At 37.2% G+C, this 72,089-nt stretch overlaps 5 protein-coding genes across 5 annotated transcripts in view; all 5 read right to left on the bottom strand.

Annotated features, from left to right (window-relative positions):
- LOC120518427 (extracellular calcium-sensing receptor-like) overlaps positions 1–654 on the bottom strand; it is a 6,197-nt gene extending 5,543 nt beyond the window's left edge. Inside the window, exons 1-2 of the mRNA XM_039741214.1 lie at positions 515–654; positions 104–398 (exon numbers count right to left, since the gene is read on the bottom strand). Of these exons, the coding sequence (XP_039597148.1) occupies positions 104–364 (261 nt within the window). The 5' untranslated portion in view covers positions 365–398; positions 515–654. The remainder of the gene's footprint in view (positions 1–103; positions 399–514) is intronic.
- A 6,287-nt stretch (positions 655–6,941) lies between these two features.
- On the bottom strand, positions 6,942–20,393 carry LOC120535547 (extracellular calcium-sensing receptor-like). Its single transcript, XM_039763504.1, has 7 exons — positions 20,236–20,393; positions 19,422–19,716; positions 18,064–18,876; positions 17,468–17,692; positions 16,696–16,819; positions 11,048–11,942; positions 6,942–7,035 (listed from the first exon to the last, which is right to left on the bottom strand). Exons 2-7 carry the CDS (start codon positions 19,680–19,682, stop codon positions 6,942–6,944), a joined length of 2,412 nt encoding a protein of 803 aa, XP_039619438.1. The 5' UTR covers positions 19,683–19,716; positions 20,236–20,393.
- A 4,353-nt stretch (positions 20,394–24,746) lies between these two features.
- On the bottom strand, positions 24,747–30,956 carry LOC120518419 (extracellular calcium-sensing receptor-like). The gene is made up of 7 exons (XM_039741204.1): positions 30,754–30,956; positions 30,335–30,629; positions 29,173–29,675; positions 28,878–29,133; positions 28,104–28,331; positions 27,557–27,680; positions 24,747–25,651 (listed from the first exon to the last, which is right to left on the bottom strand). The coding sequence occupies exons 1-7, from the start codon at positions 30,951–30,953 to the stop codon at positions 24,747–24,749; spliced, it is 2,511 nt and encodes an 836-aa protein (XP_039597138.1). The 5' UTR covers positions 30,954–30,956.
- A 10,627-nt stretch (positions 30,957–41,583) lies between these two features.
- On the bottom strand, positions 41,584–50,287 carry LOC120535469 (extracellular calcium-sensing receptor-like). The gene is made up of 6 exons (XM_039763388.1): positions 50,082–50,287; positions 49,239–49,530; positions 47,608–48,417; positions 45,871–46,098; positions 45,236–45,359; positions 41,584–42,482 (listed from the first exon to the last, which is right to left on the bottom strand). The coding sequence occupies exons 1-6, from the start codon at positions 50,285–50,287 to the stop codon at positions 41,584–41,586; spliced, it is 2,559 nt and encodes an 852-aa protein (XP_039619322.1).
- Positions 50,288–64,607: 14,320 nt separating this feature from the next.
- On the bottom strand, positions 64,608–71,674 carry LOC120535405 (extracellular calcium-sensing receptor-like). The gene is made up of 6 exons (XM_039763269.1): positions 71,475–71,674; positions 69,843–70,134; positions 68,730–69,545; positions 68,066–68,290; positions 67,684–67,807; positions 64,608–65,521 (listed from the first exon to the last, which is right to left on the bottom strand). The coding sequence occupies exons 1-6, from the start codon at positions 71,672–71,674 to the stop codon at positions 64,608–64,610; spliced, it is 2,571 nt and encodes an 856-aa protein (XP_039619203.1).
- Between the last annotated feature and the right edge of the window lie 415 nt (positions 71,675–72,089).

Here is a 72,089-nt window from a genome sequence, read left to right as displayed (position 1 = left end):
CAGTTTGCTTGAGAATCACAAGTAAGTCTGATATCCTGCATTAGTTTCCAAATGTATTTACTGTACATTAAATGCAACTTAAGAGAATACAAATTTTCATTACCACTGGGATACGGAAAGGACCAACAGTTGTTGAAATTGCAATTGTTGGAGATGATGATGTCTGCCCTATAATGGTATAGACAGTGGATGGTTGGTTACAGGACTTTTCATTAAGCAGCTCGTCTTCCTCCCCATTCATTAATGCCATTGTTGCTTTAATTGACAAATGTATATTTGAGCAAACATCATAGATCTTGTATCCCAGAGAAACACCTGGAATTATTTCTTTGTCATTATTTATTTCTTCAATGGCAAAAATCATTGTTCGTGCAAACTGAATTTCTCTGAGGCTAATGCTAATGGGAAAAATTAGAAGGTCATAATTAATAACATAGTCTTTAAATTATAGAGTATGATTAAAAAAATATTAAACATTATTTATAAAGATGGACACTCACAGAACTGCTCTGACCTTTTGCATTTCAGTGTTTCTGGCTTTGTTCTGAAAGTTGGTTTGACTCCAGTAGTGCTGCTGTGGATAGTAAATATACCCCCAATTATAATATCTCCATTTTTTGAAAGTAAAGGCTTATCTGGTCTTCCTAGCAGCCTGCAGGTGGGCTCTTCTGCCCATGCCAAGTGTATGAGAAAGATGCTTACCATGAACAGCATTTCAGAAATGAATTTCTTCTACAGTGAAATTATTACAGTACTTAAAAGCTTTATATAAAGCTTACCTCATTTCTTCTTCTTTAATTAATATACTGTGGGGATTTTATAAAAGGTACTCTCCTATTGGTAAAAGCTGAATCAAAAGATTTGTCTCTAGAGAAAATCAATGAGATCAATAACATCTCAAGTTATTCACACATATGTCTATAATAATTACATATAGTAAAAGAAAAATATATTTTTGGCATGCCAGCATTTTGTCTAATGCCAAGACATATTACTATCACAATTAAAAGTGATTGACTAAGACCACTGAAAACCAAACAGACCACAACTCATACACTTCATCATGTGATGTTGTTTTCATGTGCTAGTTGGTTTGTCGTGTGGTGGGTGCGGGAATGCGCTGTATCAGCGTGTGTACTACTGGTCTATTCTCATCATTATAGGTGCTCTGCTTATGGCCTCCACGTGGTCAGCCAACTATACAGCATAATTACAATACCCTGTACTGTTAAAATAAGGGGATGAATATTGAATAAATCCTAGTAACTTTCTCAAGACAAAATGGTTTTACATCCACCTCTGCATTTCTCAAACACTCCTATTCTGTTTAGGTTAACAGAGAGCTCATGCAATCCAGAAAGCACTGGGTGTAAAGCAGAAAATTAGCCCTGCCTGGAGCCCCAGTCCATAAAAGGACACCCACTTAAACACAAAGTCACACTCACTCAGAATGGCTCAGTAGGCACCAGTTAACTTAATATGCAAATTTCTGGAATGTAGGATGAGGAAAACTGAAGTACCTGGAGAAATGCCCATGCAGATACAGTACATGAAGAACATGCATATTTCACATAGACAATGCTTGAGGTGAGATTCAAATTAAGGACTCTGGAACTGTGATGCATCTGCACTAATCACTCAGTCAATGTGTCATTAGTATATGAAACTAAATCGGAAGTCTAAATAAATACAAAACTACAATCTTGAGTAAATCTAAATTTGTTAAAAATGATATCTGTAAAAGATGTTGCATTAATAGATTTGTCCCACTCTTTAAAATTTGAAAGTTCCCAAAAGGGTGATGTCTCCTCTAACCCATCTGTAGTGTTCAAAAATAAAGTTGTCAGTCTGCTGTTAAAAAGAGGCTAAGTACACAAGGAATTATAGAAAACAAAAGACAAAGTGTAAAGCTGCATATCTAACAGATAAAGTCCTTAAGAGGTTGGTGTAGATAGTGCAGTGTTCCAAGCAGTTGATAGCCTCTTGCTTTAATCTGTCATAAATGATGGAATTTAAAGGATTGACCTGGGGTGTTGAAATTTTTTCTGGAAACTCTAGTGAAGGCTGCTAAAAAAAACAAAGCATCAAAAAGCTCCTGTGATATTCACACAATAATATTAATAAGTTTTTTTAGATGATTTTGAAGTGTTTTTATTTATTCATTTTCAAATGACGTTGTTTCCATCCCACAGCATTCACTTCACTTCCTGCCAACCATTTCCTGTTTCCATTTTGATTTACTGTATAAAAACGCCATTTTGTCCTTGTAACTCTATCAACTGCTATGTACATTTTGCTTTTGATCACCCAAACATTTTTCTTTTGTGGTTTTTCCCTTGTCCTTTGGACAATATGCGGGGACGGTCCCCAAAACTTTGTTTTGTGACGCTTCTTTTTATTTTTGAAAGAAGAACTATCACAACTGCAAATTGTTATTTTTCATTTGGCATATTATTAATAGGATTTGCCTCGCAGTAAGGGGACCTGGGTTCGCTTCCTGGGTCCTTCCTGCGTGGAGTTTGCATGTTCTCCTCGTGTCTGCGTGGGTTTCCTCCCACAGTCCAAAGACATGCAGGTTAGCTGCATTGGCGATCGTAAATTGTCCTTAGTGTGTGCTTGGTGTGTGTGTCCTGCGGTGGGCTGGCGCCCTGCCCGGGATTTGTTCCTGCCTTGCGCCCTGTGCTGGCTGGGATTGACTCCAGCAGACCCCCGTGACCCTGTGTTAGGATATAGCGGGTTGGACAATGGCTGACTGATTAATAGGATTGTGGTCAGAATGCAAAAGATCCAGTGGTAATCGGGGCAGTCCCATTTGCTGAACACTGAAATCTTACTCTGGTACTATGTAATAAACAATAAATTAGATATGGAGAATGTTATCATTTAAGATACAGATATCTTAGGCAAACAAATTGTATTTTTCATGGATAAAAGCTCTGCAAACAATCAGCACTCTACATTATGTAGAAGAGCAGCTTTTTTGAGATACTGTATGTAAATGAAAAGCTGTCTACTAAAAACTGCTGCAGCCTCAACTGGACCTGTTAGTTTATCAGTAAAGTCTGAAGTTAAATGTAAATCTTTTTAAAAACTATATGGTTATCTCTAATCAGCCTGTGCGCATTCCTGTTGAATGCTGGGAATTGAAATCCTCTCAGCAGCACTGTTACCGTGTCATCCCAATATAGGCTTTCCTTATTGAACAATATACAGGAACATTGCAATGCTTTTATTTTGTTTATATGTTACATACCCCATGTGGTTTGTAATAAGCAATGATGTGCGAACCCTGCAGATTTCACTTCATTGTGAGGCTGAGAAATCATGAAAATGCATTGAGATCAATTAAGAGGTGGTAGCTGAACTAGTTTTAGGTGGATTAAAGTGCTGCACTGGTGTTTTATAATGTTTGCACGTAGGGAAATACCTGTCAACTATGCTGGATTGATTATTGTGGCCAAAAATGTGATGTGAGCCATGATGTGAGCATCAGTGGTAACCGCTGTGCCACTGTACCTCAAATAAAAAAGTGAATGAATTCCACAAAAGAATGCAATAAATGACCACAAACTAGCAATAACCAAATAAAATATAGAGTTTTGCATTCATAGAGTTCCAATCCTATGGGACACAATGACCCTGACAGGAAGCTGTCAGCTTGTATCATTGTTTGAAGTCATGGTTCTCTTTTGTATCCCATGTATCTGTGCAGATGTTTCACACTTTTTTTCTCTTAAGACGAAAGAAATATTAAATAGTATAGTACTAATAGTAATAATAATTGTAAATTGTAAAAATAAAAACTTTTGTTATTGTTATTTCACAGGATCTCCTGTCTCTTCTGAAGATGGAAAGGGAAAGAAGGGATCCCTTAAGACTTGTTCATAGCTGAGCACATAGCTAATTATGCATGTATAATTAAAAAAAATATTTAGTAGCCAGCAAATATGATTCGTAAATTAAAAAAAACATAAATATGGGTACAATAGAGAAGGTCCAACACAAGCTTCACCTGAATTCCAGGTTCCAAAATTATATTAATCATAGTGTGAAACAGGAACCAATACAGCCAGCAAAGTAAACATTACAAAAGTACCCAAGTGAACACGAGTGCACATGAATGTTGCATAACACCAAAAATATGTACTGTACTATAAAAAATATAAAAGTTACCCCTAGAAATGCATATTAGCAAGCTGAATACCCAGACCATAATTTGAATGTGGACTTCATTATGACTACTGTATTTAGTTCACTGCAGCAGTATGTGTTGTATTAAATCATGACTTTCTAGATTTCACTCTTAGTTTGCTAAGTTCTCCTAACAATCACAAATGACGGTCTGTAGGACAGTGGTAATCACCATTATTATACTGGAACTGTTTTAATGCCCATTGAGTCATCATTATCATTAACAACTACAACCAAGAAACACTTGACAAACTCAAAGATGATTCTAACTTTGTAGCTTTCAAAGTTGTCCTGCCAAGTATGAAGTAGGAAATTCTTGTCCCACAATGGACACTTTCTTCAGGTCATCCAGGGTGATCTTCAGAAAACATTGGCCATGAATCTCAGTTAAATCTCGTACTGTGCCATGCATTAAACACCAAGAAATCTGATATAAGTTGTTTCTATTCTCTGCGAAATGGCAAGTACATCTTTTTTTTCTAACTCGAAAAATAGCTAATTGTGTAATATACAACCTCTATATTGATAAATGCAAATAAGCTCCCTCTCTGTTCCTAGCCCAAGGTTTGGCCTTGACAGTTTTGTTGAAGTCTAGTACATTCAGGTCCAGATGGTATCAAAATCAGTGCAAACTGAGTTTATGTTTGCATATTTTACAAGCCAAAGACTATTTTACAAATTTAAACATTAGGTACACTCTGATTTGATTAGCCTATTATTCTGAATTATACTAAAGATCTAATATTTTTAAAACCATGCTGAATCTTTACTACTGTACAGTTTTACAATGTTGCCAGTCCCTAAATGACCAGTCAGTCAAAAGGTTGAATAAAAAAGGGCAAGATAAACATCAAAACGCTAAATTAAAACACACACTTGGGAGAATGCATAATGAAAGAATAAACAACTCAAGCTGGAGTCCCCATTTTATTTCCTATACCCCCTTATCTGCCAAACAACAGATCATCATCATGTGGATGGGGTCGGAGCAAGCACCAGTTGAAAGGAGAGGACAAAAATCGTTTGCCTCAGCCTAAAACATGGGGCATTATTTTATCTAGAACTATACCACTAAGCTAATTGAGGCAATTCAATAGTTCCTAGTCATATATGGATAATAAAAATGTATACATATTATAAAAAAAATTATAAGGTATTGTGGTATAGTGGGTCCACAGTGTTCTCAGTAAGGGCCTATTTTAAATAAATAATCACCGCTCTCGCGTCGGCTTAGCGAGGGAGCGTTGGGCCATAGCAAGCCGCGGGACAATCCGTGGTGTGGGTGGTTCTCACCGAGTGCACAGGTGAGGAACTGCCCACATCCGTGATTGCTCCCGTGGCATTATAAAAGAAGCGCGAGAAGGAATGAAAAACAAAAAAAAGATCACAGAAAGAACGAGAAAAAGAACGAGAGAGAAAAAAAGGTCGGAGGTGACAGGAAGCGAGAGAGCAGGTCGGTGCAGCAGGAAACGGGCAAACGAGCGCTCGTAAGCAGCTGAGAAGACAGCCTGGGTGTTAGGCCGACACCCAGGGCGTAGTAGTTGTTGTCACTCCTGCTGAACAAGCATTTAGCGGGAGTGACCAAAGAAGGAGACGGATGACTCCTCTTGGGGCCGCGGATGGCAGCGGGCAGGGCCGGATTTTCCTATAGGTTAACTAGGCTTCAGCCTAGGGCCTCAAGATCAAGAGGGGCCTACATTCAAATTGTTAGCAAAATTTAAATTACACTATTCCAAAAACAGTGAACACTAAAACACTGAACCGAAAATAAAGAGAAATTCTACGCATATAACAAACATAAAAATGTATTGGTTAAGATCAACGCATTCGGCTCATTGGGTCTGTTTGTTTGTATATACTAGATTGCACCAAAGTATAGTTCATACGTTCACTGATTGCTATGGCAAATATTGACATGCCTTATGCTACTAAGCTCTGGTTTGTTCTTGCATAAATAAAGTGCAGATTGGTGTAGATTGGAACAGAGAAACGAACAGACCAATTGATATCCTGACGTTCGGTTATATTCGTGTTACTTCGATAATATGAAACACGTGTTAATGTTATTAGAAAAGATTCTTATTTTAGGATTGCGTACACGATCATTTGATTCTCGCTTTTTGAATTCAGTAGGTTCAATACTTTAGTGAAGTGTTTATAGACTATTGAAAAAATTTTTGTTACAATATCTTCGTTTTGCGGAATTCTAGGTAAGTTCTTAACATATGTTTTAATTTGTATATTTTAAAATGTACATTATGTGCTTTATTTTATATTTTCATGATTATATATATATATATATAATTCATTATTCATAATTGCTATTTTTTTCAATGAAACAAAATAACAGGATTAAATCATTTATTCCTATATTAGATGCACTAGAATCAAATTTAGGAAGAAGAGCTTCTGTTTATGATGATGTAGTGAAAATATTTTCCTTTCTTGCCGATCTTACATTTTCAAAGGTAGAACTTCAAAGAGGTGTTGAGCTGTTAATGCAAGAATACCCAGAAGATGTCAACCAAAATCTTACTGAAGAACTATTTCATTTCCACACATACGTGAGACAAACGCATAAGCCTTCAAAAAATTCCACATTGTTGCATACAGACTTGTATCAAATAATATTCAAAGAAAATATTCGTGGCCTTCCCCAATGTGGAATCAATCTTACGGCTGTTTCTCAGTTTAATAGTCACTAATTGTACTGGAGAAAGGTCATTTTCAAGACTTAAAAATATCAAAAATCAATTAAGAAGCACAATGACCCAGACGAGGTTGTCTTCATTGAGTATTTTGTGCATCGAAAATGAGACCTTCAGAAAAATAGATTTTGATGAACTTATAGAAGAATTCTGTGTGAAAAAGTTTAGAAAGAAATTCTTCTAATCTACTATTTCATTTTAAATGTATACTTGGATTGAATCAGTTCTTAAATAAAATAACTATTAACATAAAATTTAATATGATATACAATTTGATATTTTCTTTTTTGTGATCTGGATTTTGTTTGAATAAAGTTCCATTTTTGGTTTAGTTTAAGACTTAAAATTCATAATAATTCATACCTAAACTTTAAATGCAAATTATTATGAAATAAATTTATCTGAATTGAATTTGGTTTAATCTTCAATGTATTGAATATATTTAATTTAATTGGATAGAAAATATGATAATTTTTATTGTATATTTTATTTTCGTAGTCAAAGATTTTCATTATTTGAATTTTGTTTCTTTGTAAATGTTGTGTGTTATGTTTGATTAGTTATTGTTACAAGTACTATATATGGTGCTGAGAATAAATGTCCAAATAAGTGTTCTCAGCTTTTTTTTATTTATTATCCGTGCCACATTTTTTATAAAGGTTAGTTCCAATAACAACATGTTTCATTTAACATATTGATATATATCACAGTAATGATGTATTTTATTATCTCTCATGTAATTTACAAACTTAAAAATGGGAGGTGAAAGGGCCTCATAAGTGGAATAGCCTAGGGCCACTTTTCATCTAAATCCGGCCCTGGCAGCGGGAGTCATGGATTTGGGATGTGGTGTCCTTCATGTGAGAGCCTTGGCTGTGTGAGGAATTCCCAAGTCGTGGTCTGGAGGGAGCGGAACCGAAGCCAGGGATCGGGACGCCGCCAGATCGGTAGTGGAGAGAAGGACAGCTGCAGGTAGAGGGGCTCCCCTGTTGCGAAGCCTGAACAGGGAGAATCAGGGGAGTCACCAGTTAAGAGAAGCACCAAGCTTGTTGTTTTTAAAGACTGCTTCCTTGTTTTAGGAAGATTTTTCTATTTATTGTTTTTACCTCCATGTTTTTCTTTTACGGATTATTTATTTATTGAAGAACTTTGAAGCACTGCACTTTATTTGTTTGAACACTGTGTTGACTGTTTTATTAAAAGCACTTCTGCACTTTTTGTACCATCCCCTTGCTCAGTTGTTATTGCCTACACTGACTAGCTCATCAGTGACATTACCGACGGTGTTGGGTTCAAAGACTTCCAAATAGCAATGGGAGTGTGGAGCCAGGACCCACATCGTCACAGGTATGTGATTTCTTACTTTATTTTTAATCTTCAGTAGCTATTCAGTTTCCACTCCTAAATTGTATGTCTATTGTTAATGTCTTGTGGGCACACTTGTTCTCTATCATAAATTATACACTTACTCAACCTATATTTCTTCACTTTTAGTTGAATTTAATTAATTTCTTAGTGCCTCCCTCTTTATAGCATCATCTCTTGGCCTGCTTTGAGAAGTATGGAACCAGATTACTCAATTATCAACACATGGAAATGGTAACTGAGTAGTGGGTTTGAGCCAGATTACCCTTCTCTCTTTCACTCGCTTGCAGCACATCATATGGTAGGCTATACACTTTATTCTTAGGGAGACAAAGTCTGGTGCAATTTTTCTTTTTCAAATTTTGTGTGTGTACATCTGTTTTGAATTTTGATTTATATATTTTTTTTTGTTGGTGATCAAATTTTTATTGATAACAAGAAAAAGAAATACAGCCAAAGAAAACCAATAAAAATAACTTAAGCTATATAAGAACAAACACAACAACAGAAGTAAGTCTGCTATTTAAACAAAAAACACAAAAAAAGGAAAAAAGTAAACGAGTGAACTGGCACATGCACCACTCACGAGCATAGACAAAGTAAACAAAAAAAAAAACTGATGGAAAGCTGTACACAGGAAAAACAGCATCATGGAGCAACATCCAACCAGCTGTTTACTAAAGGAATAACGTGATGGCAGTTGCGGATAGTAGACCCAGAAGAGTTGTTGCTTCAAGACGCAGAAAATTTAAGAAGGACAAGATTGCAAAAGGAAGACTTCCAGACAGTCAGAGAGACAGCGGCAGGAGATTTCCAGCCAAAGGCTAAAAGCAATTTAGCTGCAATGGTTGCAGTCATTAACAGCCTCTGCTGGGAGAAAGAAAAAGAGCGTGACGGAAGAGAAGAAAGGTCTAGGAGGAGAAGATCTTGAGTGGCCAAAGGAATGGGAAAAGAAAAAATTGTAGAGAAGGATTCAGCCACATAGCGCCAAAGAGCCACAGCCAGAGGGCACTCTGAAAATGTGAAGGAAAGTGCCAGGGGCTTTAAGAAGACAGAGGTGACATAGGTGATCTAATAAACCTGATCTATTTATTAATCAAGGTCAGAATCAATTAATGAATTAGTAAAACTCCAGCATTACCTGTCTTGTTAGTAGTAATCACTGAAAGAATGAAAGCTGATCCTATGCTAAGCATACAGTATGTTTAATATTAGACTGTACAGCAACTAAAGATAGCCTGTGATGCACTTGTTCAGCTCCACCAATCTCCACTGTCTTTCTCTGGCTAAAGCTGCCAATGTTAAATAAGTTACCAAAAAAGTTGTGTTTTGCTCTATTGTGCTTTTGGCTTCAATAGGGAAAACAGCTGGCCAAGGACCATCTCTATCATTAAGGCAGCTTAGTTCAAATGTGCTTACTGTGAAAAAGTTGCAGAGCTTTAAGGTGAAAAATGAAAATCATGTAGATAAACATTTGAAATTTATATTTAGGCAGTGCACTGTCATGCATGCACATCTGTGGATCACTCTCTGGGTTCATCTGAGGTATGTACTGCCACCTTGGGTTGAGATGGTGAGCTGGAACTAACCTTCTCTTTTGTTCCCTCTTCAGGACAGAGAAGACGCCTATTGAGGGCAACTGACTTCACCCTTTCCAGTCCCCCACCTGATTATCCCGCAGCTGCTGGAAAGAGATGTCCATTTTTGTACTGTACACACCACAGGATGTAGTTCTTTTCCAGGTCTAATCAAGCCTGATGGCTTTTTATTTGAATAAGACTTTCTTCTATTGCTGCCCATTTTGGTTACTTGAGGTTTTGTTTCTAAATAGAATTAAACTGGGACAACCGGGTTGGCGCCCCAACAGTTTTCCGTGGTACCGTGCAGTTCCTTACTCAACCACAGCACTAGTCAGAAAAAGTTTGATTATACAGAAGCACAAACAGCAGATACATAACTCATGGGGCATCTGGGTAATGTGACTTTCGTAAGGTTGTGGTTGTTGAGACAGTGTTTCATTTCACCTTTAACTTTAAAGAAATCTATAAAAAACAATAAATGTATATTTCTTTGTGAATCCAATAGTTACATGATGTCTTTAGAAATATGGTAAAATTCAGAGCAACCACTTTACTCAATAGCACAGCCACTCCCATCTTCACCATTCTCATGACATCTACCAAAGTCAGAAAGGAAAAGATAGTGTACACTCTGATTAATTTTTTTTCTTGTTTCTATAATACAATAAAATTGAGTTATTAATGAGAATTGAAGGCAAAGTTCCTCTAAACTTACTTGGCATCACAGCCATTGCCACGGTGTCCTGAAGACTAGCCTTGTTTCTGTTTTAACTTTGTGCTTCTATTTTCTGGAAACAGTCATATTGGGAATTTCTGTACTGGCACACTGCATGTAGAAATGCTAACAACCACAACAAGTTCAATTAAACAATTTCAGCCAAGAATTGGTTCCTGCTTAATAAACTGAACTGAATGAAACCAGGAAAGACAATGCTACTGAGTGTGGGAAACAAAGTCTGAGGATGCACAGCAAACATATATGAATTTATGACTTGAGCAAATATATACACTTTAATCCAGTATATAAAAATGATAACTTTTCTTCTTCACATGTTATATATTTTTTTCAAGGTCAGCTTCTTATATATTTGATAGAAATATTCAGTGTTCAGAATACAGATACAATCACAGTCTTAATGTGTAAATAGTACTAAATAATTTGAGAGTGCGATATAAAAGCAGAACATGTGACACATTCATGGCCTTTTACCCATTAGATACTTTTTAGTATTTTTTTCTGGTTTCACAAGTATGATAAAACATTTTGGAGCAAAAATACAAAACAGCAAACCAAAGCTAGAAGCTAAAATTGCAAATATTTCCACAGCCACTGTGTATTTTCCTGGTGAACTGATATAAGCAGGAATAAATGTGATCCAGACAGCACAGAAAATCAACATGCTAAATGTAATATATTTTGCTTCATTGAAATTATCTGGTAGTTTACGGCCTAGAAAAGCCAAAATGAAGCACAAAGTAGAAAGAAATCCAATGTACCCTAAAACAGCATAAAATGCAAGGGCAGATCCTATGTCACATTCTAATATTATCTTTTCTTTATAATATGCTGTGTTACTGTTGGGAAATGGAGGTGACAACAATAGCCACAGAGTGCATATGAGCACCTGTATTAATGTGAAAATACAAATGCATAGTCGTTGTTGATTTGGTCCAAACCATTTCATAACATTATTTCCTGGCAGTGTAGCTTTAAACGCCATTATCACAACTATTGTTTTTCCAAGAACACAAGAAATGCACAAGACAAATACAATCCCGAAAGCTGTGTGCCGCAACATACAGGACCAGTCAGATGGACGACCAATAAAAGTTAGGGAACAAAGAAAGCTTAATATTAAAGAAAATAGAAGAAGGAAACTTAATTCAGAATTATTTGCTTTGACAATAGGTGTGTTTCTGTAACAATAAAAAATGAATGTTATGACTATAGTCACACCAGCTCCCAGCAAAGACAAGACCATCAAAAATGCACCCATAATTTCTTCATATGAAAGAAATTCTTTGTCCTTTAAAATGCAGTGATCTCTTTGCTGGTTTGGCCAATATTCTGCAGGGCATTTTACACAGTCAATTGAATCTGCAAATAAAGAGAAGAAGAAAGTAATTTGGACGTGAGCATCAGTAGGCTTTGAGCTCTAGGAACCAAGCTACCTGAACTATTCTGTAACATTTCAGTAATTATTTACCGCTCTGATGCTGATCTTTCTGAACATAAAATAAGTCATTACGATACCAATTGACAAGAAGAATTAATAATTAATTTCAGAATTACGTTATTTGAAGCTTCTCAACATCAGTCCTGGGGACCCCCTGTGGCTGCAGGTCCAGAATTTGGCAAAAACACTGCTCTAGAGTGCCTCTTTCTTTTGCATGATTTGGCTCCAGAACTAATCAGCACATCGTCATCGTATAACAAACTTAAGTTTTGAGTGTGATATTTTTCCATCCAGCCATTTTAGCTCTAAACTGTCTTCAACTAACTGTGACATATAAACACACAGACAGACACACATCCATCATCAAGATTGCTTTCTGTATCAGGGGACCCTAAAACATTGAGATCCATCGAAAACCGGAGATTGAAATTTTTGACGAATCTAAAACTTATGCTCCTCCCCCATGGACAATAGTTTATGGTGGGGGACAGTGCAATTCAATTGTGGTTTGTCAGTTTATATTTTTCTATGACTAATATAGCATTCAGAAATAGTATTTACCATAAAAAAATAACTTTGAAATCCATTTATCCATCTCTCATCTCATTGCATTACAGGGCTTTAGAGAACATTGGATATAAAGCAAAAACAACAACAACAACATTTATTTATATAGCACATTTTCAATCAAAAAATATAGCTCAAAGTGCTTTACATAATGAAGAGTAGAAAAATAAAAGACACAGTAAGAAAATAAAATAAGTCAACATTAATTAACATAGATTAAGAGTAAGGTCCGATGGTCAGGGAGGAGAGAAAAAACAAAAAAAAAAACGCCCACTCCCCACTGGGCAAAATCCACCAAAGAGTAGACACCAGTCTATTATAGCACACTCAGTCATTCAAGACCAGGGCAGAGTTACTAATTAATTTAACCCACATGTTTTAGGGATGTTGTAGTATTCTAACCAGAGTAACCAAAGAAAAAAACTCACCGACATGTGATGAATGGACAGACTCCACAAAAATGAGGTCAACTGTAAAAATAAATTCTTACAGCGGCAAGGCTGCAACACAAAGGACTGTGTTCATTGGGTTTACCCCTGTGGACGAGAGGGTAGCCTCCCTCCACCTTCAGGTGGGGGGATGGGTCCTAACTGCTGTTTGTGTGTATGCACCGAACAGCAGTTTGGAGTACCCACCCTTTTTGGAGTCCCTGGAGGGGGTGCTAGCAGGCATACCTTCTGGGGACTCTCTCGTTTTTCTGGGAGACTTCAATGCTCACGTGGGCAATGACAGTGAGACCTGGAAGGGCGTGATTGGGAGGAATGGCTCCCCTGATCTGAACCCGAGCAGTGTTTTCTTATTGGACTTCTGTGCTCGTCACGGATTCTCCATGACAAACACCATGTTCAAGCATAGGGGTGTTCATATGTGCACTTGGCACCAGGACACCCTAGGCCTCAGTTCGATGATTAACTTTGTGGTCGTGTCGTCGGACTTGTGGCCACATGTCTTGGACACTCGGGTGAAGAGAGGGGCGGAGCTGTCAACTGATCACCACCTGGTGGTGAGTATGCTTCGATGGTGGGGGAGGATGCCAGTCAGGCCTGGTAGGCCCAAACATGTTTTGAGGGTCTGCTGGGAATGTCTGGCAGAGTTCCCTGTCAGAAGTAGCTTCAACTCCCACCACTGGCAAAACTTCGACCACGCCCCGAGGGAGTTGGGGGACATCGAGTCCGAACGGGCCATGTTCCGTGCCTCTATTGTTGAGGCGGCTGACCGGAGCTGTGGCCGTAAGGCGGTCGCTGCCTGTCGTGGTGGCAATCCCAAAACCCGTTGGTGGACACCAGTGGTGAGGGATGCTGTCAGGTTGAAGAAGGAGTCCTACCGGACCCTTTTGTCCTGTGGGACTCTGGAGGCAGCTGATAGGTACCGGCAGGCCAAGCGGAATGCGGCTTCGGTGGTTGGGGCATGGGAGGACTTTTGAGAGGCCATGGAGAATGACTTTCGAATGGCTTCGAGGAGATTCTGGTCTACCGTCTGACATCTCAGGAAAGGGGAAGCAGTGCAGTGTCAACACTGTATATGGTGTGGATGGTGCACTGTTAACCTCGACTCGGGACGTTGTGGGTCGGTGGGGGGAGTACTTCAAAGGCCTCCTCAGTCCAACTAATGCCTTCCAATGAGGAAGCAGAGCCTGGGGACTCAGAGTTGGGCTCTCCCATCTCTGGGACTGAAGTCACCGAGGTGGTTAAAAAACTCCTTTGTGGCAGGGCCCCGGGGGGGGATGAGGTATGCCCAGAGTTCCTCAAGGCTCTGGATGTTGTAGGGCTGTCTTGGCTGACACGTCTCTGCAACATCGCATGGACATCAGGGACAGTACCTCTGGATTGGCAGACCGGGGTTGTGGTCCCCCTCTATAAGAAAGGGGACCGGAGGGTGTTTTCCAACTACAGTGGGATCACACTCTTCAGCCTCCCTGGAAAGTCTATTCAGGGGTTCTGGAGAGGAGGGTCCATCGGATAATCGAACCTTGGATTCAGGAGAAACAGTGTGGTTTTCATCCTGGTCGCGGAACAGTGGACCAGCTCTACACCCTTATCAGGGTCCAGGAGGGTGCATGGGAGTTTGCCCAACCAGTCTACATGTGTTTTGTGGACTTGGGAAAGGCGTTTGACCGTGTCCCTCGGGGAATCCTGTGGGGGGTGGTCTGGGAGTATGGGGTACAGGACCCCCTGATAAGGGCTGTTTGGTCCCTGTACGACCGGTGTCAGAGCTTGGTCTGCATTGCCGGCAGTAAGTCGAACCCGTTTCCAGTGAGAGTTGGACTCCGCCAGGACCGCCCTTTGTCACCGATTCTGTTCATAACTTTTATGAACTGAATTTCTAGGCGCCTCTAGGGTGTTGAGGGGGTCCGGTTTGGTAGACTCAGGATTGGGTCACTGCTTTTTGCAGATGATGTTGTCCTGTTTGCTTCATCAGGCCGTGATCTTCAGCTCTCTCTGAATCGGTTCGCAGCTGAGTGTGAAGAGGCTGGGATGGGAATCAGCACCTCCAAATCCGAGACCATGGTCCTCAGCTGGAAAAGGGTGGAGTGCCCTCTCAGGGTTGGGAGAGAGATCCTGCCTCAAGTGGAGGAGTTCAAGTATCTCGGGGTCTTGTTCACGAGTGAGGGAAGAATGGAGCGTAAGATCGACAGGCGGATTGGTGCGGCGTCCGCAGTGATGTGGGCTCTGCATTGGTTTGTCATGGTGAAAAAGGTGCTGAGCCATAAGGCAAACCTCTCAATTTACCAGTCGATCTACGTTCCTACCCTCACCTATGGTCATGAGCTATGGGTAGTGACCAAAAGAACGAGTTCGCTAAAACAAGCGGCTGAAATGAGTTTCCTCCGCAGCGTGTCTGGGCTTTCCCTTAAAGACAGGGTGAGAAGTTCATCCAGGAGGGGCTCAAGAGGATTCAGATGAGATGGCTCGGGCATCTGATCAGGTTGCCTCCTGGATGCCTCCCTGGCGAGGTGATCCAGGCACGTCCCACCGGGAGGAGGCCCCGGGGAAGACCCAGGACATGCATGAGGGACTATGTCTCCCGGCTGGCCTGAGAACGCCTCGAGATTCCTCTGGAAGAGCTAGAAGAAGTGGCAGGGGAGAGGGAAGTCTGGGCATCTCTGGTCAAGCTGCTGCCCCTGCGACCCAACCTTCGATAAGTGGAAGATGATGGATCGATGGATGGATATACTGTATAAATTACAGAAAATGGAATGTTTATAATCTTATCTCTGTGTGACAGTAGAATAGCCCATACATTGAAGTTAGACAGCTAAAATGAAATATGACACTCAGACAGACATTAAGAGTATATAGTTTTTTGACAGTCTGCTGCACAGAACAATGCACACAAACCTTAAGAAATGTAGCCTACATATTTAAGCAGAATATAATAGGTTCCTTTTTTTTTCCTTTTATTTTTGCATGTACTATCAACTTCTTTCCCTAATTTTTTGTGTGAACTGTTTGCTTTGAATTTCACTAAATTATTTTATATCTATTTTATAGCTGCATTTGAACTGTTTTGAATCATTTGGAAACCTTCTTCAGACACAGCTTCACTGACAATAAGGAGTCATCATGACACCGTCAAAAGAAAACAAAATGACAGTAGAAAAACAGACCAAAATAAAAATGAAAATCTAAATAAGTGATTCTATTAAATTACCTGAGGTAAAAAAATGCCCCAAGTGCATAAAGCTAGACCCCCGAGAGAGCCAAAAAAGCCGCAGTAAAATTATAAAATCCTCAGAAACCTGACAGTTCTAAGTATAGAATTCATTCATTCATTTTCTTAATCCTAATAGGCAGCACTGAGTGCAAAGTAGGAACCAAACCTAGGTGGAGTGAAAGTATAATACCTTCCTAGTAATATCCTAGATATGATTTACTGATTTCACTTATCAAAAAAAAAATGTTTTTATTGACACGCTAGTTTTGTCAGTATCAACATGTTTACATCCATGTTAATAACTTATTACTGAATCAATGTTTTTTTTCAGTTATACTTAAGGCCAAGTATTTTTTAGATTTTTTAGAAATATGCGTATTCCCGACGAGTCTGTCAAACATGTCATACCTGCATTGGCTTAATGACTGTGAGTGCTATCATCTCAGCTCTTACCATTTATGCTGCTGATTTCTCCTTCACCACATGGAATGCAGTCAAAGCAACACACAGGTCTCCCTTTTTGTATTGCCTTGCGGGTACCTGGAAGGCAACTCTCACTACAAAAGGATGTGGGAACCTTAGGAGGAAAATTCAAAGTAGAGACAAATTATAACACTAAACTGATGTCTTTTTGTTTTGTACCAGATTTCATTAGGACAGATTCGTTTGCACCTGAAATGGCAATTGCCAGTGAAAATCATGTCAAAATCATTAGCAGCAGAAATAATCAAGTACTGTATAATATAGAAGTGGATATACAATATAAATACATAAAAATATGCATAGGAAACTGCAGGATAGTGAAAGACTGCTGTATTGAATGGGGTTGTGACTCTGGTGGATTAATTTTTTCTGGTAAATTAACAGTTGGCTGATCTAACTTTAAGCAAGTAGTAAAATACCTATGGATCAAAGTTCCATTAAAATTGTTTACATCCTCAGAACGTGTAAGCAAAACCAATTCTGTCAGGATTGGGCACAAGGCAAGACCCAACCCAAAACAGATTGCCAATAGATCATAAGGGTTCACTCATACAGTATATACAACTACACTTACTCAAGCTGGGTCACTAAATTATATTAGGTTAGTTTGGAAAAAAGATGGATATGTATACATATATATACAATTAATGAATATTGTGCGTTCACAATGCAGCTTTTGACATCTTAATTTAAAAAAAAAACATGTAGAAAAAGTAAAGAATTGAAAAGTAGCTCAGATTACCTGGTCTTGGTTGTGAGTCCATATGATTTTTACATTATTCATTGTAAACTGAAGATTTTCTGGCAATGATGCATCATAATACCCAACTGTAACAAATTCTGCAATCCCGTCTCTCAGCTGCCAATTCACCAGTTCATATCTTGCTACTGGATCACCGTTATCATCGAAAGAGACTGTCTCCCCTGTTTTGCTTGTAAAATTTACTCTTTTCAAATAATGAAGTACCTATAAAATGAATGAGCAGTTTTATAAGTATAATGGGAATGTTAGGTAAGTTAATCATGCGTTCTTTTTAGAGTCACTAATTTCTAAAGTAAATGTGCCTTTCCTTTGATTGTAAAATATGCTTTAATTAAGACTTTTGCAATGTGATAGCATACAATAATCTCAAATGAATTTCTGAATGATAGATAGATAGATAGATAGATAGATAGATAGATAGATAGATAGATAGATAGATAGATAGAGTAAAGTATCTAACATTGATATCATGTCTAACATTTATTGTAAAACTGTCACTGTTCTATTATATCTATTATAACACTTTTCCCTTTTTTCTTTTTTACTTGTCCCATATTAAAAAGTAGATTATTTACCTGCCATGGCTGGGCTGTCATCTTATTTGTACACACATTAAAATCTGAAGGGTACTCATTTCTACAAGTAAAAAGGTGATGAAGTGAGTGAGCCACAGCATATATGGCTTTATAAATATTGTTGGCAAATCTCATTTCTGAGGTGTCTGTGTACTGGTTCTTGGTGACCCTCAAATCCTCATATCCCGTGCATTGCCTCATGTTTATAGGCATATCATGTGTTGCTAGGGTGCAGTTGAAAGCAGTCTCCCAAAATTCTTTTAAAACATTGTTTTCTGGAGCAACACTAGGATTTATATGGAACAAAAAGTCTTTTAAACCTGGAATCACAGCATTGACAACTGCAAATCCAAGGACAACTCCCAGTGCTTTAAAATTTCTTTCTGTTGCAAGGTTTCTAGAAGTTATCCAAGACTCACTTCCAATCCACGTCAAACCAGTTATGTTATGAAGAGCTATTTCTTGAAGTAATGCAATCATTTCACCTTGAGCCAGAAAGGCTACAATAACCTTTGCAGTTGATTTTTTTATAACTTTAATAACTTGGAGAATTTTCTCCTTTGGATCTGTCCTGAAAAAGCTCTCTGAATATTCAATACAAATTCCCTCCTGCTCTGCTGTTTGGATGAATGTAACCATTCCTGAATTGCCATAGTCATCATCACTTCTAATTGCTCCAATCCAAGTCCATCCAAAATGTTTTACTAGCTTTGCCAGAGCTCTACTTTGATAATAATCACTTGGTATTGTTCGGAAAAATGAAGGAAATTCATTTCTTTTGCTAAGGCAGGAACAAGTGGCAAGATGACTTACCTAGGGAAAAGGTTGTTATAACTGATTTACTGTAAAAGTGCTTAAAGAAAAAAATGATTACAACATATCAAACACTACATACTGTAAATATCCACCTGCTCATTTAATTCAGTCCTGCCAGTGGCAGAGCTAATTCATAGACGCACCCACACTCACTCATACTGGACCAATCTGTACTTGCCAAAAAAACAAATTTGTGTGTTTGGGATGTGAAAGGAAAACCAGAGCACCTGTTGGAAAAAAACACACAGACAAGGGGAAAACATACAGACTTTACACTGGGAACAGACTGGAAAAGATCCAAACCTGTTCCTCTGTACCCATTCCCAGTATGCCACTGTGTTTCACCCTAAATATATAAACAACTATAATTAATGAATATACTTTTAACTTATCTACTAGCATTCCTCTCCCCTAGTGAATACTGTTTAAAAAAAAGAAATAGAAATGAAGTTATATTGAGTAAAAATGCCATTCAGTGGAAGTAGTGTTCTGATTACATTCAGTAAATTCTTACATATTGTATATTTTAAAATGTTTCTTACCACTGGAATTCGAAAAGGTCCCACAGTTGTTGCCATTCCAATCATAGATGAAGAAGATGCTTGTCCTACCACAGAAAGCACAGTGGATGGTTTTGTGCAATGAAGGTTTGAAAATAATCCATCTCCCTCTCCATTTATCAAAGCCATTGTTGATCTTATAGTATGAGGTATATTAGCACAAAAATCAAAGATTTTATATCCCAGGGAGATGTTAGGAAGTAATTCAGTACTGTTGTTTATTTCTTCAATAGCAAATATCATCGTTTGCGATAACTGGAATTCTCGGAAATGTACACTGAGAATAAAAAGGATTTCTATTGAGAGGTTTGTGCACACAAACTTTTGTAATTTAAAAGTTCTCAAAGGCTTACTGAGCTTTTTGGCTTGGTGCTCTCAGTCTTACAAACTTCAAGTGGTCATCATATTTGAGAGAAGAAACATAATACTGTACATTATTTTTAAATAATTCAGTCAAGAGCTAAAAATTACATAGCCTATCCTTTTTCATTCATTGATTCATCCATTTTCTATAACTGCCTTATCCATTTCAAGTTTGCTAAACCAGTCATTACTGTGCAGCTTTTCTTTCGCTAAATTCGCTAAAATTAAAAATAAAAACTTTCACTATTTTAAAAATAACATTGTTGATCATAGTTACAAAATTGATTAATATATGATCCTATTACACAGTATTTTTTATTCTACATGGTGCACCCCACAGTGATCACAAAGTGAGATGCTACTGGCAAAACAACTCAGTATATTGGCATGAAAAAATGAATTTCATAATTACAACAGGAGTATTTTCACTTACCTTTTACACTTTGTTGGTTCTGGGAAAATTGTGAAATTGGGTCTTTTGCTAGTAAATGTTGTATAAAATGAAAAGAGACCACCAATTACAATGTCACCATCCTTGTAAAATACAGGTATATCTGGATAACCTTGCAGCTTACAAACTAAATCTTCTGCCTTTGTTAAAAGAGGAAGCAGCACTAATTTCAGAAGTAACATGACTAAATAAACCACCCTCTGTGATCTGCAGTCTAACTGCTGCCATTTATATTGTGTGCTAATTGTTGCTCAAATGGACCTGAATGAAATATTCAGAAATAAAGTTCAAAGGCTCAGTGAGCTTTCGGCTATTCTCCGGAGAGCTAATTGTAGAGCGCATTCACCCAAGGTTATATTTCATGTTAAATCTTATTAATGAGTTTTCTGTTATTATCTGTCATTAAACTTTGCAGGACAGTGTTGCGTTTGCCTCATAGGTCTGGTGACTTGTGTTTAATTCCCACATAAACAGTGTCCTCCTGTCTCTGTGTGGGTTTTCCTCTACCCATTCTAAGGACATTAATGATGAGTGAACTAGTTCTTGAAAATGCCATATCAGTTCAAGGTGGGAAACAGATATGGACAGTGTGCCAGTTCGTTGCAGGTCACACTCATGTACACACCTTCACACTTATTAGTTCTCTTATGATGCAGATGTACATTTTCCAACTCTCTTAACTCACATCTTTGGAATGTCGGTGGTGAATTACAGCACCAGGAAGAAACATTCTGACATTGGAGGGTGGGGACATGCAAACTGTACATAGACTGTCTAAGACCTGTAATTCACCATTACAAACCATTTCACAGGTATGCTGTTATTACAATAAAGTCAATATTTAATAATAAATACATGCTGGTGTTTCTCTACTTGTCCTTTCTACTATGTGAATTAAATTTATGAATCAATCCATTTTTGTTATAATCAGTTGTGTCCTAGTTAAGAGTACTGAGAAGAAATAAAAAAACATATTACATAATTTTAGTGATGATTTTGCTTGTTTGATATAGTTCTATAAGAAAGTATTGGCCCCTTGTAGGCAGAATGGTGGCTCTGAGGCTAGGGATCTGCACTGGCAATCAGAAGGTTGGCGGTTTGAATCCCATAAATGCCAAAAGGGACTCTTCTCTGTTGGGCCCTTGAGCAAAGCCCTTAACCTGTAATTGCTGAGTGCTTTGAATAGTGAGAAAAGCGCTATATAAATGCAAAGAATGTATTACATTATACGAAGTTATACCTGTATTTTCATCACACTTTAATTTAATATTGTTTTTTATCAGTATGCTGCTGCTGTAGTATGTGAATTCCCCTTGGGATTAATAAAGTATCTATCTATCTCCTTTCCTGATTGCTTCTATTAATTCCCATTTTTGAAAGTGAATGTTTCAAGGTCATCAACCAAACTTAATATTCTATAAAAGGCTCCTATATTTTTTAAATATTGTTATTTATTGTTTGAACAAACATATCCAACATTAAATAGCAATGTGTGAAATAGTGCAGTAATTGAACCTTTTACTGGTTAAACCACCTTTAACTACAATGACTGCAACCAAATGTTTCCTATAATTCAATATCCATGTTTTACATTTCTCTGGAGTAGTTTTAGCCGACTCTTCTACAGTGCATCCAGAAAGTATTCACAGCGCATCACTTTTTCCACATTTTGTTATGCTACAGCCTTATTCCAAAATGGATTAAATTCATTTTTTTCCTCAGAATTCTACACACAACACCCCATAATGACAACGTGAAAAAGTTTACTTGAGGTTTTTGCAAATTTATTAAAAATATAAAAATTGAGAAATCACATGTACATAAGTATTCACAGTCTTTGCCATGAAGCTCAAAATTGTGCTCAGGTGCATCCTATTTCCCCTGATCATCCTTGAGATGTTTCTGCAGCTTAATTGGAGTACACCTGTGGTAAATTCAGTTGATTGGACATGATTTGGAAAGGCACACACCTGTCTATGTAAGGTCCCACAGTTGACAGTTCATGTCAGAGCACAAACCAAGCATGAAGTCAAAGGAATTGTCTGTAGACCTCCGAGACAGGATTTTCTCGAGGCACAAATCTGGGGAAGGTTACAGAAAAATTTCTGCTGCTTTGAAGGTCCCAATGAGCACAGTGGCCTCCTTCATCCGTAAGTGGAAGAAGTTTGAAACCACCAGGACTCTTCCTAGAGCTGGCCGGCCATCTAAACTGAGCGATCAGGGAAGAAGGGCCTTAGTCAGGAAGGTGACCAAGAACCCGATGGTCACTCTGTCAGAGCTCCAGAGGTCCTCTGTGGAGAGAGGAGAACCTTCCAGAAGTACAACCATCTCTGCAGCAATCCACCAATCAGGCCTGTATGGTACAGTGGCCAGACGGAAGCCACTCCTTAGTAAAAGGCACATGGCAGCCCGCTTGGAGTTTGCCAAAAGGCACCTGAAGGACTCTCAGACCATGAGAAACAAAATTTTCTGGTCTGATGAGACAAAGATTGAACTCTTTAGTGTGACTGCCAGGCGTCACGTTTGGAGGAAACCAGGCACCGCTCATCACCAGGCCAATACCATCCCTACAGCGGCAGAAACTGGGAGACTAGTCAGGATAAAGGGAAAGATGACTGCAGCAATGTACAGAGACATCCTGGATGAAAACCTGCTCCAGAGCGCTCTTGACCTCAGACTGGGGCGACGGTTCATCTTTCAGCAGAACAACGACCTTAAGCACACAGCCAAGATATCAAAGAGGTGGCTTCAGGACAACTCTGTGAATCTCATTGAGTGACCCAGCTAGAGCCCAGACTTGAATCCGATTGAACATCTCTGGAGAGATCTTAAAATGGCTGTGCACTGACGCTTCCCATCCAACCTGATGGAGTTTGAGAGGTGCTGCAAAGTGGAATGGGCAAAACTGGCCAAGGATAGGTGTGCCAAGCTTGTGGCATCATATTCAAAAAGACTTGAGGCTGTAATTGCTGCCAAAGGTGCATCAACAAAGTATTGAGCAAAGGCTGTGAATACTTATGTACATGTGATTTCTCAGTTTTTTTATTTTTAATAAATTAGCAAAAACCTCAAGTAAACTTTTTTCATGTTGTCATTATGGGGTGTTGTGTGTAGAATTCTGAGGAAAAAATGAATTTAATCCATTTTGAAATAAGGCTGTAATATAACAAAATGTGGAAAAAGTGATGTGCTGTGAATACTTTCCGGATGCACTGTATGTAGAACTGGTTTATTTTGGAATCACTGGGAAGTGTTTCAGCGTGAACTTCTACTTTTAAGTCCTGACACAGCATCTCTAGCATTCTGATGTGGACTTTTGTTGTTTTGCAATAGTGTCTTGATGCTTGGCCCCATTACACTTCAGCTTATGGACAGATGATCAGAAATTCAAACTACATTTCTGAAACTGAGCTGAATTCATAGTTTCACCAAATATGGGAAGTCATCAAGTCCTTAGGCAGTAAAATATCCCCAAATCATTATACTACTGTCACCACCACCACATTTGACTGCTGGTATGACATTCTCACTGTGGAATTCTTTACTCAAGACATATTGGGTTTCATGTCATCCAATAATTTCCACTTTTGTTCGAAACGTCTTGTAAAAGGTTAGTGAATCATTGAGATACTTCCTGGTAAATAAAAATGGGCCTTTATGCTCTTCTTTTTTAGAAGTTTGTTTCTATCTTGCTACTCATCACTCAGCCTGAATTTCCCCAGTGTGTTTTTGGTTGTAGAGCTAAAAGAAGTCTATTTATGATATTATACTCTTTTTGATTAACATTTTTTCTAGCATTCTTCTTTTGATTGAAGCATTAAGTACTTTTTCATATTTATGTCAGCAGCATGAGATAGATGGTAAGGGCCAAAATACCTGAAGTTTATATTGAGCAGCCTATCTGTGTTAAGGACATTTACTCTTTCATACATTTCTAGGTGGTATTGGTTAATTCACTTCATTACATAAATTAGATATGTAAAAAAGTGGTGTTTACTCAAGTGCTTTTTTATTCTCCGATTGAAGACAATAACAGGAAATTCTGAAGGTAACAACTATTTTTACATATTCTTATTTGTTCTTAATATTGTACCCCCAAAATACTGAGCCAGAACTCACATTCCAAACTATGTTGGCACATAATGGAGCTATCAGCAGTAGTAAATCCCCAAAGGAAACCATTCTTTCCCAATTTGATTACCCATTGTTAATTTTCCTTCCTGTAAGCCAGTCCCTGTTTGTTATCACAATTATTGAACCCCTTTATCTGGCCTTTACTATATATTGCCAATAATGTGAATGATTTATGATGCCCAACTATTAAAGACACTATTATTATTAATAAATTTGCTGTATTTAAATCATTTCAGACAGATTCCATTTTTAATAGTAATGTGGAAAAAGTTAAAATATGGCCAAAGCAAAACAGAACATCCACTATGCCCACAGTATATTTTACGGCACAAATAGTTTTTCATATTTGACAACATTTATTATGAAGGGAATTTACCCATTAAATGCTTTTTAGTGTTTCTATCTGGCTTTATCAATATAATATAACATTTTGGAGCAAAAATACATAAAAGCAAACCAAAACTAGAAGCTAAAATTGCAAAGATTTCAACAGCTACTGTGTATTTCCCTGGTGAACTAATGTAAGCTGGAATGAAAGTGATCCACACAGCACAGAATATCAGCATACTGAAAGTAATGTATTTAGCTTCATTAAAGTTATCTGGTAACTTGCGACCTAAAAAAGCCAGAATAAAACACACAATGGAAAGAAATCCTATATACCCTAAAACAGTGTAAAATGCAGCTGTTGATCCTAAGTCACATTCTAAAATAATTCTGTCTTTGTAATATTTGGTATTTTTATTTGGAAATGGTGAAAATAGTATCAACCAAACAGTACATATTAACACTTGTATTAATGTAAATATAGACACACATAACCTCTGCTGAGCGGGGCCAAACCACTTCATAATATTGCTGCCTGGAATGGTAGCTCTAAATGCAACCAGCACAACAATTGTCTTCCCCAGAACACATGAGATACACAAAACAAAGCTTATCCCAAATGCAGTATGGCGCAAAATGCATGACCAGTTAGAGGGCTCACCGATGAAAATCAAAGAGCAAAGAAAACTGAGAAGTAATGAAAAGAGAAGAAGAAAACTGAGTTCAGAATTATTGGCTTTAACAATCGGAGTATTTCTGTAGTTGAAGAAAATCAGAGCTGTGGCTGCTGTTAAACAAGCACCTGACAATGAAAAAATCGCCATCAGAATTCCCATGATTTCACCATATGATAGAAATTCAATATCCTTTAAAATACATTGTGTTCTCTCGGAATTTGACCAGTAGTCCAGCGGGCATTTGATGCATTCCGTAGTATCTGCAAAAAACAAAATATTGAATTATAAAACCATACAGCACATACTATATCCAGGATATTATGTTATTAAAAATTCTGTAATTTCTAGGAGCCTTTCATTACTCATGATCTGAGGAGTACCCTCAAAGAAGACAAAATGTAGTGTTCTGCATTTACTTCTGAATGTGCATGTACACAGTAGGTGCATATACAGTTTAGATTAAGTTATTATAATAATTATTCAAGATCAGTCCTATCTGTCTCATGCAGCAGTAGTGTAGTAAATAATCTTCTTCTTTTGGCTGCTCCCATTATTAGGGTTATTTAATATTAAACAAATATACTTTTATTTGTAATCAGAAAACAAAAAGTATTTCTTATAGATGAGCATAAGTTATATCATAATTATATCAGAATTTTAAATAAATACAATATTTTAACATTGTAAATATAACAAAATTGTTATTATCACTGTGGTACAGGGTTCAAATCAGTGACCAAACTCTGCCTGCATGTAGTTTTTAATTTTTTTCTTGTGTCTGATTGGGTGTTCTTCAGGGTGATTTGCTTTTCTTACCATTTCTGAAGTATATACTTGTTAGTTTATCAAATTGTTTTCTTGAATGAATTTATTGACTTAAAGGTTTCATTACAATACATATATTACAGATCTTTAGGGTATACAATTGTACATCTTATTTAAGTTAAATGATCCACTTCCCAAATTACCTACAAACTCTAAATTAACCTATTTTTAATACACGGGTCTTTGAGAGTGTGCCTCACACAATCCGTCAGTCTGCCTAGCACTGATTCACACTTCATATCCAATACTGCCAGAATAGACTCCGTTCCTTAAAACCATAAACAGGGTAAGGAAGTTAATAAAAAGGAATAAATAGATCGACCTAAATAGATAAAATAGAATAAAAATACATGTTTTTCAGATTTATTTAATACATTTGATTATAGTAATGTAAGTTTTTAATAGTTAACTTTTCAACTGAATAAATGTAAAATATACAGAATTTTTTCCAACTCAACTTATTTAAAACATCTGTGTAGCACATTGGTTAGTATTGCTGTCACATTTTAGAAACTCAATTTTATCTCAACCAATCTTTCTTTGAATAGTTGTTTCCTGTATTCCTAATGGAAGAGTTGGCTTAATCAGTGACTCTACATGTTGGGTGGGAACTGTACCCTGCAGTGGGCTATTACCTTTATGCCAAATTTTCCTTGAAGGTCTAATTTTTCATTATTCTAATGGTATATTAAAGTTAGAATCAATTGATTTTTTAATTGTTCAGAAATGGATGTACTATGATAACAAGTCCAACTACTACAACCATTGTGTAATAATATATTTATTTATATGATATTTAAATTTGTAGATAACAACTTTAGAAAATTGTTAAGATATGTCATTATTTATGAAATTTCCAGAAATCTTGTATTTATTTAAAAAGTCGTCTAAACCCTTTGAACAAACACTATTATAGGTTAAAAAAAGGAAGAAGTGGGAAAGACTATACAGCATGTAAATAATGTTTTTGGAGGTCTTGTCTATTCAAATAGTTGAAGTTTAAGTAGATAATTATTTACTTGTTTAATTACTGCTTTCCTCCAGGAGTCTACTATATAAATAAAAGTGAAATACTTCATATATTGTATGAATAGTGCAATATGGGAAAAGGTAAAACTGATAAAGAATTTCACTGATGTATTTCTATGTTCCACTGATTTTCAAAATGTCCATTGTAGTGAAATTTATTAGTTTTTAATACTGAAGTTTTACAGTTTGCCAAATTAACCTACCAAAACATTGTTTCTTATACTACTGTATACATACAATTTATAATTGTCTATTCCATGGCAATTTAATTATTGTCTTTTGACAAATAAACTGGAGGATTTTTAACATACCTATAATATTGCTGATTTCCCCTTCAGCACACGGTATACAGTCAAAGCAACAAATAGGCTTTCCTTTTCTGATGCCTTTACGAGTTCCAGGAGAACAGTTCTCACTGCACACAGATTTAGGAACCTGCAATATACATTATACTTTCATAAAACATGTGCATATATCTGTGTTACTTAAACACATCTTACTCATGATCATTATGTTGACATCTTAAAGAAATGAATATATGTTACCATTCAGAATCAGTTAATAATGAGTGTGAATTATTTTTTAACCAAATTTATCACCTAGTTTTACTTTGTAAAGTGCTCTGTGATGGTTCTCACTGTGAAAGTTGCAATATAATAAGTGTAATTTAAAACTGAGCTTGAAAACACGAAAGCTATTTTATTTTATTTACTTGTTCTTATTACATTTTTCCTATAGAAGGCTAAGAAAATGTAATGACTTGCTGTGTGAATTATTTGTCTTGATAGTTAAAAGAAAATACCACAGATTTTGCTATTAAACAAAATCCATTAACTAAAAAATCATTTAATTTCTTACTGCAGTCATTTCAGCTGTCCATACAATTTTGACATTATTCATTGAAAATTGTTTTCCTTCTGGTAATGATGCATCATATTGGCCAACAGTAACAAATTCTATTTTTCCCTCTTTATTATGTTGCCAGTTCACCAATTCATACCTAGCAACTGGATCTCCATTTTCATCAAAATAAACATTTTCTCCGTTTTTTGTTGTAAAATTGACCATTTTAATGTTATGAAGTACCTAAGAAGAAAGAAAAGCTGGCATTACAACCAATATACTTTCCGTTTTTATAATATTCAGCAATATATTTGTTTAAATCTATGACATTTTAAAGTTCTGTGTTATTTGTAATTTCCTTTAAAATTTTACTATTTCTACTTTATGACCAAGGCATTTGGAAAATGCAATCATCCATCCATCTATATCCTAACTACAGGGGCACGGGGATCTGCTGGAGCCAATCCCAGCCAACACAGGGCAGGAAACAAACCCCGAGCAGGACATACACACACACATCAAGCACAATTTAGGACTGCCAATGTACCTAACCTGCATGTCTTTGGACCCGGAGGAAACCCATGCAGTCACAGGGAGAACAAGCAAACTCCACGCAGGGAGGACCCAGGAAGCGAACCCAGTTCTCCTAACTGTGAGCCAGCAGTGCTACCGCTGCACCACCGTGCTACCCCGAAAATACAATCAGAAAATTTTTAACTGTTTGACAAGTTTATTTTAGAAGATTAGTTTTCATTTACAATATAAGTAATAAAAAAGGGTGACTCTTACCTCCCATGGCTCAATCTTTGTCATATTTTTGCAAACTTCTTTATCTTTGCAGGAAAGTAAATTATGCAGTGAATGGGCTACCGCATATATCGCTTTATAGACATTGTTAGATATTCTTAATTCTGATACATCTGTGTAAGAATTAGTCACGTCCCTTAAGCTCTCATAACCCGTGCAAGCATTGGAAACATTTTTCGTCTCTTGACTATAGAATGTGCAATTAAAAACAGTTTCCCAAAACTCCTTGGCAAAAGTGCTTGTTGGATCCTCCAATGGCTGGAGTCGTAGCAGAAACTCCTTCAAACCTGGGATCATTGCATTCATAATTGCAAATCCAACTGACCCTCCCAAAATCTTATATCCACCTTCAGTAGCAAGGTTTTTAGCAGTAATCCAGGATTCACTGCCTACCCACTGGTAACCAGTAATGTTTTGTTGCACCATCTCCTGCAGCAAAATCACCATCTCTCCTTGAGGTAGAAAAGCTACAATAACCTTAGCAGTAGACATTCTGATGACATCTATAACTTTAAGAACTTTTTCTCTGGGGTCATTTCTAGTAAATGCTTCTAGATATTCAACGCAAATGCCCTCCTTCTGAGCCACCTGCAGAAACGTGCTAATTCCACTGTTACCATAGTCATCATCACTTCGGATTGTGCCAACCCATGTCCATCCAAAATACTTCACAAGCTGGACCAGAGCTCTGCTCTGATAGTAATCACTTGGGACGGTTCTGAAGAATGAAGGAAATTCATGCCTGTTGCTAAGGCATGCACAAGAAGCAAGATGGCTTATCTAGGTAAAAATAATATAATTGCACAACATAAATTAAAGTCAGAAAAAGTAGAAAGATATATATATGTATTATATTTAGAGACACATTATATATATACAATATGCATATAAAATGTATACAAATCATAAATCAGTGTTAAAACATAATTATTTTCATGTTTTAGATATTTAGATTATACAGCTCTCCACAGTCAACTTAGAGTTAATGTAACATTTTTTTCAGTGTTACTTATTTTTAATAAAATACTACATTAATAAAACTAATATTAAATTCAAAAAATATTATATTTGGCTTGCTCTCTCTCTCAAGGGTGGGGATCGATCTGTTCTTAAGACTATTTTTCTTTTTGAAAAAACTTGATTGCTTTGTATGGAGTGCAATAAAATTAATAAAAATAAATAAATAAATTCAAAAAATATAATGTAGACTGTGAAATCCTGCAACTTTAATGAATAAGTGATGCTTGGAAATTACAAACCAAACTAGTCATTAGTGTAAATTATGTATATTATTGAAAAAGTTTTACTTCTTATTAGTATGTTTTTTATCTAGACCAGAATAGTCCAGGATTACAGCTAAGTCAGGTAGTCTGCTTCTAAATCGAAAGTGCGTTTGCAATACTTTAAATGCGACTGAAGAAAATAAGAGTGTTTATTACCACTGGGATACGGAAAGGACCAACAGTTGTTGAAATTGCAATTGTTGGAGATGATGATGTCTGCCCTATAATGGTGTAGACAGTGGATGGTTGGGTACAGGACTTTTCACTAAGTAGCCCATCTTCAGCCCCATTCATTAATGCCATTGTTGCTTTAATTGACAAATGTATATTTGAGCAGACATCATAGATCTTGTAACCCAGAGAAACACCAGGAATTATTTCTTTGTCATTATTTATTTCTTCTATGGCAAAAATCATTGTTTGTGCAAACTGAATTTCTCTCAGGATAATGCTAATAAGAAAAAAAGAAGGTCACAATTAATTACAGAATGTTTAAATTGTAAACAGTACGGTTGAAAAATAAATATTTCATTAAATAATATTTATAAAGAAAGATGCTACAAAAATGCTCTTACCTTTTGCATTTCAGTGCTTCTGGCATAATTCTGAAAGTTGGTTTGACTCCAGTAGTGCTGCTGTGGATAGTAAATATGCCCCCAATTATAATATCTCCATTTTTTTCAAGTAAAGGTTTATCTGGCCTTCCTAATAGCCTACAGATGGGCTCTTCTGCCCATGTCAAGTGAATGAGCAGGGTGGTCAGCATGAGCAGCATTTCAACAAGCCACTTTCTTCTACAGCTAAATTAATATACTGTTCCAGGGTTTATATAAATCTCACCTCATCCTGTCTTTTTAATTAATATACAGTGGGGATTTTATAAAGTGAACTCTCCTATAGTTATAAAAACAGAATCAATAGACTTGTCTCTAGAGAAAATCAAACAGAACAATAACGTGTTATTCCTATAATGCTTACATTTAGGGGCAAAAAGTGACATCATTTTGAAATTATAAATCAAGACTATCTTGGCATGCTTGTATTTTGTATAATGCCAAAGAATATTATTGTTACAATAATAAGTGATGGACGCAGAGCATAAAAGCCATACAGACCACAACTCAAATATAACATCATGTAATAGTTTGATTTTCCATGCATGTGCTGCTTGTTTTCATGTGCTGACTACTGTTTTATATTCACCAGTGAAGGTGCTCTAATCCACTGCCAGCAACTCCCTTACAGTTTTCAGAGGACTAAAGCAACTATACATTACAATAACAATGGAAGGGCTAATAAAATAAATAGATAAAACAATGGTTGAACTTGCAAATGAAGTGTGGCAACTGTCACAACCCAGCAGGCCTATACTGGGAATCACATATAGATTTTGCATCCTCCCATCTTTTTCTCCATTTTCTAGCTCTCCTAGCAGCAGTAAATGCAAGGGGCCCAAATCCATCATTGGTCACAGTGACACACAAACCTGCAATCACATCATACTGGACCAATTAATAGTTACCTATTAACCTGGCATTAAAATCTTTGGAATGTAGGAGGAATTCTGAATAACCCGTAGAAAAGCAAATGTGGGGAGAATTTGCAAAATTCACATAGACAGTGGTTAAACTGAAATTCAAATTCAGGACCCTGGACCTGTGAGGCAGTAGCTGTGCCAATGTGTCATTACCATATTAACTTAAATCATACAGTAAGTCTAAATAAATGTAGGTAAATATTTGGATTTATTATAAAAAAGACCTGAGAGAGAGCAAGGCCAACGGAGTAAAACTGTGTTGTATCTTTAAATGTCCCTTTATGCACCTTCTACCAGCTCAAAGGGTAAACTCAGAGATATACTGGTAGATGAGCCTATGGTGTCCTTGATAATCAACTATCTGTCAGGAAGGCCTCAGTTTGTGAGACTCAAGGCCTATGTCTCTGATGTGGATGTGAGTGACACTGGAGCACCACAAGGAACAGTCCATCCATCCATCTTCCAACCCACTGAATCCGAACACAGAGGTCTGCTGGAGCCAATCCCAGCCAACACAGGGCACAAGGCAGGAACCAGTCCTGGGCAGGGTGCCAACCCACTGCAGGACACACACAAACCAAGCACACACTAGAGCCAATTTAGAATCGCCAATCCACCTAACCTGCATGTCTTTGTACTGTGGGAGGAAACCCACACAGACACGGGGAAAACATGCAAACTCCACGCTGGGAGGACCCGGTAAGTGAACCCGGGTCTCCTATCTACGAGGCAGCAGCGCTACCACTGCGCCACCGCTCCGCCCGGAACAGTCCTGTCCCCTTTTTTTCTTTACTCTGTACACCTCAGACTATAAATATAACACTAGTTCATGTCACTTGAAGACATTCTCAGATGATTCTGCACTTCTGGGGTGTATTGATAAGGGGCATTATGGGGATAAGGTATAGGTGTCAGATGGAGGACCTAGTTTTTTGTGCAAAGAGAACTGTCTGCTTCTTAACAAAACCAAGAAAGTGGTTATTGACTGTATATTTCCACACTATTCAAGGAGGGGATGTAGAGGTGGTCCACTCTTACAAGTACTCGGGAGTCCACATCAATGACAAACTGGACTGGTCTCAGAACACAAAGGAACTATATAAGAAAGGACAGAGCAGGCTCTTTTTCCTTAGGGGACTGCATTCCTTTAATGTGGGAAGTGACCTCCTTCACATCTTGTACAACTCTGTGATGGCCAGTGCAATTTTCCTTGCTGTGGTGTGCTGGGCAGGTAACATCACTTCAAGAGAGGTCCACCGAATCAACAAATGAATTAAAAGGGCAGGCTCAGTTATTGGATGCACTCTGGACCCCCTGGAGGTAGTGCCAAAGGAGAGAATTAAAACAAAACTGAGTGCTATTATGACCAATGCTGGACATCCTCTCTCTGACACACTAAAACTGAGGACTTTCAGCAAATAAATCATTCAGCAGAAGTGTGTAAAAATGAGCTACTGGAGCTCATATTTCTATATAGCTTTATTTCTGTTTAATGCCTCACTGGGACTGGGACTGCCATGTCAAAAGTTTTCTTTCTTTTTAAAATGATCTTCCTTTTAAGGCATTTGGTGTGTGTTCAGACTATAGTAAGGGTGTACTTACATTTATTAATCTATGTATGTATTTATTTATTTAAAGAGCTTCTGTAAAAAGCCAAATTAAAGTTATCTATCTATCTATCTATCTATCTATCTATCTATCTATCTATCTATCTATCTATCTATTATGGAGTTGAAACAACTGGTGTATTGTACAGAATAAACATGGGGATATTATCTGTAACATAATTGTTAAGGCATCAATCCTTTTAAATTTAGGTGGGCAAATTAGGCCCACTGTTTGTTTACTGTTTTAGTACATTCTAGTCTTGATTGGCACATTTTTGTTTAAACATAACTTAGGAATAATCCTTACTACATACTTGCTCAAAATTATGATTTTTTTTTTCATTTTTGCCCTCAATATATGTTAGAGGAAGTGTCATTTCTTTTTATAGAATGTTGTTTTCTATATATTAAATATTCACTGTATTAAAATGCTCAACATTTGATTTTAAAAATGAATCTAAAATTGTTGGAGGTTTCCATTCCCTCGCCACCTCTTAAGCAGGTTCAGGAAAGTGTTCATGTACCGTGTATTTTTCTGTTTGAATAGCTCTTAAGTGATGGTGATACTATGAGTTACCACTAGATGGAGAAATTCTTCTATCTTCCTGTATACTAAAGACACAACTGCTCAGTTCAGGTTTGCTCCGTATGCTCTTCTTTTTCTGGTATGAACTCATTTTGTTTTAAATTAAAAATTTAGCAGGGAAGATATTGGAAATGTTATGTACACAATTAAATCAGATCCCCTTATCATTCGGGGTCATTTTTGCTAAATCGCTTGTAATTCGACCTCTCCAAATTAGAATCATTGCTGTTATTGAACTATCTGGAGTATAAACACATGTTTGGTCTCTTTGTAAAGGTAACATTCTCTAGTTTCACCCTTAGTAGTCAGAATCACTGTAGGTGTGACTGATCAAAAGTTATGCACATTAGAACTCACAAAAAAAAACGAATTTTTTTGTTCTCGCCTATGTTTTTTTATGAAAATAAAGGAAAATAAAGCTGCAGTAGGTAGGTGGGGACAGAAACACACTATGTACCAACAGAATAACTTGTTGACTACTCAAATTTCAAATTTGAAAAGAATACCTGTAAAAATGACATTTTTTACACCAGTTTTATGTGGGCATGCCCAGGGGCTTTTAGAGGGACCATTATCCACATTTTGGAACATATGGAAAAGTGTAATAACTTTTGAATGCTTCAACCCACATATATCAATGAGGGCTCTACTGAAAGCTTACACCTAAAGGAATCTATATCTACACACAGTGTCACTCTATTAGTTATAAAAATAATAAAAACAATACAAAATACACATTTCTATGTAAAAATAGTCAATACAAGTTATGGGCCAAAAATATATTTATATTTTTATTTTTACTTTTTTTCATAAAATGCACACAAACTATATATATTTCTTTAACAAACTGTTACAACACAGCTCAGCGTTTTTCCATGTGCCACTTGATGGCAGCAATCACTAGCAAGCAGAAAGCACAAGGGCGTGGCACATGTCGCTCTCTGCCATTAGACGTCTCCTGGGCCGGTTGAATACTTTCGCAACGCGTACATGCATCTATTATTTAATCGAGCGTTTATTTACGTTTAAACTTCTACTTTTATTCATATTTAAACTGCGAAAAAACTTGGCGAAATCACAATAAACAACCACGCACCAACTCTGCAGACTGGCACAAATGCCACCTTCACGCAGCTCCGATCGTTTTGTTTACAAGTTAGTATGGCAAGTTACATATCAAAATGTTCGGCTGCTCATTGGCTGTAAGTTTTGAGTGTCAGTCACAGTGTCCAATCAAACTGGTAGATTCTACCAGAGTTCAGAGCTATACGTCACTCTCAAAGCTTTCTGTGACACTGGTTGGCTATACGAGGTGCCAGTCAACCCCAGACCCGTCGTAATTGGCCAACTTAGGTGTCTTTCGAAAGCTAACACTTCCGTGTTTCATGCGGTAGCATGGTTATCGCCGACAGAAACAAATTACGTCTAATATGAGCAATATAAGTGAAAAAAATTACTTAGGTGGTCTCAAGTTATGAAAAGTTTTCTGGAGTCTTTGTCCCTTTGAGAATATATTGTGTGTTTTGGACCTAAATCGTTTTACTGGATTATATTCGCTGGAGCCTTACGGACACAATAGGATCAATACTGCTCGGAAATATTGATGTTTGACTTGCAGGGGGTCTTCAAAGGTAGGCACAGTCAACTCTTAAAAGTATGTACTTCTCTGTAAAAAAGGCTTTAGTGTCAGTGCTGTGGTTGTTGTGTGTCAAAATGGTTTATATCATCGGAAAGACGAGACTTTGAAGTTTCATTTGATGGGTAGGGTGTCGAGATGCATGGCAGATGGGCATGCACACATTACTGTAACGTTTTTAAAACGCTGTTATGTCCCGGGACCGGTACGTGTGCGCGTTAAGAGGTTAACAAAAAAAACAAAAACTAACTGCATGTGCTACGTTTAGTATTGCTTAATGCACCATGCTCTCTCTCATTAACTTGTTCTCCATCCTCCTCCTGAGAAGACATCAGTGGCAACAATCTCCTGTTTCTTATGACAAATTACCCAATAATTCCAGGGCAAGATTTAGCATTTTTTAGTTAAAAATACTTACTCCCCTCCTATTTTACTACAATTACTTTGATTTGCCCTTTAAAACTTTATGTTTTAAGGTTATTCAAAATTAATTCTGAGAATATCTTTCTTATTCCTTTGTGTTTTTCACTCCGCCAAAAGATTCATAACAACCCCAAAACAGAGTGGGTATGTTCTGGAAATCAACAACTTATGTCAGACAGCAAGGCTAACCATACACAATTAAATGATATCAGTGTGACTGTGCATCAGTTTTTAAAAAACTGTGTTTTGAAACAAAAATGAGCTGTACGAGTGTACGAGCATCTTCACATTGATTATAAAAGTTCCACTGGCCACACGAAAATGCATACTCTGTAGATATTCACCTGCACTGGGTATGCACACAGTAGGAAGAAAATCCATAAAGTGAAAAATTCAGAGCCCCATCAAAATCAGATTCCTTTGTGCTTTATGTAATTCCAAAACTATACGCACATGCAGGACTCTGATAGTGCATTTACTGCAGAGAAATAGATAAATTCTTAAAGGAGCAATGGCGAATCGCCCCTGTGCCATGTTAATGCTCTGATTCGTGTTAAAACTAACAGTCTTTAAAAGTGGCAAAAGTTGTATTATAATTTAATTAAAATAAAGCAAACGTTAAAATGACACTTAAAAAAAGTGATTAGCTCTGTGTTCAATCACGAGAAGATTTTTATAACTAGCAGTACAGCTTGTACCAAATATTTGTAAAACTAACACAGTAGAGAAAGTAAAGAAATGTATGCCTGCATGTTTATATCTTTGAATTACTGAATTGTGCTTTCATGTTTCTGGCCTGAGATCAGCTGTATTCTATAGCCACCCACTTCATAAAGCACTTTATCAATTTTGATGATGTCCAATTCATTATGGCTGTTTTTATAAACAATCCTAAGAATGTGACTGAAGAAAATAGAATATATTCCTGTTTTTGCTAATAAAAAAACTCTCCATTTGGGGCACAATTTACTTTTTGCTTGCCACCCAGGTATTTCTAAGGCTTCTTAACTAATTTTTAGGCATTTTTATGGCCGACTACTAATCTCAATATTCGGGAATGCCTAAAGACATGCAAGGTATGTAACAGGAGTTACAGTAAAACACCTCTGGAGGGTCAGTGAGCTTTCTACAGACTATTATGTCACCAAATCACCCCAGGACATAGAAAAGTATTTCAGGTGTATTGTGAACGCTCTTCTATTGGGGTAGAAGTATATTTTATCAATCTTTTATAAGCACTACAACTCCATTTTAATGTTCATCATGTCCTTCTTGTCTCCTGGCTTAAACATGTGCATTACTGTCCATTATCATGGACTGTGCTCTCAACCTATGTGGAAGTAGATAGAGAAAAAGAATATGGGGTATAAATGTTCTGGATTCAAATCATCTGGGCTCTGTGATATACTGACTAGTCCACTGAAAGGGGTATATTGTGGAGAACACATTGGTAGGAATGACTCCTATTACAAACATCACTTCATATATATATATATAAGATGGTGACACACTGAGAATTTTGTTCAAGTGTTTGGTTTGAAGATCTTAAAACAAGGATATTTCTAGTAGAGGATGTGAAAGGCTAACCAGTCAGTTTTAGGTTTTAGATTTATTTGTTTTTGTCTTTGACTTTTGTTGTAGTTTTGTTCTTAAGACTTTACTGTTAAACATGCTCTGACCCCTCCCTGTTTTTCTACTGCTTTTTTGGTTTGCCCTTTGAAAGTATGTTATTTGCTGGTTTAAAAAATTAATTGTGAGAAGATTTTATTCTTTCTTTGGTTTTCTTGTCCTGCCAATGATTCATAACAGGTATAAGAGAAGATAGAATTTAATGCTGTATGGGCCTGATGAACAAGAGGATGAAAATACCTAATAAAATATGATAGGCATAAGTCTCTCTGTTCTAAAGCAGGCAAATAAGAAATTATACACTGGCAATGACAAGTGTGCATAAATCAGGAAGAGACAAAGCCAAGGGTGATTGCTCTCTAAACATTGTGATCTGCATTACACCTGCACTTGGAAAGCCAGGAAATGTTAGTATTTATCAACAACAAGTCAGGAAATTTTAGTATTTAAGAACAAAAAAATAAACTTTAACAAGGACATAACATTGGTGGTCAAAGCTATAAGCCACAGCTTATGGCCAACAGTGGAATATATAAGGTGGGCAAATGGCTTACTTTACTAGAGGAAGTGCTTTTATTGAAGGCAGTGAAAGCCATCATTTTTATGGGTAAATCAGTTGTTCTAGGATAAATTAGGTTATAACTGGGCAGTCAAAATTATTAAAAAATGGCAAAAAAAGTCAAAAAGACAAGCAAAAATTCTAAACCAGCAGAGCACAAATATGAAGGAAATTCTTTAGAAAAACATGCAAAGGGTTTTGTATCCACAAACTTTGATAATGAATGGGTAGCGGGGATAAGTTTGTATCCTGTTGACCAAATAACATCACACACCATGAAATTCTGAATCGTTACCACGACGGCATATAACCAAGAATAGGTACCTGTGAATAACAATGAAATAGCACCAATAATTTATAAACATCTGCAGGAAAAGTTAAAATGACACAATACACACACAAGAAAGATGATCTCCAAAGCCCCAAATGAGTGATGAAAAGTTAAGAAATACAGGTAAAATTCCATTACAATGAACTCCCAGGGACCTAAAAAATATTTCGTTGTAACAGAAATTTTGTTGAAATGAGATTCTGCATTTGTTACTATAATGCTTTCTTTAACTTGCGCCCAGGCATTGCAATCATTTCATTAGCTTCCTTTGCGTAAATTTTTATCTCCTCCTGCCTACAAGTTATGCTGACGAGAATTTTTCTCAGCATTTCCTTGCGATAATACACTTTCAGGGTGTGAATGATGCCCAAATCCAATGGCTGAAGCACTACTGTGCTATTGGGTGGGAGAAATTCAACGCGAATATTATCTAAATGTGGAAGCATGATGCAGGCAGCACAGTTATCAATCAGGAGTCGAATCATCCTTTTCTTCTTCATATTGTGAGGTTTCTGAACTCTTTTCAGACCCTCCCCACTCCCCCACCCAACGGGAACGACACGCTGAAGTGCACCCCGAAGCGCGATTGCAGCGTCTGTGGAAGATTGTTTGTTTGTCCGTTGCAGGGGCAGGACAAAAACAGGCTCATAGCCCTGCAGTGAAGTGACACAGAAGAAAATCATAGAAGATCGGGGTTGCACTATAAGTCCCTATCTTGTACCCCAAAACACGAGGCTGAGTCTCAGTACTTTAGCAAAACCAGTTTTATTCAGCTTGAAGCAGGAACGGCACAGTTATTTATTGTAGCGTGATCTGCCACTCTACTGTACACAGACACAGCAGTCAGGCAGGGTCGTTGCCAGATCAGTGATCAAGTAATCCTCTTATCTGCATTTACAATGTACCTTGCATCACCCATCGATATCTTTTCTGTTTGCTTTGGCGGAGAGACGCAGCATAGCTTTGAGCCTGCTGTTGACCCTGGCAACAGATAAACAGTCTTCCATGGACGCGGAGATCGGACTTCGGGACGCTCTTGGGCGTGCTGTCTAGTTGGGGGAGGTCCCAAGAGAGTTTACAAACCTCACATTTTCATGAATGAGTGCCGAGGAATGTTTCTTGAACGATCATCACTGAACCACATAAAAACTGCTTTTTCGACGTCTTCAAATGCAGCAGTTCACATACGTTTGCAGCCCGAGATTTTTCTTCTTTTTTTGCTTGGTCTTTCAAGAAAGTTGACAGCGTCAATAGAGAAATTCCGAATTCACTGGCAATGTCTTTTATCTTTTTGCCGCAATCGAGAGTTGCAAAAATGTAAAATTTTTTTATTCTAATATGAACTATTATAGTTTCTTCGTGTCTGCCATTTCTATAGGAGAGTGACAATGAGTTAAATTCCAATGGATGTTTTTCAAATGTTTTATCACTGAAAACCGCAGGAAACAAAAAAGGCAAAAAACAAAAAATGTACGAAGAAAGTTTGTAGAAAGAAAAAAAATTACAATGTTTCTGTTTGGGGATCGTTGTGCACAACTGAACTGCGGCAACAAAACTAGCTGCTCTGTGGATGATTCATTCAGGCATTTCAAGGTCTTCTGGTAATGAAAGTATCTGCAAAATGTATTTTGTAGTAATAAGATTTCTATAGACTTGCATCATATGGGGAAATTGTCGGGACCATAAAAATACTTTGTTGCAATGAAAATGTTATTGTAAAGATATTCGTTGTAATGGAATTTTACCTGTATACACATCCTAAAAGTTAACAAAAAATGTACAAATAACGACAGCATCAAGGCAAAAAGTTCCATAAACATTATAAATAGTGTCTTAATAACTGTAATAACTTATTTCAACAGAACTTTTTTATGCTGCAACATTTTAGATGATGGAAATCTAATTTCGTCAAATAAGGATTATATTATCAGTTTGTTCAGTTAATTTCAGGAGTATTTGGAACCTATTAAAGACCACATTAATCTTTTTTGGAAAAAATTTTAAATGATTTTATTTTATTCAAGGAACACACAAAGTATCTTCAGATTACAAATTTTGGAAAACACAATGGAGTAATAACACCTGGGGGTCTTACTGTTATGATCACATTTGAATGGAGTATTTATACAGATATTTTAAAGACCAGAAATATCTGTGACCAGTAAATGAAGCTTTTTCAAAATTGGACAATCAAAAGAGTTGTCAAAAACCAAGCCGAGGTCAAAGGACATAAAGAAGAATGACAAAACACCCCAAAAATCACTTTCTAAGGTGTTACCTCCTGGGAATATTAAAAATTGCTTTCACCATGATACTTTAATTCTGTTTTGCTTTGTAATAATATCCATATTACGCTTAATAAAAATGTAAAGGCCCACTTATCATTTTAATTAACTCCCATGCTCCCCGTGATCTGATACAAGTTTGTTTTTTTTCCGTGTCTAATTACCTGATTTTCATTTATTTAAGTTTAACATTAGGGTAAAGTCCGTATTACAATGCAAGACAACAGTTATATTTGGGAAGTAGAATGAGAGAGGAACATATAAGGAATCAAGTTAAACATACTTGGTACTCTTTTGTATAAGAATAATAAAGGTAGTGCTTGTGAAAATCAGCCATAAACAAAACAGTAAAAAAAAATTAGACATAAATTACACTTCATATAATGTTTTATACTAAGCAGTATGACCATTTCCATAAAGATTTTATAAGCAAAGCAACTTACTGAAAAGCAATTCACAATCACTTGTATATTGAAACTTATTTTTAGATAAAACTAGCCGTCTCCTGCGTCTCCGCCCACGTAGTAATAAAACAGGACAGTGAAGATGGCCTTGCCCGGCTCCCCACTCCTGACGTCACACTTCCCCCTCTCCTCAGCCCGCAGCCTCTGTCTCGGATTAGCACGAATATATTGCTCCTGTAAGTGAACTATAACTTTTAACGTGGTAAGAGAAGTTGCAAAATCAACTGGAATGTTTATGCAAATTATAGAACAAAAACCAGTTCAAAATCCATTAAGTAGTTCACTTGTGAAAAGTGGACAGACATACAGACAGGCAGAAGTAGGATTTTATATATAGGGAGATATTTACTATATTTTCCCCATTATATGCTTTTTTGTATTTTTCTCCGGTTTTATCCAAAGTATATACATTTTAGGTACAAAAATACAAAACAGCAATCCAAAGCTAGATGCTAAAATGGCAAATATTTCAACAGCCACTGTATACTTTCCTAGTGAATTGAGGTAAGCTGGGATAAATGTTATCCAGACAGCACAAAATATCAGCATGCTAAACGTAATGAACTTTGCTTCATTAAAATGGTCTGGCAGCTTCCGTGCTAAAAATGCCAGAAGAAAACACACAGCAGATAGAAACCCAATGTACCCCAAAACAGCAAAAAATGTCACTGTAGACCCCATGTCACATTCAAAAACAATTTTTTCTTTGAAGGTTCTTGAATTTTTGTATGGGAATGGAGGTGAAATTAGAAGCCATAATGTACATATTAAAAGCTGTACAAAAGTTAAAGTAAAAACACTAAGCCTCTGCTGGATTGGTCCAAACCACTTCATGATGCTGTTATGAGGCAGGGTCGCCCTGAAGGCCATTAAAACTACTAGGGTTTTTCCCAAAACACAAGAAATGCACAAGGCAAATGTAATTCCAAAAGCCGTGTGGCGTAGCATGCAAGACCACTGTGAGGGTGGACCTATGAACACCAGGGAACAAAGAAAACACAAGGTCAATGAGAAAAGAAGAAGGAAGCTTATTTCAGAGTTGTTGGCTTTCACAACTGGTGTGTCACGGTTACGAAAGAAGGCAATGGCTACAATTATGGAGAGAAATGCTCCAATCAAAGAGAGTAAAACAAGTAACATCCCCATTACTTCTTCAAAGGACAGGAATTCAACCTCCTTCCTGATGCACTGGTCTCTTTCTTCATTTGTCCAATATTCCAGTGGACACTTGATGCAGTTGATGGAATCTATAATAATAGTAATAGAAACAATAATAATTTCACTGAAACTTCTTCAGGAGACCAAAATGCATTTCTATTAATTTTCTATAGGTGTACTATTTTCTTTAATACATAATTTCTTCTTCTTGTTCATACTATTATTTTTACAAAGCAGTTTCAGCTGAATACTTTTTTGCTTATAGAATAGAAAGCAACCACAACACAAAAAAGCAACAACAAAATCTACATGTTATTTCTTTGAATGTTTTGTAATAATTTTTTCTTGGGGTTTTGTAAAGAATGTACATTTTTGGTGGCAAAGGTGTTAGCAGCGATCTCTCATAGCTTGAGGATGTTTGGTTCAAATTCCAAAAAAAGCCGATGTTAGGGTTAAATGTTGATTCTAAATTTACCTGGTATGAGTTGGTGTGTGTTTTTGTATATTTTGAGTGTGCCATGCAAGAGATTCTTTTTAGTCTGAGGCTACTGGGTCATGTTCTGTCACCCTTTAACTGTATTTTTGATTAAATGGCAGGTAGTAATTGATAGGAATACGGAAGGTAAAAAACTAGAGTTCATGACAAGTCTTGGAGTATTCACATATGCAGAGGCACTGAGTAATTAAAAATGGGTAAAAACAGAGAAATCACACCATGACAAGGCACTGCTTACAGTCCCTAGAGTTGTATGGCAAGTCATCTGTGCTAGATGTTGCCTTCCAAGTTTCAACTGTGTGATGGAGAAAGTTGATGAATTATCACACCTTCTACACAAAGCCTTACACAAACTGGTAATGCTGCACCATTATGCCACCTTTAGCTCAAATGCAGTTGACAGGCAATGTTTGAAACGGAAAAGATAAGGACTTTTAAAATACGTCCCTTTTTTCACTGGATTATGCACAGCATGTAAAGACCCCTTTTGATTTTATAAAGTTTTTTTTTCCTTTCCTTATACCATCTTAAAATATAAACAATTGGAATTCTGTTGAAACCACAAAAGTCAACCATCTCGGCCTTCATATTAATTTTTTTGTTTGTTTAAACACTGCAATGCTTGATTAGATACTTTGAACTTCCAAGAATAGATGGACTAAATTTAACATTTTGCAGTTTTAGTACCCCTCTTGTAGACTCTTCTGTTTTTCTGCCCAATTTTCAATTGACCATCTATAGTAATGATTTAGTTGACAGGAAAAATAAAAAATATTATTGATGTGTGCCTTGGATCACTTAATGGTTAATTTAAAATTTAGTGACAAAGGGGAAGAAAGTTTTTTTCTGAGAAAATATTTTGTCAAAATTTCAATGTAAGTGAAAATCAATAATGTAGGGAAATATTTGTTATCTAAAAAAGGACAATAAAACAAACTTTACTGGAAGTGTTCTCAGGTTTAGCTTTTTGGATAAATGTCACATTCTCCTTCTTTCTCTGGCTGGTTGAAAAGCTTGAAAAAGTTCCCACATGACTGGTGGCTCTGAGGCTAAGGATCTGCACTGGTATCCCAAAGGTTGCCAGTTCAAATCCCTGGCACTGCCCAAAGAGATCCTACTCTGCTGGGCCCTTGAGCAAGGCCCTTAACCTTTAATTGCTCCAGGGGCGCTGTACAATGGCTGACCCTGCTCTCTGACCCCAAGGGGGAATGCAAAAACTAACAAATTCCTAATACGAGAAATTGTATAAGGCAAAAACAAATAAAGAACATTATTTTTAAATGTTGTGATAATTTATTTCTATTTGTTTTCCTATTATTTGTCAGAATCACAATACAATGCTTTCCAAGCACCAATGTGACATCACCACAGTGGTCACCATACATGTTCATATTGCTAGTTATAGGTATGTATATGGAAAAAGTTACATTTTCTGACCATAAATAGAAAACCTCATGATTTATTTTATATTCATTTGTGCCTTCTTGAGTGGTATGTTTGTCTGCATTGTGGTGCTTTTTCTTGTTTTTTACTAAGAGACGAGAATTGGGTTTCCAATAAGGCCAGAGTAGTAATGTCTTTTACAGGTTGTTCTCAAGGACTGATTTAAGCTTCAGCTTCCCAGGATTCAATTTATAAAACACTAAAAATATTATTTTTCCTATTCAGTATACAGAGCATGCAGATGGGGTTACACAAAACTTGTTATTGACCAAGTCCAATGCTAAGTCTTTAAATATTAATGCATCTAAAAACATTGATGCAGAAAATGTAAGCTAAAGTTTGTTTCTCTTGGGGTTTTCATATACTATTGAAAAGCAAGAGGGAAAGTATATTTAACAAAATATACTGCTTTCTTAATTGGCATTTTCTTTGCCAAATTATAGTAATCATCCTGCATGTTCAGTGCAGATCACTAATAGGACAGTCTTAGGCTACATGACACTGCCTGCACCCCATCTAGATACTATAGGTATGCTTCTGTCTGATATGGCCGCAATAGGTTTATTATATGAAGCTTTTCTTGTTGCTTATGACACTTAATGAGATAACAAAAGCAAACAGCAGGTTCTGTTTTTGCTGATGCTGCTGATAAGTGACAGAAATACAGTAGCTTCTACCAAATCACAGTAGTACTGTAAACTACAATAATTAACTAAAACATATGCATCAAAATGTCTAGTGTAACTCACAATTTAAAACACATTTGATAATTTTTCCAAATTTAATATAATGTTTTTGGACTGGAGACCAACAAAATGCTAAAAACAACCAGGAAAAAACACTATAGAAACCAAAGGAAACTGGCATTTTCAAAGAATGATCCTCCAAATAATTAAAGCTCACTTGTCTGTTTGCTTATTTCTCCTTCAGCACATTTTATGCAGTCAAAACAACATGCTGGTTTTCCTCTCTGTACTGCTTTACGAGTGCCTGATGGACAGCTTTTACTACACACAGATCTTGGAACCTTAAAAAACATAAACATATTTAACAGACAAGATAGCAGTAACAGTACCTTTAAATAATATATGTGAAAAACGTCATTAAGAAAAAGCAATAAAGTAAACAAATTATCTGCAACACAGTATTAATGCACATACACTGCAAATTGAACCCTGGATGGTTAATTTAAATTTTATATTTTTATTAAATATAAATAAATTATAATATTTTTATTAAATATTTTTCTAATTGTATACATATTTAACTATAGCTATCCATTCTTCCATGTGTTCTATAAAGTAATTTAATGTTATAATTACATGCTATGATATATGAAAATATTAATTATCATTGCAGGTAGAATATATGTTTGTGGAAAAGCTTCTATGAAAAATAAATGACAAAAAAGACAACCATATAAAGGCTGGTTGTGCAAATAGTTGTCGGCATGTTTTTTTTTTAAATTCTGGTTTCATACCTGAGCCTGATAAATTAACAGAAAATATAATAAGCAGGAAAGTGATCTGATTTCATACCTGAGCCTGATTGTCCACCCACATAATATTGCTGTAATTTAGCATAAATTGCTTATTTATTGGTAAAGATGTATCATAATAACCGACAGTAACAATGCGGATTTTGCCATTTCTATCAAGTTGCCAGTTTACTAATTCATATCGTGCAACGGTATCTCCCTTTTCATCAAAATAAACATTCTCTCCTGTTTTAACTGTAAAATTCACTGTTTTTAAAGACTGAAGTACCTGGGAAGAAAGTACAAAATATGAACACAGGTTAATTATTTCTAACTTATAATTTGTATTCCTGTCTCACAACTTCACCACTCTCATACTAATTTGACAAGAATTTGGAACCAAAAATTGAATTCCATAAAGAGACCTAGGCATGATAGTAGCTAACAGTTGAGGCAAATATATTAATCACTTGTCCATTCTTTTACCTGTCCATTTATCTAACATTTACGTGTTTGTGATGTGTGAGGAACACCTGGGTGCACACAGATTTGAGGAGAAAGTGCAACCTGCATGGAAATAATGACAAGCGTATAATGTGTTAAATTCACAATATGGGAACTGTGAGAGAACAGTTTTTAACTAGTCTAATCTATTTAAAACCCAGCATGGCATAATCAAATGTAAGTGGTAAGTGGTTGTCTACATTTTTTAGTGACTTATATCTCAACTGTTGCAAGACCTACTGCATAAATTAGAAGTATTTTGAGTTACAGTGATGGAAAATTATTTAATGCTAAAATAAACTACTGACAAACTCTAATGACTTCATTTTGTGGCCAGCTCTCAGCAATGCACCATCAAGCTCTTTTATCTATTGTCTATATTGGAAATCTAACTCTTATAAATAGATAGAACTTTACTTGTCCCCAGGGGGAAATTTTGCTTTTTGCAGAAGGTTATTAAAAAATAAATACATAAATAGGTAGATATATAAATAAATATACACACAGAATGACTATAAAGCAAGAAATTAAAAAAAAAAAAAATCTGACTTGGCTGTCCCAGTCCCAGTGCGACATTATGCAGGTGTATTGCTGTTGGTATAAAGCGATTCCTAACATACTTCTGATTAATAATTCGTTGGCTGAAAGTTCTCAGTATTAGTGTGTCAGAGAGAGGGTGTGCAGCATTGTTCATACATTTTGTCAGAATGCAAGAAGTGTTTCAAAAACTATTAGGAAATTATTAAGTGACTTTAAATTACATGTTATCAGCAAAGACTACTGTTAGGATTTGACACCTCAACCTCTGTTGTCTGTATCTTTATAGAAAGAATTTCAAAAACTATAAGCATTTATTCTTTTAGTTATGGAAAAGTATTTTCTAGGTGCAGTTTTATTTTTTCAGTTCAAATGCCAACCTTGTATTTGTCAGTGTTTTCTTTGGGTAATAGTTTTGTTCTTGTCACATCCTACAACTGTGTAGCCTAGTGTGAGTGAGTGCGTGTATATGTATATTGTGTCTCGTGCAACACTCTGGTGCCTTGCAGTCACTGTTATACGTGAGTTTTGTAACTATGCAGGGCCTCTAACACAGAAGGCATGGTGTTTCAGCATTTCTGCCCCAAAATACTATACACATACCATGCAGAGCCCCAAAAAGGATAGAAAAAACTGTACTACAGTATTTATTTTCTACATGCATAGCCATAATAGTAATACAGCTAACCAAAGTAAAAAAATTCAAATAATATATTTTTTCCCTTTCTGAATGACCATTTAGCAAAATAATCTTTACCTGCCAAGGCTGAATAATCATTTTATTTTTGCACATTTGCTGGAACTGTTGATTTTCCTTACATAGTATACGATTATCAATTGCATAGCCCACTGCATATACTGCTTTGTAAATGTTGTTGGGAATTCTCATTTCAGTAACATCAGTGTATTGATTACTTACATCTTTCAAATTTTCTTTTTCTGTACACTGCACCATATTTGTAGGCTTGCCTGCCACTTCAAATGTACAACCAAAAACACTTCCCCAAAATTCCTTTAAGAATGCATTATCCGGGGCATCAGATGGATGGATACCCATTAAGAAGTCATCAAGCCCAGGTATTACTGTATTCATGCTAGCAAATCCAATGGCCCCTTTTAAAACTTGATTCCCTCCATCACTTGCAAAATTTCTGGCTGTAATCCAAGATTCACTGCCGACCCATTGTAAGCCAGTGATATTCTGAAGAAATATTTCCTTAATTAAATACTCAAAATCTATGAATGATGCAAAAACCACAATAACTTTTGCAGATGATTCTTTTATAATGTTAGTTATGTTAAGGAACTTTTCTCTTGGATATGTTCTGTAAATGGCTTCAGAGTACTCAATGCAGATTCCTTCCCTTTTAGCAATGTCAACAAATGTGGCCATGCCAGAATTGCCATAATCATTATCACTTCTTATTGTACCAATCCATGTCCATCCAAAATGTTTCACCAGCTCTGCTAGAGCTTTACTTTGATAGTAATCACTTTGGATTGTTCTGAAAAATGTTGGAAACTCACGCCTGTTACTGAGACACGCACAGCTAGCAGAATGACTGATCTGTTGAGAACAGGACACAATGAATCAATGACTGTGACATAAAGTATAGCACCAATTGCAAACACTGGATGCCATGTACTATTGGTTTGCAGGTTAACTAAATTGATACATAAATGAATGTGCTTACTGAGTATTATGAATGGAGAATAAGTCAAGACACCGGAAACAGAAAAGATTTGGGGCATTCTTGAAGTAGCAACAGGTAGGGCTTGAATTACTTAGCAGATAATTGGCAATGCACTTAACCGATAATCCTAAGCTTGCCCAACATGAATGGAAGTGCGGTTGTGTACATTAAGCAGGTTTGAGTATGATACATAATGTTGTTTGCTACATTCCTTCTTTTTCTTTAATCTGTGCTGTCCAGTTTTAGGTACTGGGAGCAAGAGACTATCCTACATCGAGTACAAGGCAGGACCAATAGTGACAGTTTGCCAGTCCTTTGCATGACAAACATGCAGTCCCATACTTAGTTATACTAGACTAGTTTAAAGTTGACAGTCTACCTTATTCTCTAGCAGCTTTTTGGAATGTAAAGGGGAAAACTAATGAACCCTAGGAAAATGTTATGCAGACTCTACATAAACAGTAACAAAATTATGATTTGTACTGAAGCTCCTAGTACTGTTAGACTGGGGGATTAGCCTCGGCACTATTATGGCAGTCTGATTTGTTAGACATCTTATAAATTTTCATAGTCTAAATGTTTTTATAGACAGATTGTTATTTTCATCTGAACTATATCTAAAGTGAACAATATTTAAAAATGTTTCTACTATAAGAATTTGGTCTGAACAGGAAATCAATAAATAAATTCTTACCACAGGTATCTGAAAAGTTCCAATTGTTGTTGTGATGCCAATAGTGAGAGATGATTCAGACAGCCCAATTACCGCTAGAATATTGGATGGATTTGAGCAGAGCTTCTCAAAATACTGCTCCTCTTGTGAATTTATTAATGCCATTGCTGACTTGATAGACTGGGCTACTGAGCCACAAGCATCATAGATCTTATAACCCAGGGAAACACCAAATAGCATGTCAGGATTTTTATTTATTTCTTCTATGGCAAACATCATTGTCTGAGCAAGCTGAAATTCTCTGTAATTTATGCTAAGGATATCAGAATGATTAAAAAAAGTCATTTTATCATGAACAATGTATGAGATGCTTATTGAGAAAAGTTAAAACACACATTTTACCAAAATTGCTACTTTCTCAAAACCTCTCAAGCTTCATTTTTTAATGTCAAAGTCTTGTCCAGAGTGCAAATTCATTATCTATATTAACACCCTTTGTGCAATGGCAGCAATATACACTGATTCATTTTCATTGAAATTAAGAAACCAATAAGGAAATTTATATCACTAGAGTAAAAAGAAAGGGGCTATAACAGCATAAATCACATGTTAAATTGAACACAATGGCTTAAAGAATTGCCATTAAAGATGTTATGTAATGAAACATGGATGTCCATTTCTTAATTAAAATTGCAGAAATTTTAGGAAAGGAATAAGATTTCAGAAAAATATTTTTTTAGGTTCTGCATATTTGTACTTGGTGACCAGCACTGAACGAAGAAAAAGGTTATAGAGAAATCCAGTATAATCCAGCCAGTTTTTCATGACAAACAATTAGAGATAAGCACTTTATTTTATACTTACTTTTCACATTTCAGTCTTTCTGGCACAGTTTGGAATGTTGGTGACACTGCACGAAAATTCCTGTGAAATGAGAAGACTCCTCCAATTATAAAATCTCCATCTTTTGAAAAGACAGGTAGCTCTCTTGTCCCTCTTAACCTACACACAACTTCATCTGCTTTAGCTTTGGCTAAAGCAGTAATAAGGACCACCTTCAGTAGCAGCATTTCAATCTTTTCATTGCTGTCAAAAATAAAGGACTTTTAAAGGCTTGCGCTCCATCACCTGGGTATTTCATGTGCCTGAGGTAAACAGAAGTGTTCAGCAGTCTGATCACAAAGGTGAGATTACAATGTCAATCCATCCGCGAATAAATAAAAACACAGGATATCTCAGACAGTTGCTCACAATGTTCAACTTCTAGTGGTACTGCTCATACTGTGATCTGCTTCAAACTATTTACTCAACAACTATTTTACTAATATTACTAAAGAAGCCACGTTAACAAAATGCCTTCTATAAGTATTAAGGGAAACTAATAATTTTATTTAAAAAACAAATTAAGTACACAAGCATTTCATATTACAAAAAGAGCAAACAAAATCAGCCCTTCAATCTACTTCTACCTTTCTTCAAAGGTAGCTAGATGTTCCCTTTAGTAATATCTGTGATCAGATTGATCCAGTTTTCTTTTGTGTTCTTGAATACAGGTTTCATTGGAACAAATCTGCTGGATTCTGTTTGCTACTTTGCCACTTTCAATTTTGCAAGATCTCTAAATGCATGGACAATGTCTCAGAGCCTGGGAGGTGATCCTCAGGTGCTCATGCATGACAAATATAAAATACAATGCAAATTTGACTTTTTGTATATATTGTCACTTTCGTTTATGTACTTTAATTATGAATTGTTTTTATTTTTTACTCTACAGAATATCATATTAAGGACTTAATGTCTCCATTTTTCTTTTTAATTTTGATATGTAATATATGTTCATCCATTTATTGTTTTGGCAATATATATACTGTAAACCAAGTGGCCACTATATTAGTTTCACATGTTTTTTAACATAACCCTTCAGTTGTAAGTGTCGGGCTGGATGGAATTGCATCCCGAAAATGGATGGACAGATTTCAGGAATAGTTCATCTCCCAATACGGCAGGTGGCAGTATTCCTTTTACAGGAGCCCAGCTTGAGCACCCGCAGGGTTACCTGGGACTTGTAGTATGGAACAGCAGCCCTGTCGGGGTACTTGGGCACTTGTAGTCCTTCTCCAGGTACATATATAGTCAGAAACAACAAGGTGTGGCCTTCACTTACATATGTAAACCATATGTTTTTCAGTAAGACATATTCATGATGAGATGATTTATTTGAAAACAATAATGGCAGTGACATAAACAAATATATATATTGTAAGTTGATGGACGCTTGAGGGCACTGTTACCCCGTGAAACCCAACAGACCGATGCAGCCACTGGTTTAAAAGCACCCAGAAGTATTTTAATTTTCTTCTTCAAAGTGCCCCAAAGCACCTCCACCACCATAAATCAATAATCACAATAACAATACACTACAATAAACCAATCCTCCACACCCAGCAGCTCCGTCACACTCCCTCCCAACTCCGGCTCAGCTTGCTGGGTCTGCACTAGTCCTTTAAATAGTCCTTGACCCGGAAGGGCTCCTCTCCTTCTGTCCATGTGATTCCATAGCACTTCCAGGTTAAATAAAGACTTATATTTTTCTTCAGCCTGGAAGTACTTCTGTTTCTCTGTCCTCGTGACTTGGGAGTACTTCTGGGCTACCAGAAAAATAATAATCCTCACGTCTCCCTGAAGCCTGCGGAAATCTGGGGCACCTCCATGCTGCAGGGAAGACGCCATCAAGCATCTTGGATGTGTCAGCCGGGATGAGCTGCTGGCCGTCCATCACAATATATATATATATATATATACCACCCAGCTCAGCTCCCCGTCTGGGAGCTCCCACAATCGTTTTATAGTCCCTGACCCGGAAGTGTTCCAACCCCCAGTCCATGTGAAGATCAAAAGTCCTTTTCTTCACCCAGGAAGCACGTCATTCCCCTTGTCCATGTGACTCGGACATACTTCCGGGGCGTAGGGTAAATAAACACTGTTCCTCCCTGCAGCGTCTCCTAGAGGCCCCCATGGTATCCAGCAGGGCTGTGTATAAAAACTCCAATATCCATGATGCCCTGCTGGTCTTCGGGGAACCTCCATACTGCAGGGAGGACTCCATCTGGCGGCTTGGGGGTATTGGCCGGGATGAACTGCCAGCCATACACCACAATATATATAAAACCCATTACTGCAACCTGTAAGAATGAAGAGTTTTATTTCCCACTTTGTAGGCTTGTCCTTTATATACTGCTTTATTGCAGTCTTCCATTATAAGCAACCATCCTTTCATCCACAGACAAATGCCTTTAAGGTTGACAAAATAGGAGAGGATGAAATAAAGGTAGATGTTGCTTACAAACAGGATCAAAAGAAGGCAAACCTATGTTTGTTGGTTTTGTTTTTTTGTTTTTTTTTCTGGGACTTTATCTGGTTTGGTTAGGTGTAGATTCTACAGGATGGGAAGAAATCTATATTTTGACTTTACATTTTTCCAGAAATAATTACAGTGAGAAGGATTTTCATTCCAATATTCACTCAAGATTGGCATTCTTGTGATGCCCATACAAACAATGACTTCAAGAAAGTAACACATTTCTTAAAAATCAAGGGGTTTGCATGCATATTTTCCCTTGAATTTGCTTGCATCTTGCCTGTTACAACATCTAAAAGGAAAATAAAAAGCTGCAACAGATTAAATCTACTGTGAGTGCTGCGTGTGCTTAGCTGACAGCCTGTGTCCTAAGCAGGTCAGAATATAAGCACTAGAGGAACCCTGTCAGGCTTCAGAATCTATGTTTTTTGTGGCTGATAAGATCTGACACAGGCTGAGTTTGCTGAACAGGTTGAGGTTCCTTGTACCTTGCACAGAACCCGATGCACCAAAAGATATATGGATGAAGGAAATTGAAAATCTGACTTCCAAGTAGTCACTGAGCCAAAGTGGCACAGTCACCTGGATATACTATATATGGTTCAAGTGTTGGGGAGCCCCTTTAGTTAACCCATTTACCTGCAGTAAATTAAAGAAAAATACAATAAAAATATCATTCTCTGTCATTAACAATAACAAAAATCATTTCACTTAGAGAGGAACTTTTCTTTCAATGTCTCTTGGTCCTCACCAGGGTCAAAATGGACTCCATATATATATATATATATATATATATATATATATATATATATATATATATATATATATATATAAGATAAATATAGATAATTATTGGTTTGGGCATTAGGAACAAAAAAGAGAAGAGTATAAGCAGAGCATTAGTACCTACCTACCTGTACAATATGAAAAATGTATGCCTCCACCCTTACTCAACCTTCAATTCACATCACCATTTGTATGGAAGAAAGCAGTTCAAATAAACCAATAATTCATTTGCATTGTATAGAAAAAGTACATTAGCCACCCTCATGCCAATATACTAGAAGACAGGAAGACAAGTCCTTTGCCTTGGTAGTTTTAAAATTGGCTCTGCTTCAGACTGCGCAAGGCAGGAACGAATCCCGGGCAGGGTGCCAACCCACCGTAGATTATAAAAGGTTCCACAGTTATTGAATTTCCAATGTGAAAAGAAAGAGCATCTCTTTAATTAAATTGTTTAAAAAATGTTTTTTTAAGGAATTTTAAGCCAAAGTCAGATTACCTGTATGATGTACAGTTGCATGAAGTCACATGCATCATATAAACAGTAGTACAGGAGGGAAAAGCTGAAGATATCACTAGCAAGCACCGCTCATCAAGAAATTGTCAATGTAATAATCATGAATAATGATTATCATTTTCATGGAAATACATCTTTAAAAAGCCAATGAAAGAAAAACTATTATTAACACTAGAATCTCTTTAAGTTGTAATTCTGGGCCACCTTAATTTCCCTCGTACCTCTTCATCAGCATCTTTGTTTTGCAAATGTTTTGATCAGCACAGGCAGCCTGCTATCCCATCTCCCCAACCGCCACAGTGTAAGTTGGACAAAAAGTTCTCCCAGCTCAAGTTTTTTTTATCTGGATATAAGGTGCCTGGAGTTGTATAATATAAATAATATATCGTTATTTGGAACACATGCATTTCATGTGTGTTCCACGTCTACAATGATCTGGGTAAATGTAAGATGACAGGAAAGGCGAGGCAAGAAATGTTGAACAAACAAACAGACACTTTTTTTATGTTATAGTACTCATGGCAAAATTTTGACATGAAGTGTATAATGTGTGGAGACTGAAGCCCAAATATCAAATAAACATTTTCACAAAAGGTACAACTATAACAAAATTATTCAAGAATATAACTGAATAAATAGAGTAGGATACAATGCCAACATAACCGCTTTCCTGGTGCAGAGGTGAGAACTGCTGTCTCATAATCAAGATGTTGCAAGTTCGATTCCAGATCCTTCCTGCATTTACTCTTTTGAGTAGTGAGCTGCTCTTATTGTTGCCATTATAGAATAAAAACATACATTTGATTTGAATCTGTAACAGCCGGTCTAAATTTATGGTACTTGTAAAGATTTAATTTTTTTTTTATTTTTTATTATTCAGTTTGATTCTCTCAGTCACATTCACGCTCCCCCTGATCTGAAACTGCTAGTTTTCAAATACAGTGGAACCTCGGTTCACGACCATAATTCGTTCCAAAACTCTGGTTGTAAACCGAAGCAATTTCCCCCATAAGATTGTATGTAAACACAATTAATCCGTTGCAGACTGTACAAACTGTATGTAAATATATGTAAAGACTAAGCACAAATATAGTTAATTACACCATAGAATGCACAATGTAATAGTAAACTAATGTAAAAACATTGAATAACACTGACACAAAACACCCAAGCTCCCTGCTCAGCTACACGAGCAGGCTCGCTCGCGCTCTCTCTCTCTCTATAGCACACACAAATCCCCTTCCCACCCCCGTCAGCAGCATGCGCTCGCTTTCTCTCTGTGCTTGCTTGCGCTATCTCTCTCTGTAGCACACACACCCCACGCCCCCCCTGTCAGCAGTACACACACACACACCCCCGTCAGCAGCACGCGCTCTCTCTCTCTCTCTGAACAGAGGGGAACATTTGAACAAATCCGAACTTAAATTTAAAAACCAACCACAAGCAACCAAAAAAGTACAGTAACAAGATCACGCTATTTTAGCCTTACAGCCCGATCGCTGTAAACACATTTTTTAATGAGTTTTAAGCACAGCGGAAAAAAAGGAACATGTGAAAAAAGAGAAAAGTAACATTGCAACAATTCACGCTACAAACTGAAAAATTAACTTTTAAAAAATCCGTAATACAAAAACCACCAAGAAAACTAACCTTGCATGAGTCAAGTTTCGGCATGAAGTAAGGAGGAAAAGTCTGGCTCCACAATGGAGGGATGTTTTCCTTCAGGTGTTTCCTCTCTTGTGATTTCTTGGGTTTCTGGTGTTTTTAGCTGTTTAGCTGGTGGGAGCGAAAGCCTCATGCAGCCATTCCAAAACAAAATCCTTGTGACCCAACCCTTCGTGTTTGTCCTCCACATTACTGGCAGTCTGGCTTTGTTTACATTGTGCTGCTTGAAAGCACGAGGGTTCTCAGATTGGTCAATGAGTAAACTGGTAAACAGTTTTTCAACCTCTTCCAGCACTTGAAGCCTCAGACTGGTTAACGCTGTAACTCCTTTTGCAATATCAGCTGCTTTAATACAGTAGATTCTTTCTGCTTTAGAATAGTCAAAATCGTACATCAAAAGCGTAGATTTTGACTTCTTGTACTCGGCGGCAAGATCAGTAACACGAACGCCACGCTCAAACTTTTCAATAATTTCTTCTTTACTTCGATTTCAATTTTCTTCAAAACTTTCTTCTCACCACTCTTCACTTGCTTAGAAGCCATAGTTAACTGCAAAAGCACACGAAATAATGTAGAGCACAAAGAGAGCACAAGTCAAGCATACACGTCTGACTGAGAACAATGAACAGGGAGTGGCTCTGCTTAAATGAACCAGCCAGGCAGGCACGCGGCTCCCCTCCCCCACCCCCTGTCAGTAGCAGGCAGGCAGGCACGTAGTGCACGCAAATCCCCCCTCCCCCCTGTCAGTAGCAGGAAGGCAGGCAGGCAAGCACGTGCAGCAGTCTCCCCCTCCCCCTCCCCAGCAGGCAGGCACGTGGCTAGCTCTATCTCTCTCTCTTTCTCTCTCTCCCTCCCTCTCTCAACAGCAGGCAGGCACGTCTGACTGAGAACAATGCAACACGTGCGGAAATCATCGTCACGCACAAACCGAAAGGGAAACTGGCTTGTTCGTATACCGAGTGTGTGGTCGTGAACCGAGGCAAAAGTTTGGCAAACTTTTTGGTCGTCAACTGAGTTGTACGAGAACCGAGATGTTCGTGAACCGAGGTTCCACTGTAAAGACATTCTATAACAGAGGTGAACTCAGATGAGGATGAGAGTTCTACATTGGAGAAAGAGAACAGAAGCCCTCCCCGCAAGAAACGTCCAGTCACACATAAGAAGACGAACGAGCGCGGGCTCACACGGACGGGTGAGTATCCAAAAGTGGGTTTCTGCATAGGTGTGATTACCTCCCTGTGTCCGCTTCAAAACGTTCACTCCTCTTTATGTCACAATGTATTTGGGACAGTTGCTCATTTGCGCTATAAGCACGTTACTATTTCACCACTGTCATATAGTGTCACTGCAGGTGTTATCTGCCCTCAGTGACCAGGAATATTTAACTTCTTTGCAGAATCTCAAAATGAGCGGGTCAAAGAAAAGAAAAGTGGACAGTGAATGCAGAGTGTTTAAGAAGGAGTGGAGAGCAAAATATTTTTTCACCCAAGTTCAATCAATGGCTGTATGTCTGATATGCCAGGAAACTGTTGCAGTTTTCAAAGAATATAATATCAGCCGTCACTTTGCCACGAAGCATGCTAACTATTGTGGATGCAGCCCAGGCACAGACAGGCGGACATGTTGTTTTCCACCACCACACATTTATTTACAAACATATACAATATTTACAAGTGCTCACACAACCCCACAAAGTCCTGGCCAACACACAACGCCTTCTCTTCAGGCCGCCTCCTCTCTCTCTTCTCCTGCCTTGTCCTGCTTCCACCCGACTCCAGCCTCGAATGGGAGGTGGCCCCTTTTATTTCACCCTAGTTCCAGGTGTTTCCCGGCACTCCTCCCTGGACACGCCCCAGTGTGGCAGAAGTGCCGGCTGTTCTCCCGGAAGCTCTCCGGGTGTCCCTGCTCCTCTTCTCCCCAGCACTTCCTGGTGTGGTGGAAGTGCTGAGGTCCAGGGTAACCAAGGCATTGGGGCGCCCCCTGGCAGTGACCACGGGCCCCTACAGGGTTGGGCTTCCAAGCCCTCAACCCGTGGCCCCCAAAGCAACCCGGGTGGTGACCCCCACATGATCCCAGATGGGCGCACGCCCACTTCCGGTCCCCCAAGGCGTCCCAGCCAGGTCATCACCCTTGGCATCCTTGACACTATGCTAGCAAGCAGTCACCCCAAGAACAGGGAGCTACAGCTCAGAGGTTGATGGCTAAATTACAGGCTCAGCAAAATTTATTTCACGGACAAACTGCGATTCAAGAGTCAAGTACCAAAGTAAGTTTTATGCTGTCATTCAAATTAGCAAAAGCTAGTAAACCCCTCTCTGAAGGAGAGTTTTTGAAAGAATGCATGATAGAGAGAGCAGGTCTGAAAAACTCAGTTTATCACGCAGGACAGTGACTCACCGTGTGGAACTGATTGATGAAGACATAGCCAGCAATTTAAATAATATGGCAGAGTCCTTTAAATTATATTCGCTAGCACTGGACAAAAATAAAGACATAAAAGACACAGCTCAGCTCTTAATTTTTATCTGTGGGATTAGCGAACGTTGTGAAATAACAGAGTTTTTGGCCATGGAGCCATTTAACACTAGAATTACCAGAGCCTACGAAAAAACTCGTAATTCCGTCCCACCTTAAACTGCTTCTTAAATCCCTTCACACCTCTCCGCCAGCGTCCTTTGTTCTCTAAATGTGCTGATAAAGAGAAGCCGGCTATTCCATCCCCCCACCAATTTAGAACGTGCACGAACTTCTCTCAGCTCATGCCTTGATTGAGCATCTGGGAGTGAAGTGGAGTTTTAGAGGGAAATAATAGATCGTTGTTTGGAACACACGCATTTCATGTCTGTTCCGTTTCTACAGTAATCTGTGTCAACACATTGTTAAAACAGAAACTTTTTTTATATTCTAGTAGTAGATGACAAAATGTAGGCATAAACTATATAATGTATGAAGCCTGAAGTCCAAATAGCAAAGAAACATTTTCACAAGAATAACACAATTGCACTTTTATTCAAACATATAACTGCAGAAAGAAAAAGCCGCCTTAACATGCGACATTGACACCAGTTTACTATAACTGACTCCGTGGTTCAATAGATACAGTCCCCGCTTGGGAATCAAGGGGTCACGGGTTCGATCCTGCGCCCCTCTCTTTTGAGAAGTAAACTTTTCTTAGTCTTACTGTTTTAGAAGAAAAACATACATTTGATTTCAGTCTGTAACAGCCGGTGCAATTTATGATCTTTGTAAAGGTTAGCTTTTTTTTATTCACTTTTCACTCTCTCAGTCGCGTTCAGAATCAATCCATACAACCCCATCTGACACGGCTGTTTTCACTAAAGACGCGCTATAGCTCTGCAGTGTACCACGATGCATACTAACGCCCCGGTTCTGACACACAACGCTGGCGAAGCTGCCTTCTTCGTATCTCACCGTCACTTGCTTTTCTTTTTATTCAGTTTTATTGAGTGTTCCTGCTGTATGCTTTTTCTTTTGCACCCCAGGACATGCAGAAGAAAGAATGGTAAAGACCAACTTCGCGCTATATGCAATCATCAGACACTCCCCATCTGCCCGTGTCGTTCAAACACAGGAACATATATTGGTGTAAAAGTATAACAAAAGTGCACTTTTATTCAAGTGCACTTTTTCCATCGCCTTTTCTGTAAGAAGCAGTGTACACACTTCTCTCTATGCTGTGGTTTCTATTACACACCTGGAAGAAAGAGACAATACATATGAACATATCCAGCATACAGCAACATGCGGGACTGGCAGGAACACTCAATAAAACTGAATAAAAAGAAAATCAAGTGACGGTGAGATACTGAAGACAGCTTCGCCAGCGTCTGTGTGTCAGAACCGGGTGGGGGGGGCGTTAGTATGCATCGTGGTACAGCACAGAGCTATAGCGCGTCTGTATTCTGTTTCTTTTGTACCCAGGGCACGCAGAGGAGAGAATAGTAAAGAGCAGTAAGTTCGGCGCTATATGCAATCATCAGACACTCTCCATCTGCCCGTTGTTTTGTTATACTTTTTATACTGCTCAAACGGGCATGCTCAAAAAATACACGTGTAATGCCACGAAAAGTGCACGCAGACACTTCATTTCGCAAACAAAACAAGTGCACTTTTATTCAAAACTACCTGTATAACCGAAGAAAAAAGAAAGCAAGATACAGTAGGCGATTGATACGACATCTTCCATGGTGCAATGCTAAGAAGTGCAGATTTTCATTCCGTGCTATATAAAATCATCACATTCAAATATTAACAGTTCCCACACACCCAAGGACCGTCCTTCCTACATTTACGACACGTGTACTTGTTGCCGTGTACACACCTCTCTGTGCTATGGTTTCTATTACACTGAATGAGCACCTGACACTGTACTTTCTTCCCTGGGGGAAGGTCCCGCATCAGAGAATTTCCAGTTCCTGAATAAATTCACACCCGATCTGACGCTGTTCGTTTTCAAATAATATTGCATTAGTGCGATTATATTTTCACATATATTGTCTTTCTTTCAGGTGTGTAATAGAAACCACAGCATAGAGAGAAGTGTGTACACTGCTTCTTACAGAAAAAGGCGATGGAAAAAGTGCACTTGAATAAAAGTGCACTTTTGTTATACTTTTACACCAATATATGTTCCTGTGTTTGAACGACACGGGCAGATGGGGAGTGTCTGATGATTGCATATAGCGCCGAAGTTGGTCTTTACCATTCTTTCTTCTGCATGTCCTGGGGTGCAAAAGAAAAGCATACAGCAGGAACACTCAATAAGACTAGGAACAGTTTACTTCTCAAAAGGGAATGACGCAGGATCGAACCCGTGACCCCTTGATTCCCAAGCGGGGGCTGTATCTATTAAACCACGGAGTCAGTTATAGAAAACTGGTGTCAATGTCGCATGTTAAGGCGGCTTTTTCTTTCTGCAGTTATATGTTTGAATAAAAGTGCAATTGTGTTATTCTTGTGAAAATGTTTCTTTGCTATTTGGACTTCAGGCTTCATACATTATATAGTTTATGCCTACATTTTGTCATCTACTACTAGAATATAAAAAAAGTTTCTGTTTTAACAATGTGTTGACACAGATTACTGTAGAAACGGAACAGACATGAAATGCGTGTGTTCCAAACATCAATCTATTATTTCCACTCTAAAACTCCACTTCACTCCCAGATACTCAATCAAGGCATGAGCTGAGAGAGGTTCGTGCACGTTCTAAATTGGTGGGGGGATGGAATAGCCGGCTGCTCCTAGCTTCTCTTTATCAGCACATTTAGAGAACAAAGGACGCTGGCGGAGAGGTGTGAAGGGATTTAAGAAGCAGTTTAAGGTGGGACGGAATTACGAGTTTTTTCGTAGGCTCTGGTAATTCTAGTGTTAAAGGAAAAACACAAGGAGAGGACTTGTATGACCAGGTGTCTGCTGTCATTGAGAGTATGAAGCTACCTTGGAGTAAACTTGCCAATGTCACTACGGATGGATCTCATGTGGGACTGCTGAAAAGAATTCGGGATAAAGTGAAAGAGGAAAACCCTGACCAAGATGTTATTTTCCTTCACTGCATCATACACCAAGAATCCTTGTGTAAATCTGTATTACAGCTTAATCATATGTTGTGAATCCAGTTGTAAAACTTGTTAACTGCATACGAGCAAAGGGACTTCAGCACCGTCAGTTCATTACATTTCTGGAGGAAACCGATGCAGACCTGCAAGACTTGCTTTACCACTCTTGTGTCTGCTGGTTGAGTTTGGGCAAAGTGTTTAAACGAGTGTGGGATCTCAAAGAAGAGAGTGGTAAATTTTTGGAGTTAAAGGGGATGTCTGATGATTTTCCAGAGCTGAGGGACAAGAATTGGCTGTGTGACTTTGCGTTTGCTGTAGACATTTTTTTCACATGAATGAGCTAAACATCAGGCTACAGGGAAAAGATCAGTATGTGCGCGACATGTCTACTAATGTGAATACCTTCAAATCCAAGCTGACTTTCTTTTCCAGACAAATTTCAAAGAAAAACTTCTCTCATTTTCCCACAGTAGCCACACAGAAAGAGGCCATCCAAAATGTGAATAAATATAGCAAATCACTGAACGACCTGCGTGAAGAATTCTGCCGTTTCAGATTTTGAAAAAATTGAAAAGTCACTTCAGTTGGTGGCCTGTCTCCTGTCACAAGACACAGAAACAGCACCACAAGAAGTGCAATTGGAACTAATCGATCTTCAATCTGACGGTGTCTTAAAGGAGAACTTCCACTCTCTTGCGCTAAAAGAGTTCTATGCCTCACTTAAAGAAGCCACTTTTCCAAACCTCCAGGGGAATGGCACAAAAGATGCTGGCCTTGTTTGGCTCAACCTACGCGTGTGAGCAGATCTTCAGTGTCATGAACATCAACAAATCCCATCACAGATTCCAGTGAACTGACCAACACCTCAGACCTATCCTGAGAATTGCAACAACAAAGCTAACTCCAGACTTTGATGCCTTAGCAAAAAAGGGAGACCAACAACAATGTTCCCACTAAAATTAAAGGTTAGTTATACATACTATGTTATGAAAGAAATACATTGCGCGAAAAGTTTTGTACGATAACTGTTTTTATGCTTTTCTACCTTGAATTAAATTAAACCTTTAATGTTACGAAATTTAAAATTTAATTTATATTAGTTCACACAAACGCCCCATCCATCTACTCTTCGTCTGGCCCCCCAGTCCAATATATGAACCCATTGTGGCCCACAAGTCAAAAAGTTTGCCCACCCCTGTTCTAGGATCATGAAATGAAATTCACCCCACCCCAACTCCCCCCAGAATTATGCCCCTTCGAATATGCAAATCAATATAAATAGTCCCCTAATTTCAGTATTTTGTGAAAATACAAGGAAAAACATACTATTTGTTGGGTTAAGTAGTGGTATAAACAACAAATAGAAGTTGATCGAGTGATAGAGAGTGGTGGAGACACTTGAAAGTTCAAGTTCAAGGATGCAGGTACTGATCTCCACACAGAATATAATACATTCATGAATTTACAGATCTCGGAACATTTTAGAATACCATGATAAAATTTTCATGATGAAATGCATTAAAACGTGTATTATGCATGGGGGCAGTGGTGCATTGGTAGTGATGAGCTGGCATTCTGTCCAGGGATTGGTCCTGCTTCCCGCAAGATGCTTTCAAGGACGTGCACGACCCTCAATGAAATAATTTATTTCAGCAGTACTGTCTCTGTCAAACGTACCAACGTAACAACACTAAAGTAGCTGTGGTATTTGGAATAATTTGGCAATTCTGTGCACCATTATATTGTTACAGATTGATTAAAATCGGGTGCCTTAAATTAATAAACAATATGCGGTTAATTTCAGTGTATCTGATAAATCCCATGTTCAAGACTGGAAGCAACACTAGAAGGGGTATCTTATAAAATGTAAAATGAACAATAAATTAACCAACTAATTAATGCGTCGACCATGAAGTACAAAACACAAACAAAAATGAAATGACAAAAAAAAAATTAAAGAAAACATGAACAATAATCACCCTGCCCAGGATTGATTCCTGCCTTGTGCCCTGTGTTGGTTGGGATTGGCTCCAGCAGACCCCCGTGACCCTGTGTTTGGATTCAGCGGGTTGGATAATGGATGGATGGATGGATGGATGGATGAACAATAATGAAAAGTACAAAGAAAAAATGAAAACACGAAAAATGAAATCACGAACAACAAAGCAAAGCAGAAATGACATCTCTAGAAAAAATGGGGAAGTGGGTGGATCAGTAGCAAGAAATGTCTAGTGCTCTTCACTTAAGCTATGGGCTCCCCAGAGCCATGCTTATTCAGTTTTTTGGGTGATAACACACAACTTGGTGTACTTGAAATACTGGAGGAATATCCATGTGTATGCTTACCATGAGGAAAAGGTGCAAACTGCACACAAATACCCTGAACAAGGTTACATTTTTAAGTTGAGTTACATAAAGGACACATACAGATTGCAAGGGCAGATTGAATTTTTCAAAGTGGCACTGTTCCCCCCTTACATGCAAAGATACTTGTAAACAATGAAGAACTTCTTCTTTGAAGTGTACATGAAATGGACAGTTTTCCACAGAACTTCACCTGACATGGAATGTGCAGTGTTTCTGCTGCCCCAGGACAAGGAGCTCTTCTTCTTAAAGTTCAAGTTGCAAACTTGAAACTTGTGTAAGCAAGAGTTCATGTTTTAAATAAAGTTTATTGATGGATTATTTAAGGGAGGAGAAATTTGGTGGTGGGGTAGAAAAAGAAAGAAGTGTTTTTGGGTAGCTCAGTGCTGTATTTCCACCAGGTTATAAAAGAAATAAAAATACAATTGGCAAATAGTCCACAAACTGGGGTAACCATCTCTGTGTGCCTTTCCACACATCGGTCGCCCGCAAGCCAAGAAGATCTGACGCTGAATTCTGGTAAGGAGAGTAGCTGACTCTCAACACCCACTCTTACACATGGAAAAACATGGGTTTTTCCGGTTAATTGCTATGGGTCCACCCACTTCTCCCCTTTTTCTAAAGACATCCTCTTTGTTTTGCTTTTTTATTTGCATTTTTATTTTTTCTTTGTGTTGGTGACTTAAACTTATACAGTTTTCTCTACAGCAGACTTCTAAAATGTATTTTATTTTTAATACATGCTTGTGAGCTGCTTACTTTGGCAACAAGGTTTGTTGACTGTTTGACAGCTTCCTTTCTAAGATGTGTTAATGGTCATATTGGCAATTTCCTAGTCACTGCCCTGATGCACATACATTTCTAAAAAGCTCCAGCTTTGAACTTTATGATTCTATTGAATAAGTTATTCCAATCAGAATTGGATTAAAAGACTTGGATTAAAATATGAATCATAATTTAGTTTATTTATGTCCAGTTTTCTTACAGTGATCAGTATTTGAAAGACAACAATTGTACAACAAAGCTTAAAAGTATTAATATTAGAAAAAAAAGGTTTAAAGATTTAAAATCAGTCCATTTTCTTCTTTTTTGCTGGTTTTCTGTGTTTTTGATATATTTTCATTTTATAGCGATTTTGAGGGCATTTTTCCCATTAAATGCTTTTTGGTGTTATTTTCTGGTTTTAGTAGAATAACGTAGCATTTTGGTGCAAAAATACAGAACAGCAAGCCAAAACTGGATGCTAAAATTGCAAATATTTCCACAGCAACTGTATATTTCCCCAGTGAGCTGATATAAGCTGGAATGAAGGTGATCCATACTGCACAGAATATCAACATGCTGAATGTGATAAATTTAGCTTCATTAAAGTTATCTGGTAGCTTTCGGGCCAAAAAAGCCAAAACAAAACACATAGCCGAGAGAAATCCAACATAACCAATGACAGCATAAAATGCAATTGCGGAGCCCATTGCACATTCCAGAATGATCTTTTCTTTATAGGACTTTGTGTTTTTGTTTGGGTATGGAGGAGATATTATTAACCAAAGTGTGCATATTAAAGTCTGTATAATCGTTAACATACAAACACATAACCTCTGCTGAGCTGGACCAAACCATTTCATGATATTACTTCCAGGCAGTGTAGCCCTAAATGCCATTAGCACCACTATAGTTTTACCAAGAACACAAGAAATGCACAAAACAAATGTGATCCCAAAGACTGTGTGACGTAACATGCACGACCAATCAGAGGGCTGGCCAATGAAAGTCAGCGAACACAAGAAACACAATGCTAGCGAAAACAAAAGAAGAAAACTGAGTTCAGAATTGTTTGCTTTCACAACAGGAGTATCTCTGTAGTGAAAGAAAATAATAGCTACTATTATGGTTACAAATGCTCCAAATAAGGAAAATGTCACCAGCATTATTCCCATTATTTCTTCAAAGGACAGGAACTCAACTTCCTTTAAAATGCACTGATTTCTGTCTTCATTTGCCCAGAATTCCAGTGGACATTTAATGCAATCAATAGAATCTGAAAGAAAAATAAACACATTCATTTGTCTATTATATATACAGTATATCATATATTATATAAAGAACACACACACACAAATATATACTATATATATATATATATATACATACAGTATATATATATATACACACACACACAACATAGATAGATAGTATGTGTGTGTGTTGTGTATTTTATATATTCATTATATAAATCTTCTCCTTCAAACAGAGCTTCTCTTGGAGGAGAAGCCTATCCTGGCAGCACTGAGGACACACTAGCCCTCACTCATTCTAGACTAATTCACTGTAAGCAATCAATCTAAAATGCACATCATTCAGATTTAGGAGAAAATAAGCATCTCATGGAGAATGTGCTAATTCCACAGAACCAGACTGGTACTCCAGTACACAGTCACAAACAGAAGGACAGAAGTATAATGGCATGGTATCAAATAAGGTTTGAGTGTGTGCTGCAGGTTTGAGCCTTGTCAAATATGGCAATACGGCCCAATCCTGGATTGATTGTAATCGTAGTTTTTGTGACTTTCTACAATAATAATTGGCTTTTGAAAAAAGATGGATGAATAAATATTTGAAGAAATATACATTTATTTATTTGGCAGCTTTTGTTAATTTATTTTTATTTTGTGCTGTTTGTATGCAGTGTAGAAGGAAGTATTGTCATTGGGGAGAACTTCTAACTTTAAGAGTTTCCAGTAAATTTGATCAGTTGATCAGTCTAAACATGTCTGTTCACATGTTTAGGAGTCTGTCTCCCTACCTGTCTGTGTGTGTGTGTGTCTGTGGCACACAATTCTAAAAAAAAACTCAGTGCTTGGCACTAATATTACGATACAAGACTGATCCTGTTCTTCTTTCATGGATGTAGACATGGGAATGCTGTGTAGGTGTTTGTGGATGGCATACATTGACGTGTGCGAACCTGCAGTTGGACTTCTGTATTCTTCAGCATTTTGTCACAGCCAGTGGAAGTACCTCATACATGTTGTCATGGCAAATGAAGAAGACTTTCCTGTGAGAGTACCGCAGAGGTATATGATTGATTTTTGCATTAAACTTGAGAAGAGTACTGATGAAACAACTGCAAAAACAAATGATGGCCACAGCTATACCGCTAAAAGTGATGTCATTCATGAATCATTTTTGAAAAGTGGTAAATGCTGTGTTCAATGTGAAGGACGCTACTTGAAAAAAGAAAAATATTCAGAATCGGTCTTATTACTTTTCAATCAGCCTACATAACAACCATTTTTGACGCCTACGGCACTGTTTCTTCTCTTTTTGTGGAATAGAAAGAAAATTAAACCACACAGAAGACAATTTTACATGCCATTTTGATTAAAAAAACATGCATTTTCAGTCTCCAATAATTAAAAGGTATTTAGTTTAGTTTTTTTATTACTGTCAACCACTGGTGTTGGTATTGTTATCTCCATCCATTTTCCAACCTGCTGAATCCGAACACAGGGTAATGGGGGTCTTCTGGAGCCAATCCCAGCCAACACAGGGCACAAGGCAGGGACCAATCCTGAGCAGGGTGCCAACCCACTGCAGGACACACAAACACACCATGCACACACTAGGGCCAATTTAGATTTGCCAATCCACCTAACCAGCATGTCTTTGGGCTGTGGGAGGAAACTGGAGCGCCCGGAGGAAACCCACGCAGACACAGGGAGAACATGCAAACTCCATGCAGGGAGGACCCGGGAAGCGAACCCAGGTCTTCTAACTGCAAGGCAGCAGCGCTACCACTGCGCCGCCCATTGTTATCTCTATATATGCAATACAAAGATGTGCTGACAAGACCTATCTGATTATGGAGAGAATGTTTAGGGACTACCCTGGCTAGACGTTTTGTTTCTTGTAAGTTCCGTACATGGGATTGCGTCTAAGAAATACAGTTGTTTCTGTTCCACACTTGTATTTGTAAAAATAATCCTTTGATCAGTGCTTAGATAAATAAACTAAACATGCTGTCTTTTTTCATCATTAATTTACACTGATTAATAAATGGCACATTTGTATTTAATGGTCAGTGGCAGTAACATAAATATATCTTTCTCTTTTGAAAGTGCAAATTGAGAAAAACTAGAGTTGGTTTTACAGAAAGTCTATCAAGTGAAGTTGTTTTTAATATAGAAATTGTTAACTTACTTATTTGTTTGCTGATTTCTCCTTCAGCACATTTTATGCAATCAAAGCAACAAATTGGTTTTCCTCTCTGAACCGCCTTACGTGTACCTGGTGGACAGTTGTCACTGCACACTGATTTGGGGATCTTTGAACAAAAAAGTAAATAAAATAAATTCCAGCAGCATTCTTACATTCGAAACAGCAACTAATCAGATTGTACATTCCTGCATATGGCTAGGAGAATCGTAACATGCAATCTTAAACTGATTTGGTGATATACATTTTTAAATGAATAAATACTTATACATACAATAAGAAATGGTGACACCAAGGCCATGTAAGAAAACATGTGAAACCTGTATATGCACTCTACACTCTAAAACAAGAGTACTGAAAATATTACCTGCCTTTGTGTGCCAGTCCAAATAATGGTTGAGTTCTTCATTACAAACCGTTGCTCTAATGGTAATGACGTATCATAGTAACCAGCTGTAACAAACTCTATGTTTCCATCATCCTTAAGTTGCCAGTTTACTAGTTCATATTTTACAAGGGTATTTTCTTCATCAAAATAGACATTGTCTCCAGATTTACTTGTAAAATTTACAGTTTTTAGAGTCTGAAGAAGCTAAAACAGTGAGATAAAACAGTATTATTCACAACTGTGTTAAATGCTGGCAGGTAAAGACAAACTACAGTGCATAGGTTCATGTCATCTTCTAAAACACTGTTTATGTTTTATAAATCTTAGAAAACTTTAATATTAAATGATTTTTTGCAAGCTTGATAAGTTATTTCATATTTATTAGATTTCAACTAATGTAATACTGTTTTTGCTAAAACGTAATTTCTTATTTTACACTTATGGCAAGAAATATCCAGCCCTTTGAGGTGGTTATTGAATATGTACCTCAAAACTGAAATATCCTCATAATGCTATGCAAATGATTTTTTTGAAACTTTAGGCTCAATACATGAGGTGTAAGATGTACACATTTAAAGTGATGACGAGAAATAAGATGCTGTGTGATTTTAGATGGCTTCAGAATACTTGGAAAATAGTTTACCTGCCATGGTTGCATGATTGTCTCATTTAAACATATTTTACTTCTATTTGGGTGTTGCCCATCTTTGCAGTTTCTAAGACTGTTTATTGCATAGGCTGTTGCATAAACTGCTTTATAAACATTATAAGGGATTCTCATTTCAGTAACATCAGTGTACTGATTGCTTACTTCCCTTAGGTTTTCTGATCCAGTGCAAATAGTTTTATTGTCCATTTTGCTTTCTGAAGCCAGAGTGCAGCTGAAAACGTTTTCCCAAAATTCCCTTAAAAAAACATTGTCCGGCAAGATAGATGGATGAATGTTGAGCAGAAACTCTTTTAAGCCTATTATAACAGCGTTCTGCAGTGCAAATCCAATGGCACCATTTAAAACTTGATTTCCCCCTTCACTTGCAAAGTTTCGTGCAGTAATCCATGATTCACTGCCTATCCACTGGAAGCCAGTTACATTCTGAAGAAACAACTCCTTTATCAGAAACTCTAAGTCAATATATGATGCAAATGCCACAATAATCTTTGATGTTGATTCTTTTATAGTTTTCACAGTTTTTAGAAATTTGTCTTTTGGGTATGTCCTGTAAATAGCTTCTGAATATTCAATGCAGACCCCTTCTTTTCGTGCAGCTTCCAAAAAGGATGTCATTCCAAAATTACCATAATCATTATCACTTCTGACTGTCCCAATCCACGTCCACCCAAAATATTTTACAAGGTGTGCCAGTGCTCTGCTTTGGTGGTAGTCACTAGGAACAGTCCGGAAAAAAGCAGGAAATTCAAGTTTGTTGCTGAGACATGTACAAGTAGCAAGCTGGCTGATCTATAACCAATATACAAAATTATAAACATTAATAATTGACGGGTTGTCATGTGCTGTAATTTATCAGAAACTTTATGAATATAAAAAGGACATAAATGGATAACTCAATAAATACATACGACAGATATGTGCAAACTGAAAGGGTTTATTCAGAATTCTAAACACAGTTTGAGTGTTCTGCTTAGCATCTATAGTCTAATATATCTAGAAAGCAACTATCTTTGGCAGAAATCCATCCAATATTTTAAAATATTACCCCAGCACAAATTTAACAAAACTGAAACAAATACTTCTCACCACAGGAACTCTAAATGTTCCAATTGTTGTTGTGACCCCAACTGCAAGTGATGATTCAGACAGTCCGATTACTGCAAGAACATTGGCTGGCTTGGAACACATCTGGACAGGATACGTTTCTTCCTGTGAATTTATCAGTGCCATTGCTGATCTTATTGCTTGTATTAAGGAAGTGCAGGCATCATATATCTTATAACCCAAGGAAACTCCAGGAAGGATTTCAGTATTTCTGTTTACTTCCTCTATGGCAAAGATCATAGACTGAGCGAGCTGAAATTCTCTGTAATTTATGCTGAGAAAGTCATAAGAAGTGACAGCTTATTTATTTTGGAGAAAAGAAAGAAAAGATTATTAATATCAAAATAAAATAATAGTACAAAACCGATCCTTATATCCAGGTTTGGACCTTTAAAAGAATACTTCTCTAGAAATGTTCATAGAAAACTGTTAAATTATAATTTAAGACGTTATTAAAACGACTGAGTATAAATACATGAGTTTCTCTTTCATCATTGTATGCTACAAAATATCACATTTAACCCAAAACTAATAACAGAATTGTAAACTATTTAAAGATGTTTCTTAATAGATTGTTTGTTATCAAAGGCAAATAGTAAAATCCATGTGTTTTATTGTGTTATCAGAACACCTGTACACAAAAGGGACCAACACATTGCAAAAATGCATATACAAAAACTAGAAAAAAATTTTGAAATGGGAATTATTTTGCCAATGCATTAAGCAAAATTTACTTGACCAAGTTTCTTAAAATAAGCAAAATAATCTTAAATACAAAATCTTAAAGGGGTATAGGAAGAAATGTCAAAACCAGCTTCACAACTGTTACGTGTAAACTCTTACCTGTCTGAACCCAGGATATTTAACCCTAGAGACTGCACTGGGGCAGTCTTTACTCCCAAACCTTTACTTCAATCCAGCTAACCAACAATAGAGAGCATTCATGTGCTTAGGGCACCGCAGGTGGACAAGGAATGGACAATCTTACCTTTTCGGCTACTCTAGTAACAGTCAGAGAGAAGCTGAATTTAAGCTTTCAATTAAAAAGAATAAATATTCATATCAAAACCAAGAGCAGCAGTTATAAGCAATGCAAAAAATTATACAACCTGGGTAGGTTCATACAGTCTTCCTTAATTGAAAAATTAAAAGGATCTCTTGCAGAAAGACAGAGCTCCTTGGAAAGTGTTCACCAGCTTAACAGCAGCAGATAGAAAGCTTTGTGAAAGCGTGCCAATACAAAAATCACACACTCAACTAAAACCACTTTTTGAAAAATGTATATGAAAAGGTAAGCGCTCACGTGCTCCCTTCTTCCACACCTGGAGAACACTTGTCTTACTTGTTTTTTATATGTTGATGATGTTATACAGTTAGTTTCTCAAAACACATAGCAAATATTACAGAATTATCATTATCACAAAGTTCAAGGTTATTTTCCCATGGGAATTGAAAGCTGAACTTTCTAACTAAGCAAAACATGAAATCTGCTTTGCCTTTTTGTTTTGCCAGAATATATGGCACTTCTATTCAACTTGATAAGACATAGGGGTTTCACTTGAGATCTATCAGCTGAAAAGTATCTCCCGTGCTAAAAAATAATCTATTACTCACTTTTCACATTTAATGGTTTCTGGAACAGTTCTGAATGTTGGAATCACAGCTCGAAAGTTTCTGTGAAATGAAAAAATACCTCCAATAACAATATCACCATCCTTTGAAAATACAGGGTATTCTTTGCCTCCTCTAAGCTTACAGTGGGGCTCTTCTGCTTTCGTGAAAACAGCAAACAGTGTTAGTGCTAAGATAATCATTTCAAGTTGTTCTGTTTTCTGTTCTAAATTATTTAACTGTTTTGTGTTGTTTTTATACAGTGCACTACAGTTCAGTTTACGGCTCTCTAATGTAGCATTAAATGTGAATCTGCTTTCAACTAAGATTTAATTCTCAAAGGTAACATAATGGTGTAAATATGCCTGAAGGTACAAAGGTAAAATTTGGTTATCCAATTTAACAGCTGTGCAAAAGAGGTATACTAAAAATAATTATAATTATTACTGCTGTTTTCCACAGAAATGCATTTTAGAATTTTTTCTGATTAGGATTTTCTTTTACGTTTATTATAGTAAGATAAGGAAACACATTGCTATATGAAAAAAGTCCAATCATAAGTACTATGACTGCAACATATCAAAAAAATAGCTAAGATACATAAATCATCATATCAAA

This window comes from Polypterus senegalus, chromosome 1 (genome assembly GCF_016835505.1).
Source record: "Polypterus senegalus isolate Bchr_013 chromosome 1, ASM1683550v1, whole genome shotgun sequence".
Taxonomy (NCBI): Eukaryota; Metazoa; Chordata; class Cladistia; order Polypteriformes; family Polypteridae; genus Polypterus; species Polypterus senegalus.
Note: the sequence above shows the minus strand (reverse complement) of the source record. Positions and strands in the feature narration are given on the sequence as shown.

What these genes read in the sequence shown, in the direction of transcription:
- LOC120535547 (XM_039763504.1), bottom strand. Translation starts at nt 19,682, where the DNA reads ATGATATTTGCTATTGAAGAAATAAACAACAGTACTGAATTACTTCCT. An exon ending in GACCTTTTCGAATTCCAGTG is followed by an intron (nt 18,877 to 19,421) that starts GTAAGAAACATT and finishes CCTTTTCCCTAG; the next exon opens with GTAAGTCATCTTGCCACTTG. An exon ending in TGACAGCCCAGCCATGGCAG is followed by an intron (nt 17,693 to 18,063) that starts GTAAATAATCTA and finishes TTCATTTTATAG; the next exon opens with GTACTTCATTATTTGAAAAG.
- LOC120518419 (XM_039741204.1), bottom strand. Translation starts at nt 30,953, where the DNA reads ATGCTGCTCATGCTGACCACCCTGCTCATTCACTTGACATGGGCAGAA. An exon ending in CAAAGATTGAGCCATGGGAG is followed by an intron (nt 28,332 to 28,877) that starts GTAAGAGTCACC and finishes CTTTCTTCTTAG; the next exon opens with GTACTTCATAACATTAAAAT. An exon ending in GGACAGCTGAAATGACTGCA is followed by an intron (nt 27,681 to 28,103) that starts GTAAGAAATTAA and finishes TGTATATTGCAG; the next exon opens with GTTCCTAAATCTGTGTGCAG.
- LOC120535469 (XM_039763388.1), bottom strand. Translation starts at nt 50,287, where the DNA reads ATGCTGCTACTGAAGGTGGTCCTTATTACTGCTTTAGCCAAAGCTAAA. An exon ending in GAACTTTTCAGATACCTGTG is followed by an intron (nt 48,418 to 49,238) that starts GTAAGAATTTAT and finishes TGTTCTCAACAG; the next exon opens with ATCAGTCATTCTGCTAGCTG. An exon ending in GGGTGGACAATCAGGCTCAG is followed by an intron (nt 45,360 to 45,870) that starts GTATGAAATCAG and finishes ATGTTTTTTAAG; the next exon opens with GTTCCAAGATCTGTGTGTAG.
- LOC120535405 (XM_039763269.1), bottom strand. Translation starts at nt 71,674, where the DNA reads ATGATTATCTTAGCACTAACACTGTTTGCTGTTTTCACGAAAGCAGAA. An exon ending in GAAACCATTAAATGTGAAAA is followed by an intron (nt 70,135 to 71,474) that starts GTGAGTAATAGA and finishes TGACTTTCTCAG; the next exon opens with CATAAATTACAGAGAATTTC. An exon ending in GAACATTTAGAGTTCCTGTG is followed by an intron (nt 69,546 to 69,842) that starts GTGAGAAGTATT and finishes TATTGGTTATAG; the next exon opens with ATCAGCCAGCTTGCTACTTG.